The sequence below is a fragment of the Vipera berus genome (genome assembly GCF_964194415.1).
Source record: "Vipera berus genome assembly, chromosome: 11".
Taxonomy (NCBI): domain Eukaryota; kingdom Metazoa; phylum Chordata; class Lepidosauria; order Squamata; family Viperidae; genus Vipera; species Vipera berus.
This window is the reverse complement of record NC_138214.1, coordinates 17,021,235-17,083,793: the sequence shown is the minus strand read 5'-3', so window position 1 is coordinate 17,083,793 and position 62,559 is coordinate 17,021,235. Positions and strand designations below refer to the sequence as shown.

Below are 62,559 nucleotides of genomic sequence, written 5' to 3'. Positions count from 1 at the left end.
TCTGGCACCCGAGGCTGACGGCTTCTCCAGTTCCAGGGCACGCAACCTTTTTCAAAAACAAATGCACAAAGGAGATGGGTTAAAGTGAACAGTGGGGACGGGGAAGAGACACCTGTAGCTGAAGTAAGGCTGTGTAAGTTCTGTTTCTCAGGTAAACAAAGGACCCTACGGACATTGGTGACTCGGCCATTGAAAGGGAGGGGGGAGGCCAAGGGGGAAATGTGATGGCTGGGCTGCAAAGATGCTTGAGAGATTGGCATGGACAAAAAATGGAGCCTTCGAACACTGGATGGGATGGGGGGAGGGGTACAGAGGAGCCTTTTGAGATGTAGAGCAGGGGTCTTCAAACTTGGCCACTTTAAGACTTAGGGACTTCAACTCCCAGAATTTGTCAGCCAGTTGAAGTCCCCAAGTGGCATAATAGAGTTGGAAGGGACCTTGAAGGTCTTCTAGTCCAACCCCCTGCTCAAACAGGAGATCCTCTACCATTCCAGACAAGTGAGTATCCAGATTCTTCTTAAAAGCCTCCAGTGATGGAGCACCCACAACTTCTGACGGCAATCTTACCATTAGGAAATGTATCCTTAGTCCTAGGTTGCTTCTCTCCTTGGTTAGTTTCCAACTGTCATTTCTTGTCTTGCTTTTTTGGTGCTTTGGAGAATAGGTTGATCCCCTCGTCTCTGTAGGATCCCCTCAAATACTGGAACGCTGCTATCATCTCTCCCCTAGTCTATGGATAGGCATACATACAGGTCTCAAAGTTGCCAAGTTTGGAGTCCCCTGATGTAGAGAAAGGAGAAAGGGTGGTTCAAAAGCACAAAATGGGGTATATTTTGAAACTGTGAGGTAGGCAAAGAAAGCCTCCGTTCAGCTGCTTTTTCGTTCTGACTCCCCTTTGGAAGCAGGGAAACCCTATGCTCCCCTTCTGCAATTCAGGGTGGGCACCGCTGCCCCCGTTGCTTTGAATGTACTGCTCCTTCGCTTCACTTGGTTAGAATTAGAGGCACCTCTCTTCTGAGTTGCAATTTAGGCGGGATCTGGGGGATGTGGGCAGGAAAGCCAAGATGGCGGGCACCACAGTGCCATCTGGGCTCCACCTGTATTGGGGGTGCGTCCCTTTGATCCCAGCCGCCATCTGGACTTCCTTGGCCTCATCCTGGGGGACACCCCCGGTTGCCACTGTTTTACGGTGCTAAAGAAAACTTTGATCACCACCACCCCCCAAGCATTGAGGCGATGCTACTCGGCCCTTGGAATGAATGTAACATACCAATTTCCGTTTAATAGTGTACACTGCAATTTTAACATATTTGTGAATGATTTGCCTTTTATTTTTCCTTTTTTCTTTTAGAACAAGCTTTATATATATTCTGTAGAGTCAATTGAAGTATAATTCTTAAGGATCACTCTAAGACGCCTACAAAATCTTGTATATTTTTAAGTGTGCCAATTTGTAAAATATTTTGTAAGTGTATATTTTTCTTAGGAAAGTGCTGTGAAGTGTTTGTATGTGTGCGGTTCCCCTTTTTGGCACTCCTCCAAGGTGCTAATAAAAGGATGTATACTTCAAAGGTTTCTGGTTTTAAAAACCAAAATACAAAGAAAAAAAAATTAAACTTTTGTTGGGAATTTTGTAATAAAAAGAAATGTTGTGAAAGAGTGTAGTGATATTGTGTAAAGGAAACTGGAAAAAAAATTTGTGAGCGCTTTGCTGTTTTATAGATCCTCCTGTAAATTATTCTTGTAATATTTTTGGTTTTGTTGTTCTTGTTGCAAAGGTTTTAAATATTTGTGACTGACTCTGTACGGTGAAAACGTCATATTGTTAACTTGCTGAGTTTTGTTATATTGTTTATGGAATAAATAAAAATAAAAAATCTCGTTTTAAGATGATGTAAGCGAAGAAATTAAGGTCCCATTTTTTTGAATACAGTATCAGTCTAGTGGCAAAACAAAATTCTAAACTTTGCAGGCCCTTTTGTTTGAACTTGAGTGTCAACCGCTCTAAATCAGTGGCTACTTGAAAATATGTGGACTTCAACTCCCAGAATTCCACAGCCAGGGTTGAGAAACACTGCTCTAAATCACAAATGTAAATGCTTTAGCTGGGTGAAGAAACAAAATTGTTAACAGCCTGCTCTTATTTGGTACTTATTCTCCTCAGATAACTTAATGCTATATCCTAGTGCAGGGGTCTCCAAACGTGGCAACTTTAAGAAGCAGGATTGGCTTGCCAGGGAATTCTGGGAGTTGAAGTCCACAAGTCTTCAAGTTGCCACGTTTGGAGAGCCCTGTCCTAGTGGAAAGAGTGTTTTATTTTTATTTTTTCTTGGCAACAATTCTTCCAGTAATTTCCCCATCTTGTTTCCTCTTTTGCTCTGTATTAAACAGTCGGATCTGGAGATCTTCTCCTCCAAGTAGCTTCCGAAGCAGCCAATTAAATGGCTGGATGATGATTTTTGTGAGGAAAAACTAATTTTATCCCTGACTAGTTGGCTGTCTTACAGCGCGAATCTTCTCCAAATGTGCAAAGGTCCGTTGAGGTCAGTGGACATTACTCCCAGATATGTCAGAAAGGGAATGCGGCCATTTCAAAACGCAACTTGATTGTGGCTACACATTGCCATAAAGTGCTGGGTTTAGCTTTGACTTTCCACGCTGGGTGAGCCTGGTGACCAGTAATTAGTACATAGCATGGATGGAGAACCCAAGCTGATTCAGTAAGCCATGGTTAAACCACTTTTGCAGCAAACCATCTTCTGCAGCAAACTGTCTTCCAGACATTACAATGTCCATCATCCCTGTCCCCCATGGCAGTGGCTGGAATAACCTGTTTCAAACTGTTCCACTACTAGGACTTCTCAGTTAAGGGTGACATCCCCAAAGTAGCGGATACTGTGAAGACAAAGATGATCTTTATTTTCAGAGCATTTACAGGCCATTCAGACCAGAGATAGACAGAATAATGGGCTGATTCTCCGGTCCTCCATTCAATAGCTTTCCATTTGGTCAGAATTGGGTTATTTTTCAAGAGAAGAATCCACAATTGCCTGGGAAAGGGGGGAAAAAAGGGGGGGGGGAGTTTGGCTGCTGGGTGGCAACCACCTTCTTGACTATTTGACACCCACCCTTCGTGGATGTTCCTGTTCGGAAGTCCTGCAAGCAAGACTTTGGGGGATTACAGACAACCTGGGCATTCTGGTGTCAGAGTCTGAAAAAGAAAAAAAGGCAGACATCTCTCATATGTCACCAAAACTGACACTCCCAGATTTCGCCTCTCCTAATCTGTCGCAATACAGGTAGTCCTCAACTTAACAACAGTTTGTTTAGTGACCGTTCAAAGTGAAAAATGTGACTTATGACCGTTTTTCACACGACTGTTGCAGCACCCCCATGGTCAGGTGATCTACATTCCGACGCTTGGCAGCCGACTCAGATTTATGACAGTCGCAGTGGCATATGTTTATTGGATAAAAACCTGATTGAGGGATCCTTGGGGCTCTCTGAGCTTGGTTGTCCCAAAGTTGCTTTTCCAAAAGTCAACTGGACTTTCTTTGCTTTTCCTTGAAGCCATTTCGTTTCTCATCCAAGAAGAAGCTTCTTCAGTTCTGAATGAAGAAGCTTGAAGTCAGAAGTCTGAAGAAGCTTCCTGGATGAGAAGTGAAACTTCTTCAAGGAAAAACAAAGGAAGTCCAGTTGCCTTTTGAAAAAAGCATCTTTGGGACAACCAGGACCGGGATGACTGAGAATCTCCATAGACGCTCTGAGCTTGGTTGTTTTCCTGCAGACTTTTCATTGCCCAACTAGGTAACATCATCAGTGCTAGCCTTGAACACAACTGACTTTCTAAAAACGTTTATCAGTTCCAAATAATGAAGGCCCCACATTGTTTTTCAAGACAATTTCCCCAACTAACATAAGCAGAGAGGTTCTCCAAATGAGCAATCAGATAGTTAGCCAACGTTTTGTAGCTTCCCAATTCCAGAAGGATTCCTTGGGGTGCAAAAGATGGTGAGAGAAGGCAAAAAACCCCATCAAATAATAATTATCTATAAAGTGGAGAAACTCTTATTACACATTGCACCCCGTACGCATCCTTCCCATGCTTTTCAAAGTTTACACAGAGTACTCTTTTTAGTCTAGTTTAATCGAGTGAAAAGAAGGACTAGGGGTGACATGATAGCAGTGTTCCAGTATTTGGGGGGGCTGCCACAAAGAAGAGAGGGGGTCAACTTATTTTCCAAAGCACCTGAGGGCAGGACAAGAAGCAACGGATGGAAATTAACTAAGGAGAGAAGCAACCTAGAACTAAGGAGAAATTTCCTGACAGTGAGAACAATTAACCAGCGGAACAGCTTGCCACCAGAAGTTGCAGGTGCTCCATCACTGGAGGTTTTCAAGAAGAAACTGGACAGCCCCTTGTCTGAAATGGTATAGGGTCTCCTGCTTGTGCAGGGAGTTGAACTAGATGACCTCCAAGGTCCCTCCCAACCATGATGATGATGATGATGAAGATTTCCCAGTTTATACCCTCAAAGGGTTGGCTTCTGACCAACTGGATTCCTGGGACGTTCTTGATCACCAAAGTTTATGTCGTCATTTTTTTAAAATTCCATTTATATCCCGCCCTTCTCCGAAGACTCAGGGCGGCTTACAATTTAAGCACAAACCAATGTGCTTAGCAGTAGCCTTCATTCTATGTATATGCCTGCTTATTAGGGCTTTCACACACACACCCCCAAGCGGCATTATTACAAAGTCAGCTTAATTGCCCCCAACAATCTGGGTCCTCATTTTACCTACCTCGGAAGGATGGAAGGCTGAGTCAACCCTGAGCCTGGTGGGACTTGAACCTGCACTAATGGCAGGCAGCTGGTGTTACTTAAGGAGGCATTAGCCCACTGCTCCACCAAGGATCTTTTATCCCTCAGTTGCCCTTTGATCTTTTCCTGGTCTTTGGCATGTCATTGTCTAAGCTCCTGGTAGTAGCATGCTGTTGCATTTCTGCGCACCTGCTTGTTTAGGGGGAGCCAAGCGCATTTCATTCGGCTGACCATTCATCATAGACTTCATTAAGCTCATTGTCCATCAGGTTTAGTAGACAAGGTCACTTGCTGGGAATGTCCGCAAAGAGGGGAAGATTCCTTGCAAAGCTGGATTTTGCTTTGGCTCAGCTAGCCTCGGTTGTCGTGGGTCCATAAGTCCCCTTCCAAAAAATAAAATAAAATGCCCACCTGCCTTTTCTGTCTCTTCAGGTGTGTAGGTGGGAAAGTGTGTTGTGATGCATCTAAAAAGGAAGCAGAACTTAAATCAGGAAGCCACAGCTGCCATCTTGGCACACAATCCTCATGGCCGTCTCTGGTGGCCACATCTGAATTCTGCTTTTTTTTTCCAGATTTAATTTCTAGGCAGATGTAGGCATGGTGCCAAGAAAGCCTTGGCTGCAGTCACTCCTGTCTTTATCTTCTAAGAAGACCTATTATGTGTATACTACTAAAACTCTCTTTGTCTTTCTCTTGTTTGTTTTCCCTCAAGTTAGCCAACTAATGATACCGCCACAATTTTTGAACCAAGGTACCTAAAATCTGCAGTTGAAAGAAGGCATTAAAAAAAAATCTGACTCCTGTGGAATTGAAACTTCCATTATGTTCATATCAGTTTTATTCACAAAGCTGTGGCCTTTGCAGCATCCCTGTGGTCACGTGATCGTGATTTCCTATGCTCCCTGCCAACTTCCCATAAGCGAGGTCAATTGGAAAGCCTGCTGGAAGCCGTTCCCACTCCCGTTGGTTTTTTGCCGACATACTCCTTCTTTTAAGGTAAGTAAATATCGACTTATTATTGAAGTTCACTTGAAATTTGTTTGCCATTACAGTTAAAGGTAGTCCGCACCTTACATCTATTCATTTAGTGACAGCTCGAATTTACGAAGGCATTAAAAGTAACCTAGGACTGTTTTTCACAGTTACTCCTTTGCAGCATCGTTATGACCATGTGATCAAAATTCAGACCCTTGGCAACTGGTTCATATTTATGATGGTTGCAGCATCCCTGGGGAATCATGTGATCCCCCTTGTGCGACCTTCTGACAAGCAATGTCAATGGGGAAGCCAGATTCACTTAACAACCGTGTTACTAACTTAACCACTGCAATGATTCATTTAAGAACCGTAGCAAGAAAGGTGGTAAAATAGGGCAGAACTCACTTAACAAAATGTCTCACTTAGCAATGTAAATTTTGGGCTCAACTGTGGTTGTAAATTGTGGACCTGTACCATCAAACATCCATATTTGCCTATCCCAGGTTCTTGGGAAGCATTCTATATAGGTAGATAAAAATGGCAAATCCAATCCAAGCATCTGGCTGACTGTGCAACCAACCATAATAATATTAAATTTATATGCCACCCAATTCCCAAGGACTTTAGATTTTTGTTAACTTACATTGTACTAATACAGCAGGCACTGAGTGATGGTATGAGAAACAGTGTTGGTGATCAAATGAACCCTAAGCTAATTTTAGAGCCAAAATCAGGTTGAATGCTCAGAGAAAATCTTCAAGAGAAGTTAGTGATGTCTACACTTGTTGTTAGTTGCGAAGTCGTGTCCGACCCATCGCGACCATATGGACAACGTTCCTCCAGGCCTTCCTGTCCTCTACCATCTTCTGGAGTCCATTTAAGCTCACGCCTACTGCTTCAGTGATTCCATCCAGCCACCTCATTCTCTGTCGTCCCCTTCTTCTCTTGCCCTCAATCTTTCCCAGCATTAGGCTCTTCTCCAGTGGCCAAAGTATTTGAGTTTCAACTTCAGGATCTGGCCTTCTAAAGAGCAGTCAGGGTTGATCTCCTCTAGGACTAACCGGTTTGTTCGCCTACACCAGGGGCGTCAAACTGCCGACCTGCGGGCTGGACGCGTCATAAGGAAACCGTGCCCACCGCATTGCCAGCAATGGGGAAAAAGTTCTGATACGTTGCGCGACATCACGTGACATTGCGAGTTTGACATGTCTGGCCTACACTAAGAGCAGCCAAACCAAGAGCAGACAAGACCTGTGGGTTGGAGGTGATGGTCAACATGGGGCTAGACAATGAGACCATCTTCTGGTACTTTTTGACTGAGTTCCTTGGGGGGGGGCAGTGAGTCATCCAAGCAAAGTAGTAGAGAAAATATCCTTTTGCAGGGGGGGGCATTGTCACTAAACGACCATCATAAGTTGAGATCTACCTATATTCATCTGGATTTTGCCACTAATTAATATGAACATAATGTTGATCTTTGAAGCTTATGTTTAAAGACGAGGTGAGGTGAGCCCATGTTTCCTGACCAGCCTCTTGGTTTGCCTGCCTTGATCCCAGGAATTGCCCTGCTGCTGTTCAGCAGGCGCAGAGCTAGAGTCAGACGGGTGCTGCAAATAAATAACAGTATAACAAGAGTTAGAAGGGACCTTGGAGGTCTTCTAGTCCAACCCCCTGCTCCAGCAGGAGACCCTGTGTCATTCCGGACAAATGGCCCGTCCAGTCTCTTTTTTAAAACCTCCAGTGATGGAGCACCTACAACTTCTGGAGGGAAGCCGTTCCACAGTTTGATTGCTCTGTTAGGAAATTAATTAATTTCCTTAATCCAGGTTGCTTCTCTCCTTGATTAGTTTCCATCCATTTTTTTTGGTCTTGCCTGTTGGTGCTTTGGAAAACAGGCTGATCCCCTCATCTTTATAGCAGCCCCTCAAATATTGGAACACTGCTATTATGTCACCCTTGGTCCTTCTTTTCATTGTACTAGATATACCCAGTTCCTGCAACTGTTCTTCGTACGTTTTAGCCTCCAGTCCCCTAATCATCCTTGTTGCTCTTCTCTGCATTCTTTCCTGAGTCTCAACATCTTTTTTTATAATATAGTGACCAAAACTGGATGCAGTAGTCCAGATGTGGTCTTACTCAGGATCACACCTGGACTAAATGGGGGAGCTTCTTGTTTTCTAGCCTTCGTCTCAGTGCCAGTCGCGCCACTCACTCACATCATTCAAAGGTTGGTGGTAAAGGGAGTCACCTGCTCGGCTGGGTGCTCTGGAGAGGAACGTAAAGAGCAAGAAAAGAGGATTATTCTGGACTTTTTATAAAAGAAAAATCATGCAGTTGTTATTAAGCAATGTGGATGGCACATAAGAGCTGATATACATGTGCACAGTGCCCTCTACTGGATGGCAGTGGTACCAGTCATCTTTTCATTTACACCACAACTGATGTGTATTTCTCACTGAGGTTTAACCTGAAGCTGCTATTTAATCCCCAGAGGCAGGTCTGGATTCCCAGATTCTGCTAAACAACAGTGTAGTCAGGCTTGGTTTGAGCTTGTGGTGTGAATCCAACCACTAAAGCTTGTCACCTGTGGTTTACATCTTCGAGGCTTGTAAGAACCCACGCCCTGCCTTATTGAATAAATTATCTTTATCTTTATAGTCCAAATATGATGCACAAACCTATTTGCTGAAAAAAATCCTAAATGGCTGCCCTACCTCATCAAGAAAAATATTAATAAGTAAATGGATTGTTAAAGGAATCAGGCTATCATCAACTAAAGATTCTAGTTGATGTTAACAACCAGAAATATCTTGGCATCTGGCCCACAAAAATTGCAGGAAGCAAATATGAACCAAAATCCTGTTTCAGTTTGCTATGATTGCTATTTCATCTGTAAGTCCAGTCAACAACGTATAGTGGAGTTTCAGTATAAATGGCACTAAGGTGGAATACTAAGCCTCCTGATCATAAATGTGTTCCAGGTAGTCCTCACTTAATGACTGGTCACTGAGTGATTATTCAAAGTTATGATGGAATTCCGCCCCCCAAGTTAATAACAGAATGACAGAGTTGGAAGGGATCTTTGAGGTCTCTAGTCCAATCCCTGCTCAGGCAGGAAACCCTATACCGTTTCAGACAGTTGGCTGTCCAGTCTCTTCTTAAAAACTTCCAGTGTTGGAGCATTCACAACTTCTGAAGGCAAGTCGTTCCACTGATTAATTGTTCTAACTGCCAGGAAATTTCTCCTTAGTTCTGGGTTGCTTCTCTCCTTGATCAGTTTCCATCCGTTGCTTCTTGTCTTGCCTCGAGACCCAGTTCCAGAGTTCCTGGAACTCTAGTGGTTCCTTTCCCAGCAGTCACATGACTGCATTTTGTGCACTTGGAACTTGCCTTACCTTTAAGGCTGTTTGCAGCATTCCATGGTCATGTGACCAGGGCTTTTTTTTGCCATAGAACGCACCGGAACAGAGTTCTGGCATCTTTTTTCGATGGATTTTCCAAAGTTGTGTTCTTTTCCTATTGTTCCGCTTCCTATCCTTGTTTGCTTTTGAAAATGCCCCGCTGGTGGTTATGATGCGAGCGGGGTCCCCTGCAGTGCTGTCTGCCTCCTCTAGGAGGAGCCATGAGGCTCACCACAGCCAGAGCGTGGCTTGATTGGCTGGGTCGGACCACGTGGTGTGGAAACCGATGGTGGCGGTGGGGGACAGATAAACATGGAGGCCCTCTTTCACGAGAGGGCGAGCGAGACTTTTGCCTTCCCCTACAGAAGGTGGGGTGTGGGGTTAAAAAGAGGCGAAGCGAGAGGAAAGAAAGGCAGCTGGCGTGGAAGCTTACGTGACAGCGAAACTTTGCTGTTTCAGCTCCTGGGGTAGTTCAAAGGCTGGGATGTCTATGAAAATCTCCTTTTAGACTTTTAGACTTTATATTCAAACTGCAGAGGAGAAGAATAAGAATAGAGCCAATGTCTTGTGATTTGGAGGTATTATTATTAACAATAATATATATTAATTATGTATTGGTCAGATGTAAAGGTGGACCTACAGTATGAGGTTTAAGCAGATCTATTTATTAAATTGGGCTTAACTTAAAGGTAAATTATAAGTAATCTGTTCACTGACAAAGTTTCAACTTTAATTTGCTTCAAGTCAATATCCATATTAAACTCCAATTGTAAATTTTTCCACCTGGTTCGACAACTTCTTAAAAATAATTCAATCTTTTACAAGCAACCAAATTTTGTTTTATTGGGCCAATTTCATTCCACATAGAAAGCTGACATTTCCACTCATTAAACTAAATGGGCATGCCAATGGTAAATGTCCCAGATGATTAATAAAATGCCTTCTTGTAATTTAAAGCCACACAGTGCCTGGTAACATTAATAGTATTAACTTACCTTGAACAAAATCCTAGTCTTTTAGATACAGTAAAAATTGAAGGGTTTGTTTTTCAACTACAAAGCTAAACTTTGTAGGGTTGGCAAGGCAGGTTATATGACATGTGTGAGTTCCGGCACCTTTTTTTTTTTTTACAAAAAAACACACTGCATGTCTCCATTATTTATTTATTTATTTACTGGCTTCTGGTCTCTGAGGCCAGTTTCCAGCAAAACAACAACAAAAAAAACCTAGGAATACACTGTCTAGGTTTAGAACTATGGCATTCGCTTTATGACCATGTTATTCACTTTATAACTGCTGCAAAAAAGGTAATAAAATCAGGTCAGTCACACAACTGACTTATGACTGTTATGATGTATTTTGGGCTCCAAGGCTTAGAACCACCTCCAATGGTATTCACAGGAACCCTTTAGTGGCTCCTTTGAATTTTTGTCTGATTTTAATAAATGCTATGCAAATAATCGTAAATAAATTGATTAAAAAAAACCTTTGTTGAGGTGGCCGAAAATGAGATTAACACTGGATGCCAGCAAAACAGCCTGGAGCAGAGTTTCTCAACCTTGGCAATTTTAAGCTATGTTCACTTCAGGTTCCAGAATTGCCTCGCCAGTCAAATGCTGGTTTTCTTCGATCTTTGCTGTAGGAGACCCACATTAAGATGATTCTCACAGCACAAGGAACCACAAAGAAAAGAGCCATGGAAGAATCCATATGGATCACGTGAGGTACTAATACCACTCTATAAAGCCTTAGTAAGACCACACCTAGAAGATTGCAACCAGTTTTGGTCACCACACTAGAGAAAAGATGTTGAGACTCTAGAAAAAGTGCAGAGAAGAGCAACAAAGATGATTAGGGGGCTGGAGGCTAAAACATATGAAGAACAGTTACAGGAACTGGGCATGGCTAGTCTAGTGAAGAGGAGGACGAGGGGAGACAGGATAGCAGTGCTCCAATATTTGAGGGGCTGTCACATAGAGGAGGGGGTCAGCCTATTTTCCAAGCGCCTGAAGGTCAGACAAGGAATAATGGATGGAAACTGATCCAGGAGAGATTCAACCTAGAAGCGAGGAGAAATGCTCTGAAAGTGGGAACAATCAACAAAAGGAACAGCTTGCCTTCAGAAGTTATGGAAGCTTTCAAGAAGAGACTAGACCACCACCTGTCAGAAATGGTGTAGGGTCTCCTGCTTGGGTGGGGGGTTAGACTAGATGACCTTCAGGGTACCTTCCAACTCTGTTATCCTATCCTATCCTATCCTATCCTATCCTATCCTATCCTATCCTATCCTTTTTTTACTCTATATCCTATCCTATCCTATCCTTTTTTTACTCTATATCCTATCCTATCCTATCCTATCCTATCCTAATATTACTCTATATTCTATCCTATCCTATCCTTTTTTTACTCTATATCCTATCCTATCCTATCCTAATATTACTCTACTGTATATCCTATCCTATCCTATCTTTTTTACTCTATATCCTATCCTATCCTATCCTATCCTAATATTACTCTATATTCTATCCTATCCTATCCTTTTTTTACTCTATATCCTATCCTATCCTATCCTAATATTACTCTACTGTATATTCTATCCTATCCTATCCTATCCTTTTTTTACTCTATATCCTATCCTATCCTATCCTATCCTATCCTAATATTACTCTATATTCTATCCTATCCTATCCTTTTGTTACTCTATATCCTATCCTATCCTATCCTAATATTACTCTACTGTATATCCTATCCTATCCTATCCTATCCTATCCTATCCTATCCTATCCTATCTTTTTTACTCTATATCCTATCCTATCCTATCCTAATATTACTCTACTGTATATTCTATCCTATCCTATCCTATCCTATCCTATCCTATCCTATCCTATCCTATCCTTTTTTACTCTATATCCTATCCTATCCTATCCTAATATTACTCTATATTCTATCCTATCCTATCCTTTTTTTACTCTATATCCTATCCTATCCTATCCTATCCTAATATTACTCTACTGTATATTCTATCCTATCCTATCCTATCCTATCCTATCCTATCCTATCCTATCCTATCCTATCCTATCCTATCCTATCCTGTGGATGCTGTTGATAGGATTCAGCATTTTCTTAACCTTGTCTAGCCAGGGATCCCTCTTTTCTGAAGCCAGTTGGAAAGATACCATTCCTGCTATAGAGCCCTGTTTCATCATTGCTGGCAAAATCTATAGATAGTCCTCAGGTTAGAATCACAGCAAGGACCCACATTTTTGTTGCTAAGCAAGGCAGTTGCGAAGTGAGTCCTGTGGAATTTTAAACCTTTTTGTTTTGTTTTTGTTTTGTTGTTTTTTTGCCATGGTGGTTAAACAAATGGTTGCAGTTCGGTGAATCATGAGGTCATTAAGTGAATCCAGCTTCCTCTCCTGACTTTGCTTGTTGGAAGCCGAGTGAAAAAGTTGCAGATGGGGATCCCATGAGCCCCAGGATGGGGCAGCTGTCATAAACACACTCGAACTCCCATCACAGGACTGTGGGGGGTGGGGATGCTGTAACGGTTATAAGGGCGAGGAACAGTTGTAAGACACTTTTTTCTGCGCTCTCGTAAACTGAACAAATTGCTGTAAGCTGAGGGATACCTGTAAAATGGGAATGGGTCCCAAAGCATCAGAGCCACCTCAGCCCTGCCAGAAGTTCAAGAATGTTCATCAATGACACCAACGGAGGGAGAGAAGCAGCCTAGAACTAAGGAGGAATTTCCTGACAGTGAGAATAATTAACCAGTGGAACGGCCTGCCTCCAGAAGTTGTGGGTGCTCCGTCATTGGAGGCTTTTAAGAAGAGACCGGACAGCCATTTGTCTGAAGTGGTATAGGGTCTCCTGCTAGAGCAGAGGGTTGGACTAGATGAACTCCAAGGTCCCTTCCAACTCTGTTATTCTGTTACCTTTGAAAACACGAGGGGACTGAAGAGAGCAGGGCAGCCTAAGAAAGCTGTCACTCCAACGAGGCAGCTGTCTGAGCAATTTCACACGTGGGTGTCTCTGCTTAAGCAGATTTAATTCACTCCTTGCTGAGATGGAGCCGTGCCGAATTTGCTACAATCCTTCTCCACGTTTTTCTAAAATCACATTTTGGTCTTGGCAGGGCATTCCCTTAAGCTCCTGTGTAATTGTGGAGCAGAGAAAGCCTTTCCACGGGTGGGTTTCAGGGCAGGAGAGTGGTTCTGTTTTGATTTGGGAGGCTAAGGATCCTTTGTTTACAGATCATGATAAGAAACAAATGAAATAATGCTAGAAATGGCTGGGATGTCAGATCCCAAGTGGGGCAAGCCGAGATTCATCTACCAGATGATGAAATGAGTCCCATATAAGCCCTGAGTTTGAGAGGCAAAGAACTGATGAAAGTAAACATGAAGTAGGGTATGGTTAAGACGTTGGACTAAGAAATGGGAGATCAACTAAATAAACTCACATTATGGTTTAACTGCCAAGAGCTAAGGCTAGAGATGGATTCGCTAGCCCATCACTTTTCAGCCAAATTACAACATGGAGAGGAATGGGGGTTGCCCCAAACTTACTGTACCCCTCATTTGTTGAAGACTATCTGTGCTACTCCCTCCCCCTATTTTACCCACAACAACCCTATGAGGTGGTTTGGGGTTTGAAAGAATGACTAGGTAATCCAGCTGGCTTTCATGCCTAAAGCACGACTATCTGATCAGGTTTGCCCTGTCAGCAAAGAATCACTTTCAAAATTCATCCCAGAACTGTAAAGTTTGAAAATCCAGTGAATGAAATGGGAAATTGAGTTTAAAAAGTAAGTAGAAAATTAATTTCATTCCTAATCAAAACAACCAATGAAACCTATTTTTATTTGTGGATGTTGTATCAATTCATTTATTATTTTAGGAAGTTACAACATTTCCAAATCTCTAAAGTAACAAGTCTGGATTTATACACTCATTGAATTGTGAATTTAGCAAATGGACCAGCTGCCAAAAACCTCTATGACCCATCGAAGCCTAACATTTTAAGTTGCCAGATCTTTCAATAACCTGGTTTAACAAGTACGTCACTTATAGCCCTGAGTCTCCAGGTCACAGTTTTGAAACCTGAAAATTTGGGTCAAATTTGTTAATTGACTATTTGATTTGATGAATCAATTAACGAGATTTTTTTTTAGATTTGAGTACTTAAACAAGACCTCCAAAATAATCAATCAACATTTCTTTAAAATGATTATTTTTAATATAGTAATTACAAAAACTGCAGATGGCAGGGCTTTTTTAAAAGCGGCATCCACTCTGCACTCTCACACAGGAAATTATGTTTGTGTGCATATAATAAGATGCACTATCAAAACCCCAAATACGCTTCCCTCTCAAAATTGTTTTATTGATATGCAAATTGTAGGAATTCAACTTGATTTAGCTAATAAATTACAATTTATTTCACTGAATGAGAGCCTTCCTCTACTTTGAACTAGGCACTTTGCCCATCTTTAGCTGTGAGATGAGTGTTTTTATTTTGTTTCCTGATATGAGCCCAGGAAAGCAAATCACCCATCATAAAAGACATATGTCCCAGTTTTACAAATTTTCTAGATCCCTAGTTTCCTATATTTTATCTGAATGTATCTCTTACAGACCAATGCTATGATAGCACACTGTGGCTAAAGAATCTTTCATTATGTTTCTCAACCTTGATAGCTTTAATTCCTGCAATTGCCCAACCACATACAGGCAGTCCTTGACTTATGACTATAGTTGGGACCAGCTTTCACTGTAAGTTGTTGAGGTTATAGGTTGAGTCAAACCCAATTATATGACGATATTTAGAATGGTTAAGCAAATCACACCAGTTGTTAAGTAATTTCACAGTCTAAGATTTAAGTGATCACTGCAATTGGAAATTGAATCCATTTTTCCAAAATGAGGTTTTTGCCAGAACCAGCAAAAAAAGGTCACTAATTGCAATATTGTGGCCACTGAACACTGCAACTGGTTGTAAATGTGAGCTGGTTGCCAAGTGCCTGAATGGTAATCATGTTTACAAGGGGATAGTGCAATGGTCCTAAGAGTTGACTTTTTTCAGCTCCATAACTTTGAACATGTAACATGTCAGGCCTGGTAAGATGTTGAGTTGTGGCAGTTCCCCTGTTTTCTCAGCCTCTGTCTTAGCAAATATTATTGTTCTGGCCACATGTTCATATTTAGCCATTATTCCAGCAGACTGAAGCAAATTTCAAAGGCAGACGTGAGTGCTGCTTCCTTGCAATTGCCATCAGGCAGAGAAAGCAAAATTAAAAGTACAGGCTCTCTTCTGTTCCCTCAAGTTAATCTCAGCACTGGGAACTTGATGGGCACCTCTAAGTATTTTTGCAATAACAGGGAAGTATTGTGCTACTTTCTCCTGATTTTTTTTAAATCTCAATTGAGTCTACAGCCCTGAATTTCTAGTGATCTCCATCCAGGTACTGGTCATAGTGGATCTTGCTTAAATGCAAGGATGGCTAGGTATTACCAGGGCAGATCCATTTCACTGGCTCCGTTGAGAAGACATTTTTGCTTCATTCCTGATTTATTCCTTTAACAACTGTGACCACCAATTTCAGAATAAATTATAGCTGTAACACTAACAACTACAACCACATCCTACCTGGCTGTTATAATTACGAAGCCCAGCAGAGAGTAAGTGGTTAGGCTACATCCAGCCTCAAACTAGCTTGAGCAAAGCAGATGATACCACAAGAGAAGGATTAAGAGATGGCCAATTTAATCTGGGACACATTAGTTCAAACTATAAATCACAGCATCCTTACATCTGCAACAACTGTTCAACTGTTTAGTATATATAGCAGCACACAGAAAGCTGAAATACTAAAGCAATACTAGAAAAGATAAAAAGGAGAGATAAGCAAAACATTTCAAATTTAAAATGGGGAAGATCAAAACCATTGTTTCACATTTGAATTAGATGTTTTAAATATTTTGTGTATTTCACAAACAAAACTTACAAGATCCTCTTTTCTGCTCATCTGGTCCAAAACCTGACAGATTTTCTTCATTTAAAATTAATTCATGTCTATTAGTATAGCAGATAAACCTTTCTTCTCATGTCAATGGAGATTACTTCATTACTGCTCATGTAATTTGCATTACAAATATGCATCAGCCTTCTCCAGCTGGTGTCCTAAAGATGACAATGCTGGCAACAGATCACATGTTAAGGTGCCACAGATCTAGAAGAAAGTAGGTTTATGGCAACTGTACTAACTTCATGTATTAGAATCGATATAAATGTTGCTATTTGATACACAAATTATCCAAAATAGGGAAATGGCATCTAAAAGACAACTTTGGTGAGCTACAATCCACTTGATTGCATGTGAATTGATTCCTGAATATCGATAGTGAAATGAAAAGCTGAAGGTAAGAGGAAGACAATTTACTGACCAATTGTGTAAAAAAGGCAAATTTCTTTTCTGTTTTGCATCAATGGACCGATTAACTGATACATGGGAGATAAAAGAATAAATCCTGACATGGTTTAATCCGTGAGAAATGTGTGGACCTTCCTGAAAGATTCAGGGCGAGTGTATTTTTGCAAGACTTTTGCTCAACCAGAGAGGAATCATTTGGGGAGCCCATTCCTGACTTCCATTTTTCTTTTCTGGTTTGGCCAAGACAGGCAGCAGCCAGGCCAGGCTGTGGATGATGGAGAGCTCCGTGCGCTTGAATCTTGATCCGCAAGCACCAGGGAGAGAGAGGCGGGCCTTGACACAGCGGTGCAAGAGACGGAATTGGACTTCCTTCTCACAACCCAGCTGCGCCTCGAGGCTTCATCTTTCCCAAAAGGTTCGACTTCCGGACCCATCATGCTGCGCCCACGAGGAAGTCAGTCTGGTCACGTGTTCCGGCGGCGGAGGAAGAGGGATGCAGCCCATCCTTCAGGTAGGCAGTGCGAAAAGTGAAAGGGGGGGGCGTTGGGGGGTTGGGAAAGAAAAGCATCTGGTTGGCCGGGGCGGATAGGTGTTGTAGTCCACACCCACCCCTATCGCTTGTAAAGTCTGACAGTGAGAGGGCGGAGGCGGGGAGGGGAATCGATGAGGTTGCAGGCAGCTGTAAACCCCTCTATCCCTCCCCCCGTTTACAGAGAAGGGGGCGGCCCGGGCTGTGGATGATGGGTCTTGGAGTGCCGCGGGAAGACGAGAGCCGCAGGGACCAAATGGCGTTTCCGAACTGAAGCGGCTTCTCCGGCAGCGGAGAGAGATCCGGGGGCGCTTTTTTCCGCCTTGGGGAGAAGCCCCTCGAGCCGACCCAGAGACCCCCACCCCACCTCAGGTTGGCTCGCCTTCAAAATGGCCGCCCGGTGGCAGCCAGCGCATAGGGCCACTCCCTCCCAGCGCTCCGGACTCTATGATCCTCTCGCCTTTCCTTTCCGCTCTGCGCCATTCCAGCCGCTCCCTTCGGCCGAGCAACGTGACGGGAGAGGGGGACGGCGGGCCCAGGGCGCATGCGCACGTTGCGGGGCGTGGCGAGGGAAGCCGGTCGCGTCACTTCCTCTATTGCGCGGGCCGCCGCCCGGCACCCAACCAATCAAGGCGTCGGCTTGCGCTCCCTCCCCCCCCGCCGTGCTCTCTCCTCCCTCCCGACTTACCCTCGCCGTTTCCGGCCCCGAGTTCCTTAGTAACAATGGAGCATAAAATGGCCGCTTGAGGGAGCGAAGCGGAGCCAGGAAGGGACGCAGCCGCCGCCGAACCAGCCAGGCCGAGGAGACGCGTCGGCGGGCGGAAGAAACGGGAGACGGGACGGAACGACGCCGCGGCCTCTGGGGCGGTACGAGGGGGCGCGGCGGCGGCCAGACTCTGGGCGGGCGGCTGAGCAGGAAGAGGGGCGGCGGGGCGGCGGCCTCGGGGTGGGGGGCGCCCTGTCGGGTCGAGCGGCAACGGGACCCTTCCCCCCCCCTTCCTCGCGAGGCGGGCGGCTCTCCCGATCCGCTGGATTACAACTCCCATCGCCCCTGGCCGGCGGGGCTGTCAGCCTCCCAGGCCTTCCCTCCGCTCGAAGGGAGGCCCGCCTTTGCCCCGCTTCGGGGGCTGCGGCGAGCGGCGGCCTAACTGGGCAAGCGCGAGGCCCGGGCCTGGCTTGGCGTTACCTTCCCAGGCCCGGGCCTCTACGCTATCTCCAGTCATCGCGGCCCCGGCCTCAGTCGGGACACCCTCTCCGCCACGGCTCGATGCAAAGGAATCCGGCTTCTTAGTCTCCTCCGAGCCTCCGAGGGAGGGAGGGAGGGAGGGAAGGGTGGCTTCTGATGTGTCATGGCTGTTGGTTGAAAGTCACGGCTCTGACAGGAAACCCCCCCCCAGCCTCTTTCGGTTCGTCAGGCCAAGTGTGTTCCTCTCCTTTCGCTTTTCCTTCAGCCCCCCCCCACCTTTTCGGGGGGGGGATTTTTCTCCATGGGAATAAACCATTATTATTCAGGTGTGTCCGTAGGGTGTAGTAGAGGCAGGAAGGGGGCAGCAGGTCCTGCTTTTTTCCCTTCCTGGGTCATCCCCTCTGAGGGTCAAGGCTATTAATTTGGGGGGTTCCTTTATACTGCTTCCAAAAAGATCATGTCTGTCAATTACTGGTTTTAAATCTTGAGTTTATTTGGCCCCAAAATCAAATGGTAGTAATTGGGGTGGTCCTTGGTTCACCAACGTGCTTTCATCAAAGACCAGAAGGACACATTCGTAGTTAACTGTAGTGATCAGGACCCATTCAGATATTTGTCAGCCCCTAACCAAACAGGAAGCACCTAGTTTTATAATTTTATGCCTCCATCCTTTTGGGTTTCTGTGATTTGGACAGTCCAGCCACTTGTTAACAATACCACTTTATGATGACAGTGTCAATTATATTGAATGTGTGCAGGAATAGCTCCCTTCGGGATGTAGCTAATTATATAGTAAATATTGAGTTACTCCTAGTTTTGATATGGAGAATTTTAAATGGTTACTAGCTGTACTGAATTCTGCCAAAAGCTCTGGAGAGAAATTTAGATACTTTAATATGAAAATAATTGACATTTAAGTCAAATTACATTTGCTTTTAAATGAATCAGCTAGCATATAATAGCTTCATTGTATGTGGCATTTAACTTTTTTTTTAAAGGTAAGAGTTACCCCAAACAACTTTTAATTCAAATTTGAGAAGTACATAGACAGGAACTATATTGCTAGCACCTACCAATTTGTTAACATCTGCTCTTTAGCATGCAGTGTTCTGCTTGGGATGTGGAAATGACTTAAACCAAACTCTTTCAGAGAAAATGTGAAATTTGAAAGGAGGAGGTGGAAATGAGATTTGAATGAAGCTGGGTTGCAGTTCCAGTCATCAGTAACAGGAAGCCAATAGACCAGTGAGGTCACTTCCTCTTACAAAATTACCCAAAGTTGGTAGTCCTGGGGGAGTGAAAGCTGCAAGTGAGTGAGCAGTAGGTGAAGATTTTGTTTGAAAGGAAAGATAAGCTAATTCTTTTTAAAAAGATTTGGTGATGGCTTGCTTTGGATAATTACCAGGAGCATTGGTGCATTGGTACAGTTAAATTTAATTACTGGTGTGCCCTGGCAGTCAACCATTTGTTATTTCTGTGCTTAATAACTGTTAAGCTTTATTTCTCTCCAGGGATGTCAGTGCTACTTAGGATGCAGTGTGAATCCCTGCCAAGTTGAGGAAAACTTCACACGAAGAGTTTCAATGTTTTGGTATACCAATTAGGCTGCTCTGGTTGGAGAAAAAAATGTCCTTTTATTTTTTCCAGCCAATATACCATTTTGAAAAAAAACCTAACCTTTGGTAGCAAATCTACCAGAAATGCATATAAAGTAACAGAAAAAAATAGAAAAAAGATTTAGAAGAATAGTGATTGAACTCTTTTAACAGTTGATTACATGAAAAAAATGCATTTAAATTCAGAAGTTTAACATTTGGAAGATTTGTCAACGTAAAACTATTTTAATCTAAGACGATTTGAAAGATCATCTACTACAGTAAAGTCATCTACTACAGTAAAGTTATATTTTGGAAAATATATAAGGATTGTTGGGCAATTTATAGCTCATCTAGGCTTGAATGGAAAGTAGGCATTGCAAGTGCACAGTTCTCAGTACCTCTAGAGGTTTCTGTTTTACTCATTCCTGTGTTCTGCAACTTCTAGTCAGAAATGCAGTTTAGCTGCCTAGTGTTTGTTGACTTTTTTGCATTCTCCAGCCTTTGTTAAAAGATGAGAAGTGGGTCAGATATTTCCATCTTTTCTCTCCCCACTCCATTTTCCATAGTTTTATACCATAAAGCTTGCATTTCAGATTCTATCCCTGATTAGTACTTTCTGTGCCAATTGATAATTGTTTGACAATTATGAAATATTTGCATAAGATGGTTCATGTTTAAGGCAACAACTGGAGGAAAAAAGACTTCGGCAGGAAAGGAATGTTTGGTCCAAACTTAATTACATAACAGTATCCAAGAGGTTCAAACCAACTTTTCTGTACTCGGTCAAAAATGACAGTAACAAAGGAAGAGCATGAGAAAGAGAAGAGAGTTGAGATGCAAAGGGAACATAAGATGGTGGTTGGCATAATTAACACTTTCTTTTCACTAGTTGAAAAGCTTGTACTAAAATTGCCTAAAACTATAGATATTACAATCTGGGAGGTGCAACTTTTGATTTATTTTTATTATTTTTCCCAGATAGCTAAAGCGATTAACTTTTAAAAAGTCAGGGAACTACAGTATATGTGGATGTTTACATGATCTTCTGAAGGCTTGATCTGGTTTCAGAATGATAAGAGACTGTTCTAACGTAATTTTTTGATGTCGATCAATTTTGTAAGCCTTGATATTCAGTTGGAGTCACTACTGTCTATCCTAGAAGACTTTCACGTGTGTAGAAAAACAGGCTAAAAGAGGCACAAATGTCCAGATCATTTCACACAAGCTTCAAAAAAAAAATTGGAAGATGATCTTGTGAAACATTTCTACAGGCAAAATGGTTTTCTTTTCTTTTTTTTTTAACCAGTGGGGAGATTCATGTAGAAGAAGCTGCTTTTAGCTGGTTGTGAGGATGGCAGGTGGGGTGAAATTTGTTCACTTTTTTGCTTTTTGAAAGGCTATCCTGAAGAATGGTTGGAATAAGGTATGTCTAGTCCAGAAAAGAAGGACTAAGGTGACATGGTAGTAGTCTTTCAATATTTGAGAGGCTGCCATAAAGAGGAGAGGGTCAACCTATTTTCCAAAGCACCAGAAGGCAAGACAAACAATGGAAATGGATGGAAACTAATCAAAGAGAGAAGCAACCCGGAACTAAGGAGAAACTTCCTAACAGGATAATCAACAGTAGAATAGCTTGCCTCCTGAAGTTGTGGGTGCTTCATGACGGGAGGTTTTTAAGAAGAGACTGGACAGCCACTTGTCTGAAATGATATAGGGTCTCCTGCTTTAGCAAGGGATTGGACTAGAAGACCTCCAAAGTCCCTCCCAATTCTGATATTCTGCTATTTATAATCTTATTTTTCTTTGACTTCAAAAAAAACAGACTTAGCCTAATGCAGGGGTAGGCGACCTTGGCTCTTTTATGACTCGTGGACTTCAACTCCCAGAATTCCTGAGCCAGCATGGGAGGTGAAGTCCACGAGTCATAAAAGAGCCAAGTTTGCCTACCCCTGGCCTAGTGCATCCATAAAACCTTTTGGCTGATTAGGCACCAAGTGCTGTCCCTATATTTTGACCTTCCAACTCCTATCAATTTCAATGCCCTTTCAGTCAGCGCAGTGTAACTTCCTAAAGGCCTTTGTATCTCTGACATTCTGACCTGTTTAATTGTTCTTCCCATCAGTTCCTTAATATATAGAAATTAAAAGAGCCCTTAATTTCACGAGGAACCACTTTTTAGACTGGCTTATAATGAATGGGGCCATGCAGACCTTGGGGTGATTTGACTTGACACAGTCATGCAGTTTGTCTCCAGCCATTTGAGTGACAGGTCAGAAGAGCTTTTCAGCACAGCATCTGCCCAAAAGCTAATCTGATTCAACTTGCTGATTCTAGGTAAAACAGCTCTATTATTTTTTTTGAATCAATAATCACCCTGAACGAGATAACTCCCAATGGATTCACAACTCTTTGCCAAGGGCAAGTCAATCAATCAGTCACACTTTAAAACAGATTCCTTGTCTACCCACAGTAGGATGAAGGCCTCTTCTGTATGTTTCCAACCAATACACTCCTGGGCTTTCTTTTGCCAATTGGGCCTGCAATACTTGCAGATGTCATCAATCCGTCTTGTTTTAGGTTTCTTTCATGGACGCTTTTGATCAAGTGGGATCCATTCTGTTGCTGCCTTGATCCACCTGTCTTCCGTTCTTGCTCTGTGACCAGCCCATTCCCCTTTCAATGCTGTTACTCTTCTGATGGCCTCGTATACTTCCGTGTGTTCTCTAATCCACGCGCAGGTCTTTCTACCTTGTCCTGTGATGCCGAGCACCTATCTTCCCATGGCTCTTTGGTGTCTGTAGTAGTAGTAGTAATACCTTTTATGCATCTATAACTACTCCAAGTAGTGCAGCATCAAAAATCGTGGTCACTACAATCCAAATTAAAATAGAAACTAAAATAGTCTTGGTAATCTGACCTGTGACATTTAATTACAGGTAGTCCTTGACTTACGACAGTTTGTTTAGTGACAGTTTGATGTGACAACAGCACTTTAAAAAGTGACTTATGATTGTTTTTCACACCTATAACAGTTGCGGCAACACCCCCCCCCCCTCAATGGTCACAGGATCAAAACTCCGATGCTTGGCAACTGGCTCACATTTATGACGATGGCCGGGCCTCTTTTGCGTCCGTCTGACAAGCAAAGTAAATAGGGAAGCCAGACTCACTTACCAGACCTGGCTAGTAACATAACAATTGCAGTGATTCACTTAACGGGGGCGACAAAGGTCGTAAAATGGGGCAAAGCTCAATTAAAAAATTCTCATTTAGCCACATACATTTTTGGCTCAATAGTGGTCACAAACTGAGGATTTTATGTGTAGCGAAATTGGTATTTAAACAGCAAAGCATTTCTGCACAACGTTAGTAGGGAGCCTCTTTCAGCCCAAAGACCAAATTGGTTCAGAGCAAGGGTGTCAGGGCTGCAAGTCACCAGCAGGCATTTTGCTACAAAGCAGGCTCAGGCACTCTAACCTGACCCAGAATTGCAAGTCATACCAAAGATGTTGCTGTAATGTGGGCCATTGAATCATCATACAATTTATTTATTTTTTTAATTCAGAATCCTCAAAAATTAAAGAAATGTCAAAGTCCCAACTTGCTACATGTGGTATTGAGTTTTGGAGAAGAGAAGCAATGCCTCTTTCTTAACATTGTTGGTCCCCAGAAATCCTTGCCTCCAACGAGCAGTTGGGATTTAAAGTGGCCTTCACTGACCTCAGTGGGAGAAATATTTTTTTATTGCCAAGATATATATTTTTTCATATGCCTTGCAACACTGACAAAAGGAAGATGAGTGCTTTTCTGCTCAGAAGTGACTCTTCAAAAAAGTCTGAACATTTTTGATGTTTTGTTAGAAATCCTCCTATAAAAAGATTGGAGGCCCATGTTTTTCTGTGCCTAGTCTTAACATTTGTTACAACTTCTTAAAATCCTATTTCAGTTGCATGTACAATGTCCAAAAAATTACAATAAATTAACCTTCATCACAATATCAACTCTCTCCCTCCTTCCAGTGATATATTTCAAATAATCTGGTTTTAGTTTTCTGCTTATCCATTTGGATGAAAGCAAGAGGCCTCTTATGATACGGTTCTCTAGGCACTAATCATTAGCTCCATTTAATTTAAAGAACAATTACAGTGGGTCATCTGAAAGGCAAATTTCTGATTGTCTGCCAAGCACTACTGCATTTTGGAAACTCTTCATTCAGTTTTGCTGATGGAATTGAACATTACAATTTAATAAGTGGATCCTGCTTTCACTAAGCTATGTTACGATGCTATTATTGTGAGTTGTGTTTATCTCAAGCCAGAAGAAGGCCTGTGATGTGTAGAGGCTTTTCCCCCTTATTTTACGAGCTCTTTTTTTAAAACCTAGTTCAATTACTAGATAATTGGATCCTGATTTTATAATGTGGTTTCCAGAGATTAGCTCCCTGCTTCGTATTTATCTCTTCAGTTATTCTCTCAGAAGCCTTCCAGATGTCTTCACAAAGACAAGTTAGGTGTGTAGTTAGAGGGAAGAAGACTCTGCTTAAGGAATGCTTCCCCCACAAGGATTGAAAATTAGCTCCTATACTGTACTAACGTCTTCTCATCCTCAAGCACTTTTGTTGATAAATGCCTGTATTAAAGCAGACGGCAGCTTTTGTTTCTTCGTCTAAATTTCTTTATGTAAGGAATGCGCATGAAATGAGAAATTGGGGCTTGCCCTGATCCTGGAGCAAACATCACTGCTTGAAAAGGCTGAACCGTTTTGGATGAGCTAGCATAGGTAGGATATGGCTTTTGTGTCTCCGTGCCCTACCAATAATTTGGCCTGTATGCCAGTTTGTGCATTCTCTTCCCTTCTACCTTTCCTTGTTGCCACAGGTGGTCACTGCAGTATGGAACAAGCTGCAATATAGTACAATATATCCCACTTGTTTGTCCTCCCACTGGTGTTCTCCATATCTTGCTTATCCACACAGCTGCTATCCCAGGGATCCATCCTTGCTCTTGCCAAGGAATCCTCCAGCCTGGAATCCCCCCCCCCATTTTGGTTCAAATCTAGAACATCCCCAAACTTCAAAATGTGAATTTTAGTCCTGACATGGACTGCAACTGACTCTTCTATGCAGAGTACAGTTCAAGTCATGGAAGACTTTTCTTATCTATTTTTCTGTTGTTTATTTTAATGCCTTTAAGCAATTTTATAATCTATTTAGAGTACTTGAGTTTTGGGGGAATTATGAATGCACAACAAACACTAAAGACACCTGTGTATTGGGAGTGGAAAGTAGGGTGGACGTGCAGACATTCTACATCTAATGAAGTCATGCTTTAGAAGTTTGCCCTGATTAGTGATGCCCATGGGACCTATAAAAGTCATTTTTCTTCCTTCTGTTCATCCAATCGGAGTAAACGTTTTAGGGATCACAGGATAACAGATTTGGGGTTTTGATGACTCAGCTTGAGCAAGTTTATTATATATTGGGAAAGATGAATTTGGAGATGGAAAAAAAATCAATGGCTTTTTATTTTTTTGAAGTCACTCTGTAAGTTTAAATCTGAGGTTTTAGCCTATTTTAATCCACCTAATTCTCAGGAACAGTTAAGTTATTGGTGTTCAAGTACCCAAGTTGCTGGTCTTCTCAACTTTCTTTCTTTGGCATCGAAAACTTCCACTAATGTCTTCTGGAACTTAGAATCCAGCTCAAAACTTCCTTCTCAGTCTACATTTTGTTTCCATACCTGAGTTTCCCAAGTATGGATACACCCATTTAAATTCTGATTCTAGTCTCCCCAAAGTATAGTACGTTGTTAAAAGAAAGCATTAAAAACAATATATCATTAGGGCAAAAAATGTTGAAAGGATGGTGTTTCGGTTCCAAGTACTGTTGTTGAAACCTGGCAAATAATAATCTCATTAAAGTTAAAAGTGAATATGATTTTTTTTTATTTTTTAGATCTTTGCTGTGCAATATAGAGAGTGCTCTAGGACAGGACTTTTCAACCTTTTCACCCATTGTACCACTTTTAGGATATGGCAACATCCGAGTACCACCAGTCACCTAGCAAGGTTTGAAAAACTTGATGACCAAAAAAAGGAAAAAAGTGATGAAGTACAGGTAGTCCTCAACTTACAACAGTTTACTTAGTGACTGTTCTAAGTTACAATGGCACTGAAAAAATGAATCAGTTGCCAAGCATCTGAATGGAAATCACAAGACCCTGGAGATGCTGCAACATTCCAGCTGATCGGCGCTTCTTCTGGGCTCAGAAGCGCCAGGATCAGCGCCGAGCTCCAACTGGAGCCTGGTGCTGATCCTGGTGCTTCCGCTCAGCCCTGCAGCTCCAGCCATCTCACGCGGTGCTGCCACCGGTTCAGCTCATTCCCCTCCCCCGCTACCACTTTTCTAGGATGGTCGCATACCGCCTGCCAGGTGCCAATGTACCACAGGTGGCACCCGTACCACTGGTTGAAAAGCCCTGCTCTAGGAAGCTGTTTCTAAATCTGTTTTGTTCCTATGTCCAAATAGGTATACGTGCGTGATGCATTGTAAATTAACCTGTAAATTATCTTAACAAAATGAAATTCAATGGAGAGAAATAGAAGGTTCTACATTTAGGAAAGAAAAACTGAATATACAGGTACAGATTAGGTGAAACATGGCTCAGTAGTTGCAACTGTGAGAGGGATCTTGGAGTCCTAGTGGACAATCACTTAAATATGAGCCAGCAGCGTATGGTAGCAGCCAAAAAAGCTAATACAATCCTAGTCTGCATTAACACAGGGATAGAATCAAGATAATATGAAGTACCACTTTATAAAAAAGGGTGTTGAGACTCTGGAAAGAGTGCAGAGAAGAGCAACAAGGATGGGCTGAAGGCTAAAACATATGAAGAACGGCTGCAGAAATTGGGTATGTGTAGTCAATGGGTTAGGACGCTGAGCCTGTCGATCAGAAGGTCGGCAGTTTGGCGGGTCGAATCCCGAGTGCCGTGTAACAGAGTGAGCACCTGTTACTCGTCCCAGCTTCTGCCAACCTAGCAGTTCAAAAGCACGTAAAAATGCATGTAGAAAAATAGGGACCACCGCGGTGGGAAGGTAACAGCGTTCCGTGAGCCTTTGGCGTCTAGTCATGCCGGCCACATGACCACGGAGACGTCCTCGGACAAGCGCTGGCTCTTCAGCTTTGAAACGGAGATGAGCACCGGCCCCTAGAGTCGGAAACGTCTAGCACACATGTGCGGGGGAACCTTTACCTTTAGTCTAGTAAAAAAAAGGACTGGGGCCGGGGGTGACATGATAGCAGTCTTCCAGTATTTGAGGGGGCTGCCACAAAGAAAAGAGGGGGGTCAACTTATTTTCCAAAGTGCCTGAAGGCAGGACGAGAAGCAACAGATGGAAACTAATCAAGGAGAGAAGCAACCTAGAACTAAGGAGAAATTTCCGGACAGAGAATACTTTACCAGAAGTTGTAGTGGTCCATCACTGGAGGATTTAAGAAGAGATGAAATGATATAGGGCCTCTTGCTTGAGCAGGGGCTTGGACTAGAAGGCCTCCAAGGTGCCTTCCAACTCTTATTTTTCTCTTAAACCTCCCAACTTGGAGTTGCGGTCAGGTTTCTTCGTATTGCTAAAAGTGTAATTCAAAGGTTTATGAGTGGAATTATGTCCGTATTTGATTTTGATTCGAGTGCTGTATTTTTGCTTGCGTGTAGGTAGTGTAATCTCCCACATATTTTAGTTTTTAATAACACATGGTAATTACTTTTAGTGTATACTGTCTTGCCTCATTTTTTTTTGTTCTTAGACGGTAATTGAGAATGAAGAATTTTACCAAATTCTTGGAGTCCTTCTTAAGCATTGTAAAGGATATTAATCACTGGTTACCTGTAAGATCATAAATAAGCAGAAAAATTTCTACACATCTTAGCCACTGATGACTAACATTGGCATTTGGTATCTAGTTACTTCCTGTTTATTGATATCCAGGATTTGCAAATTGCAGGGAGACCATTGTTTGTCCCTGACACTGTAATGATACTGGGTAATATGGGAAGTGCTGCTTCCAAGTTTGGTGGGGGGAACTAAGGTAAAATAATAGCTTAGAATAAGTAAAAAAAATTCAGTGCACATAGTTGAAGGCCAAAAATTTGTTGCTGGTATTACTTCAGAATTGGTCATTGCCATAATTTTATGAGGAAGAAGGTTACTCAAACCTGTCTTCCTGAAACAGGAGTCACATGTTTTCTTTCTGCGTACAACTCTGCCTCAGAAACATGGTCAGTATTTGCTTCTTTGTACAGGTGCCTCAAACGAGCTGCTAATGCTTACTTTGCATGTTTTAAGAAGCAGTAATTCTGAGAGTAAAAAGTACAAGCTTATGTTTGACCTACTTGTCATTTGGCATGTTAGCTGTTCCAAAAGCATCACTGTATTAAAAAAAGATGTGTATCAAATAGGAAAATATTGCTTCCTAAGAAGATTGTTAAAAATAATTAATTCTAATTAATTAATGGATATTAAAATAGCCATTATTGCGCCAGAACCAAATTTGTAACACTTTATGTTATAGAGCAGGGATCCCCAACCTCTGGGCTGCAGACTGACACCGGTCTGTGGCCCACCAGGAACTGGTCCACGCAAGTGAGCAAAGCCCCATCTGTGCATGTGTGGGATCTAGGCAACCCACAAAACCATGCCTTCCGGTCCGTGGAAAAACTGCCCTCCACGGAGCCAGTTTCTAGCGCCCAAAATGTTGAGGGCTGCTGTTATAGAGGATAATGGGAACATGTATCCGCCCTTTGATAATTCCCCTTTTTTTATAGTTAGCCATTCTGAGAATTTCTTACCACCCAAGTTATAGGAAAAAATGCAGCTAATAATCGTCATCTTGCATCCAGAATGGTTTTCTGAACTGTCCTGCCCACATCTCATCCTTCACCCAAATGCTCCTAGCCGATGGTACTAGGAAGAAGACCAGTACCAGCTGCTTTATTGGATAATCTACAGTTGTTGTTGTTGTTTTTTAAAAAGGGGGGGGTAATGAGCTCAAAGGGCTATGAAAGTCCATATTTTGATTGAAGCTTGGGATAAAACTCTGGCACAGAAGCTGAAGGACCCTGTGTACTGAGATAGAGACATTTTAAGCTCAGGATATTTTGCATCCGTAGGTCATGACTTGCCTTTCTTTCAACAGTCCTATTTGTAGGTCAAAACAAACAGGCACAGGCATCTTCCTGATTCTGTAGTAGAAATCTGACACTCATTTGTCTCATCCTGGATGTCATGATTAAGATTCATCTCAGGGTGACTCATTAGATGAGCACATGGCTAGTTATGTATGTGATCCAGATGAGGGATGTCTCACTCTTCCCCGTATCAGGGAGGTAGCCAAGCAACTGCCGATGGTCCGGATGTTGACACGGGAGGTTCGTCCTAAAGAAGATAAATCGCTCATCAAGCTAGAATCCAGGCATAAATGATACGCTGAAAAAGCCAATTGTTCAGGATATTGGCTGGTGACTTACAACAGTCCATTTAGTGATTGTTTGAAATTACAACAGCACTAGAAAAAAGTGGCTTATGACTGTTTTTTCCACTTAGGACCATTGCAGCATTCCCAGGGTCACATGATCAAAATTCAGATGCTTGGCAACTGACTCACATTTATGGTTACAGCATCCTGGAATCACATGATCCCATTTGGCTACCTTCTGACCAGCAAAGTCAACGGGGAAGCCAGATTCGTTTAGCAACTGTTACTGACTTAAGAACTGCAGTGATTCACTTAACAGGAAAGGTTGTAAAATGGGACAAAATTCACTTAACAGAAATGTTGGGCTCAATTGTGATTGTAAGTCGAGGACTGCCTGTATTATCAGACAGGTAGTGCTGATTGGACATACAGTAACATGCTTGGGGGCTGACTAGTGTTGAGCCATAGTGCAGGGCTTTTCAACCAGTGGTACGGGTACCACCTGTGGTACATTGGCACCTGGCAGGTGGTACGCGACCATCCTAGAAAAGGGGTAGCAGGGGAGGGGAATGAGCTGAACCAGTGGCAGCACCGCACAAGCCTGAGCGAGAGACGGCTGGAGCTGCAGGGCTTTCAGGGCTCAGCGGAAGCGCCAGAATCAGCACCAGGCTCCAGCTGGAGCTCGGCACTGATCCCGGCCCATCTGCTGAGCCCAGAAGAAGCGCCGATCAGCTGGAATGTTGCAGCATCTCCAGGGTCTTCTGATTTACATTCAGATGCTTGGCAACTGATTCATCTTTATGACGGTCACAGTGTCCCAGGGTCATGTGAAGTGACCAAAACCTGCTACAAGCACCCAGCAGAGATGGGGGGGATAAAAACCAAACACCCCCCACCCCTGCTGCCAAATCCTCAACAGAAATGCTCACAGCGACAGGAGGAAGAGCGCCGCCGGGCGGGCAGGCAGGTGTCTTGCTCGGCTGTGGCTTGGGGGGCACTTTTTTCAGTGCCATTGAAACTTCAAACTGTCACTAAGCAAATTGTTGTAAGTCGAGGACTACCTGTACTTCATCACTTTTTTCCTTTTTCTTTTTTTTTGGTGATCAAGTTTTTGACACCTTGCTAGGCGACTGGTGGTACTTGGATGTTGCCATATCCTAAAAGTGGTACAATGGGTGAAAAGGTTGAAAAGCCCTGCCATAGTGGAACTTAACCCTGGTTCGTGACATGTGATTTGAGGTTGCCATAGCTCTGCCAGTTTTAGATCTAACTTTCCCAGGAACCTTTTATCCAAGGCAGAACATAGCTCGGCATAGCAGTGTCTGTGCTTAAGTGAATATCTACTCCTGAAAGCTCAGAAGACACAGTGGTGTGTCTTTAACAACAAATATGTAGAATTAAAGTGGATTGGAATGTGCTGAGAAATTGAGTCTTGGGTTAGTCCAGTGTTTCTCAACTTTGGCTGCTTGAAGATGTGTGGACGTCAACTCCCAGAATCCCCCTGCCAAGGTTGAGAAACACGGGGTTAGTCTAATTTAACCTGGTGTTGCTTAGCATCCTCTTATTCACACTCAGTGGAAACAATTATTTTACAGACTCTATAGGAAAACTAGTGGCAGCTTCAGTCATTGTGATAATCTTAGTATTGGTCTGTCCCCTACTAAGGTCTCCTTGCATGATTAAATGGAGTTAGTTTAGCAACAGAACTGTTGCTCTCAAATTGCTCTTGACTTCATTTGACCTGTCTGCCTTTGACCACAAAGTCATAGTTGAGATTATCTGCTCAAACAGTTATTCAACACACACTATTACTAGCAAGCTCTTCCGATGTGTGAGGTCCAATATTTTAGAATGAAAACATACCCAGCTGTGCCTGGGTGCTATGTAGTGTAGATGCTGGTGGCAGATGTCCATTTGGACTTCCTTTACCTCATTTGTGTGGTGAGGGAAATATAAAATACATGTACTTTTATCATGAGTGGAATAAATGGTGGTGAGGTGAATGTTCGTGTTGAAATCTATTTACAGCAGATTGTTTTTCCTGAATAAGTGATATAGCGAGCGCACCATTTATGCTAAGGGCAATATATGAGAAGATCTAGGTAATCTAGGTCTCCAAGGGAGATGGGGGAATTAGGACATATGAAATATAAATAATAATTGGTTGAATCAGGTTGAGAACATGCCAGACTCTTTTATCTTCCACCATATTGGATGATTGATCATCCATGCTGTCATCTTCATGAAGTCTAATGCCTTAAATCACATTACCACTAATGGCTCCTTGACAAGATAGGCCATGTTCTGCTTTAAAAGAAGTGCTTTGCAGCTGATTCATAGCTTGGGTTGTAGAAGAGACAGACGATATCTAAAAAGGTCCTGTTAATGTTCTCAAGAGTTTGTTGCCTTTCCTCCTGCTGGTATCTTCATTGTAGCTAGGTAGCCCTACCTTTCAGCTTCAGGCTTAAAGTACACATCCTTGGGTGTAGAGCATTTTTTACGTATGTGTATTTTTGTGTTTTAGCGTTTTATGTTTATGGATGGTCCAGTGGGTTCTCTTGAATGCAGCACCTCTTATTCTGGACTAGATTCCAGAGGAGGCAATTCCTCCTGTGCTTATCCTCCATGTTGGCCCGTTCACAGGAGGAGGTGGTCTTACATTTGGGTCAGGGAAGAGCTTGTCCCCAGGACTGGGGCCCCAGCTACACCCTCCTCTGTCACGGGGCCGGCTGATGCCTCTATTCTGCCCAGCAGGCCCGGCCTGTTCTTACAATGAAGCTGTCTTGTTGTAAACACCTTTCCCCCCCCCCATTGGGGGATTAGAACACATTCCCAGCTTTTCTTCTGATTTCTGAAATTGCTACACAATTTTAGGCACTGTTACGCTGTTTACACAGACATTAAAACTACCCTGTGAACAGTTAACAGAATAAAAATAAACAGAAGATTCAAATGATATATCAATATCATAATGCATATCTACCTTGTGGACAGGTGTGCTCTTTTTAACCACAATTTGATTTCTGCAGCCTGCATGACATTCTGTGACGAGATAGATGCATATTCTTCACTGAAGTTTAGCTATATGGAGTATGGAGTTAAAACATCCCTCTCCCCAAAATTGGCTGATCTTTTTTTTTACTTCTATTTTTTAGAAATATTTTCTACTTTTATCAACATGGAAAGCTCAGAGGCTAATAATAAAGGAAATATCAATCAGTCGGAAGCTCAGCGCCGGAGTCAACTGGACCGGTTGGACCGAGAAGAAGCTTTCTATCACTTTGTAAATAACCTGAGTGAAGAAGACTACAGGCTGATGAGAGATAACAACTTACTAGGCACTCCTGGTATGCCCTTTTCTTAGCTTGCCATTCAGACAGTAAGAATCTTGCCATCCCGCTGTTAATCCAGCAGTTATTTAATTTCAGTCGCTCACGATAGTTGTCATAGAGTCATAGCTCTGGAAGGGACCTTGGAGGTCTTCTAGTCCAACCCCCGTGCGAAAGATAGGAGTCCTTGTAGCATCCTGGACAAATAGGTGTCCAAATTTTTCTCGAAAAGCTCCAGCAAGGGAGCACCCAGAACTCCGGGAAGCGAGCTGTTTCATTAATGACTTGTTCTCACTGTCGGGAAGCTTCTCCTTAGTCCCAGGTTGGGTCTTTGTTTAACGAGAGCTTCTACCCGTTGCTTCGTGTCCTGCCCTCAGGTGCTTTGGAGTATAAGGGATTACACAGCTGTTTTGTATTAGTTACGCTTGTAAACCCAGGAACCCGGGTACCTCCAATATGGACTTTCCAAAAGAGCTTAACCTCTGCAACAAATACAACTGCAGACTTCCATTCCTGTCTTAAAAAACCACACATCAGATTTTATTCTTTCCCACTCCTCAGAAGAAATTATTGTAATTGTTTTTAATTGTTTTTACAATTGGTCGCCACCCCAAATCATTTGTTTGAGTTGGGCGGCAATAGAAATGGAAATAAATGAATAAAATAGATTTTTAAAAAAGGAAGAAGTTAGCCATCAGTTCTCTTGAAGAAAAATTGCAGTATCAAAGCCAAGTTTATACAGTGATTCTCTTGAAAGAAAATCCTGTACAGATGCTAAGATGTTTGTGCTCTTAGTTAACAGATAAGAATCTATTAACTGCTCAGTAATCTTTCCATGGTGGCGCATACGGTAAAGACTTTGCTCGCTAATGTAATAATTGGGCTATTTCCCGGAGCAATGGTATTCTAGAATTTCTTACACGACCAACTTAAAACATTTGACATTCCCACCTATCGCTTCTAATAGGTAAAGGTGTAGTGGGCATCAGTACCAAGTGTTGGTCAGCCACCTGACTTTTGACCATGTGGATAGCTTTATATTTTATAAGGTTAAAGCTGTGTTTTGTTTATTGGACAAATGTTTCTTGATCTCTTCCCCTGCTCCCCCTCAGCTGCTGAGATAAGACCATTTCCCTCTTTTGCTATTTTGCGCGCTCTGTAGATTTAATTCAATATTTTTTCATGCTCTTTCATACTCTCCCTTAAGAATAGTCTTCTTGGATAAACTACCCTCCGTTCATTTTCCCCGAATATGAGCGTTGCAGTTCTAATTTCTTGCCCTCTGCTCTTCACCGTCCACGCTCTGTTCTTTTCCCAGGCAGAAGTAGGCAAGCCAGACCTCCGCCTTCTCAAGTGTCTTCTCCCTCCGTCTTTTCCCTTTTTTCTCTTTTCTCTTCTTCAGGCCTGCATGGTAACTTTCTGAGGGAGGGTGGTTGGGAGTATTGCCACGTGTCCACCCAAAACCCATCGCGGCTCTTTAAATGAAAATACAATCCCAATGTTAAACAGAGAAAGAATAATAGTAATCTTGGCGAACACATCTCTGCTTTGGTTCCCCTAGTGTTGCTGCACATGAGTGTGAATGACTTTCTCAGGAACACCTGCCCATTGTTTCCTCAGGTGAAATTACGGAGGAGGAGCTGCTAAGACGGCTGCAGCAAATTAAGGAGGGCCCACCTCAGCAGCCCACTGAAGACGGCAGAGGTAGGCACTGCTCTTCTAACCTTCCTGTGGCGACAAGTCAGGTGGCACACCGCGTGACTTACAAAAGAAGCCATTCGAACTTAGCCGTTGTGCTTCTGTTGGGCCTCTGACTTCTGTTGTGGTGCCGTTTCTAGAGCTTACGTATTCATCTCCTTTGAAACGGCTTCTACAAAGCGAGGCAGACTTCCCTGTTCTTTTTCTCCTTTGTTCCTGGCTTAAGAGAGTGCGGCGGTGAGCATTCTGACTGTGCCGCGAACTTATTCAAAGCAGGCCTGCTTTACCCATGATAACCGCACGTGCCTATCTGATACCTTGGTTCAGATCTCTCTGGCCAAGCGTGCAGCCTCGATGTGTTAACATTGTAGAAGCAGTCCGGATGAAACCAGAGGCTGGGCTTATGCAATATCGCATGGATAAATGATTGCCTGGCAGATGTTCTAGTTTAGGGAATGGAATTCATTAAAATTATCGTAGTCCATTATCTTATTTCTTGACCTTTATGAAACAGTCATCTTGACTGATTTGCTGAAGTGTCCAGTGCTGGACAAATTATTATTTGTTGGTATAGTCTATTAAAGGTGGTGACATTAATCTGTCCCATAGATATTGCTTTGATTAATTTAGGAAGGTATGGTGAGTTAAGCCTTTATGGTGTCCAAAAATTAGAAGAACAAATATATGTACTGCGACCAAGAACCTTATTTTCTAAGATCATAACTTGTAAAGGGTTTGGAGAAAGTTTTTAGCCCAGAATCATTTCATTTGCCTAACTATAGCAGTTACTTTCCTTTGGCAGGTGCCGAATCCGCAGAAGACGTGTCTAATGGTGATTCCATAATAGATTGGCTTAATTCAGTTCGGCAAACTGGGAATACGACACGAAGTGGGCAGAGAGGCAACCAGTCGTGGAGAGCAGTAAGCCGGACTAATCCAAACAGCGGGGATTTCAGGTTTAGTTTGGAGATAAACGTCAACCGCAATAACGGGAACCCAAGTACAGAAACAGAGGGCGAGCCCCCCGCAGAGCCCCCCACCGGACAGGATCTAGAAAACAGCCAAAGTGACACTGAGACGTCAAGGTCTGCCTCTCCCCCGGCTCTAAGGCAGAGCTCCTCCCCTCCCGTGGCCAGGCAGCCTGAGCCGGAAATGAGTTACCCTGAAGAGCTGAACGAAGAGGCCTCTCTTCAGAGAGGCCAGAGAAGGTCCAGAAGCAGAAGCCCTGAGCAACGGAGGACTCGGGCAAGGACTGACAGAAGTAGATCCCCTCTTAATCCAGTGAGTGAATCTCCGCGCAGGATACATCACAACACGTCCTCTCAAACCCCTGATCTTCCCTTGGTCGGCGAAGCAGAAGGAAGTTCTAGAACGAGGCAGCATATGGTCATACGTCAGCATGCAGCAAATTCCGAGGCGCCCGCTGAGAACACTGTTCTCTTTTCCACCTCTGAAGCCAGGCCCGTCCCCCCGGCAGCGAGCTCTTCAGAAACGAGCGGCAGTGCGGACCCCCCAGCCCCCGGTCAGAGACCTCCGACCATCGTCCTCGACTTGCAAGTGAGACGGGTTCGTCCAGGAGAATACAGGCAGCGAGATAGCATAGCCAACCGAACGCGATCCAGGTCCCAGACTCCGAACAATACCGTCACATACGAAAGCGAGCGAGGAGGGTTCAGACGTACCTTTTCACGCTCGGAAAGGGCGGGCGTGCGAACTTATGTCAGCACCATTAGGATCCCCATTCGCAGAATCCTGAACACGGGCCTGAGCGAGACCACCTCGGTTGCCATCCAAACCATGCTAAGACAAATCATGACTGGCTTTGGTGAGCTCAGTTACTTCATGTACAGCGATAGCGACGCCGATCCCGGGGTCTCCGCGCCGGCCCCAAATGTGGAAGTGGCCGAGCCCCCGGCTGGAGGGGGCAGCGGAAATAGCCATTTGAGCCCTGAAGGTCCTGAGGCTGGGTCGGGAGAGGCCTACGAAGGGGGCCCTGAAGGGGGTCCCACGGCCGGGCCGAGACGGGAAGGGCGGAACGCGAGGGGGTCCGTTACTTTTGAAGAAAGTGGCTCCTTGCCATTCCTTAGCTTGGCCCAGTTTTTCCTGCTCAATGAAGAAGACGATGACCAGCCCAGAGGACTCACCAAAGAACAAATTGACAACCTGGCCATGAGGAATTTTGGCGAGAGCGATGCTCTGAAAACCTGTAGCGTTTGTATCACCGAATACACCGAAGGGAATAAGCTTAGAAAACTCCCTTGCTCCCACGAGTATCATGTGCACTGCATAGATCGCTGGCTATCCGAGAATTCCACTTGCCCAATTTGCCGCCGCGCCGTCCTGGCTTCGGCTAACCGGGAGAGTGTGGTCTAACCCACCGTGGTTTCCTTTCAGCTTATTACATGGCGAGGGAGCAATGGGCAAGGCGCTGCTTGCAACAGCCACTTTTTGTGTGGTGGTTATAAATACAAAAACAAAGAATAGTGTGATTTCCTCTTATGAAATGGAATTTCTTTTTTTTAAAAAAAAAAAGCAAGAAACAAAACCACCTAAATTAGGGTTCCTAAAAATAAGACCAGGTTTGTGTTGTCAATTAAAAAAGGAAAGAGAAAAGTCTATATTTGCCCAAAGACACTTGGCTGTTGTATAGTTTCAGTTTCTCAACACAAATCAAGTTGTCAGTCCCTCCTGAGCCTAATGTGTGTTGAATGCTGGAGGCCTCGACTACGAGTCATTTAGCTGTCTGTATACAGCCTGTGCTTCACTGTGGATTAAAGCAAAACTGACTCTGCTCCCCTGGCAGAACAGTGAAATTAATCTCCCATGTCTGATTTTAGCTCCTTTCTCGTGTAGGGTATTGAATATGGTAATGTAAATAACACTAACCTCAGCCCCTCTCCCACTGTACAGCTGTCTTAAGCCCAACACTATGGCACGCCATAGAACGACCTGATAGTTTAACTGGGATATTTATCTTGCTGTGGAAATACCTTAATTAATTGCTTATGCTTGTTTAAATAAACACTTTTTGTTTTAAAAACAGTAAAGCTTTTTGTACAGGTCAGTGACTTTTCCACTGCGCTTTGGTGCAAACATTTTCAGAATTTAACCCTCCCCTGTGTTTAGCCACGAGAGCCCACGGTGTGGTTGCCCACCCTGGGCGAGCCTCATGGCAAAGAGCCCAGCTTTCGTCAGTATTTATTATTTAAAAAATAAATAAAAAACATTGGGAAATTAAGATAACTTGAGCCGAGCAAGGCCTCTGTGGCCTGAGATGCCTGCATCGTTTGGATGCAGAGCGCTTTTTGGAAAGATTAAAGATGGCACGTTTCCTGCTGCAACAGGGGCTTTGCTCACCTGAGCCTTCCCAGTACAAATTTTCACTTTATGTATAAAGTCAGGTTGCCAGGTTGCACGACAGCTTGCATTTGCACAACATACTCGAGCAAAATGTGATTGCTGGCTGCTTCGTGGCTCCTGAGCGTTGTGCAAATCCAAGTTGGTGTGTGGTTAGCTAATGACTCCGTACATTGTTAAACAATGTAATTGGATTGAGTGGGATAACCATGGTTCAGTTAGCCAGTGCAAGTTGCTGGGCCTTCTTTGGTCCCAGCTTTGCAAAGGTAGCTAGCTGGTTGTGTTGTTTTGGCATTGTGAAATCTGCTTATTATCTATCTTGCTCTTAACGCAGACATTTTCTTTGTGCACCATATTTCTAACCACTGGGCATCAGGCATTTGTGGCTTTCAGCAAAACTTCTTTCTAGTGACTTGTATACTTTTAATTGGGATGTTTTAAAAGTTGTATCTCTGAAAGTTTAATTCCTTGCTTGGAGGTGGAAGGGAAGCTCTTTGGATGAAACCTACTGGGATATTTTTTTCCCCCTCTCAAGCAAGTGGTTTATCAAATTACGAATACATCAATTAGTCTTAAGGCAACTGCTTGGAAACACATCAGATTGTTTCTTCTATGCTGTATATATCCTAGGAATAATTTTTATTGAGTAAATAAATTGTGCTTTTGCTTAGATTTTGCTACCGTTTTTATCTTCCGTTATGCAAAGAAATGATTTTTCATTGGATATTAAAAAAGTACATGAAGCACTTTTCTGCTGTGCCTAGTTAAGAATTGCAGCATGTTTTCTCCCTCTCCTACTGCCTCAAAAAAATTGGATTGTAATTAACATCAATGTTTTTGCTTCTCAAATGAATATTCTTACAAAGCGCTTTTTAAGTATTTTTTTTAAATTAAACATGCAGTTATAAATAATTGCAAACCTATTGGGACATTTTAGTTTTAAACTTCGACAGCAATAACTGGAAGTAAATCTTCAGAAATGTTATTATTTGTTTCAAAACTTGCATTGAATGTGGGATCTCTGCTGTGGCTTTAGTTATACCCTAATTGGATTCCTAAAGATTCAGTGACACTCATCGATTGGTTATCTTTTTTTCTTGGCCTAAAGATGAGTCCCCTGTAGGACCCAATTTTTGTTCCTTGTTTGCATGAGATGGCAAAAATCACCTCAGATTATTGAAAGGCTGTAAACTGGTATTTGATTTCTACATCCCCTGCCCCCAATGGGAAGAGGATCATACTAGGAAATCTGGTTCTCGACGCAAAAAAAAGCTAACAAGCTTTCCATAGTTTTGACTTCTTGTTCTTTCTGCCTCCATTTTAATAAAGTAAGCATGGAAGCTTAGGCTGATTTTAGTAACTCAATAAAAGAGCATATTGGTAGCTCAGGCTGAACTGTGGGGTCCTTGGTGCTGTCTGAGCTGGGTGGTTTTCTTGCAGACATTTCATGACCCAACTAGGTAACATTATCAGTGCTAGAAGGAAGTGGGGTTTTCTCCCTGTTTTTACACAATTGAACTGCAAGGCGATCAAACCGGTCAGTCCTAGAGGAGATCAACCCTGACTGCTCTTTAGAAGGCCAGATCCTGAAGCTAAAACTCAAATACTTTGGCCACCTAATGAGGAGGAAGGACTCACTGGAGAAGAGCCTCATGCTGGGAAAGATTGAGGGCAAGAGCAGAAGGGGGCGACAGAAAATGAGGTGGCTGGACGGAGTCACAGAAGCCGTAGGCGTGAGCTTAAATGGACTCCAGAAGATGGTAGAGGACAGGAAGGCCTGGAGGAATGTTGTCCATGGGGTCGCGATGGGTCGGACACGACTTCGCAGCTAACAACAACAAATACACAATTGAGTATGAACAATTACAACTATATACCATTGTATATAAACAGAAAACCCCACTTCCTTCTAGCACTAATGGATGTTTTGGAACTTAGCCTGCATCAGTATAATTCTCTTGGTTTTGGGTGCCTTACAGCAGGGGTATTCAAACTTGGCCCTTTTATGACTTGTGGACTTAAAGTCCCAGAGTTCCTCAGCCAGCGTGCCAAGTTTGAAGACCCCTGCCTTACAGTTTTCTTAAAAGCTCTGTTGTACAAATGAGGCTCCCACTTAATCAGGCATCTCTTCTCACACTGAAAAGCCCAAACGTTGGTATTATCCTTTTCAGCTGTTCTTTGTGGCAATATACTCAAGTGACCTATTGACCACCCTCCAATATGGTACCCCCTGAAACGTGTTGGGACTTCAATTCCCAGAATTCCCAGCAACAGTCCAAATCCTCTGGAAAACCTCCATAAAAGGCTATCAAAATTCTTACAACACATTCCGCTATGGTTAAAGTAGTGGGCTGTGTTTGCATAAATCTACACGGGGGGGGGGGTTGTCTCCAAATTCTGGGAGTTGAATTCCACAGGTCTTAAAGTTGCCAAGTTTGGAGGTCCTCTGGTCTAAACTGTGCTTGGAAAACCACAATGGGTGGGTGTGCAGAACCTGCAAAACCAAAACGTGTGCTTCTTTGTGATGTATGGGGTTTATCTGACTCAACGTTTTGAAAATTAAAGTCCTTGGTGAATCAAGTTTAACGACTTCGTGGAAAACCACATTGGAAGCGAGATGGCCACTAACTCCTAGGATGTTTTCCTGATTACTCAATGTAACGTACGGTCCTCGGTTTTTCTGGATGTTCTACCAAGCCTCAAACGGGTCAGCGGAAATCAAAGATGGAAACCACAGGGAGCAAAAGAGGAAGGAGCCCAAGTGTCTAAATTCAAGGCTCTTTCTTTTTTCCGATCTTCCGTTCTCAGCAAGCGTCGTTACTTCCATTCATTCTGTTAACTCTTGTCTCCCGCTGTTTTTTTTATAATTTTATGGCATGGCTTAGGTGAAAGTCCCTGCACAGGATTATCATTAAAAATGGGTGGGTGAATTCTTAGAAGCACCTTGCAGAAAAAGTCTTGCTTAGTGAGGAAGAGCAGTCTGCAAAATCCTGAGGAGGTTTTTTTGAAGAAGAGCGTGATTATGCCAGCACTGTAGGTCATGGGGCTGTGTGATCTTGAAAGACATCGACATTTGCAAATAAGGACTTAATCACTGTGTATTCTCTCAGCTTGTGGAATTGGGCCACCATGGTTTTTAAATCCAACATTTTATAGCTTTCAGCTTTCCCCAGTTTGGTACTTCAGGAATTCTTGAATTATATCAGGTTTGGAAAGATTGGCAAGACGGGCCTGCATGTCATAAAAATAACGGGATGTGGAACATCTTGAAACCCATAATTCTTGGGCATTTGGGCCAACCTTGTTCACATTTTGTGTAACGGTAATAAGTCTTTAGTCACAATTCTCATAAAGGTATCTATTGGTGCCTGCTTAAAACATCACAATGTACAGGTAGTCCTCGACTTACGACCACAATTGAGCCCAAAATTTCGGTTGCTAAGTGAGATATTTATTAAATGAGTATTACCCCATTTTACTTTCTTGCCACAGTTGTTAGGTGAATCACTGCAGTTGCTAAGTCAGTAAAACGGTTGTTAAGTGAATCTGCCTTCCCCACTGACTTTGCTTCTCAGAAGGTCGCAAAAGGGGATCACGTGACCCCGGGACACTAACCGTCATAAAAAAGCCAGTTGTCAAGCATCCAAATGTAAATCATGGGGACGCTGCCACAGTCATAAGTGTGAAAATAGGTCACAGGTCACTTTTTTTCAGTGCTGTTGTAACTTTGCACAGTCACTAAACGAACTCTTGTAAGTTGAGGGTTACCTGTACAGCCTTTTATGAGAAGGAAAACACACGTTTCTCCACCCGGTTCAGGCCTATCAACCTCCTTGCAACTGGTTGACTGCGGACCAAGTACCCCATACTTTACTATCTACACCAGGTGGCAACCCCGAAGGACCGGTTGAACCAGGCAGGGAGCCTGTTAGCTTGGCAGGTGAGCAGGTAAGCCCTGTGTCAACAGCACCTTGTATGCATCAATGCTACAACAGTAGAATCCACCCCCACCCCCTACTGTGAACCTCTCTCTTCTTGCCTGACAGAGATAATGCATACATTAGCAGGGGCAGGCAACCTTGGCTCTTTTATGACTGGTGGACTTCAACTCCCAGAATTCCTTTGTGCAGCCAAGGTTGCCTACCCCTGCCTTAGTGTGTTCATGTATTACTCGCGTGAATGATGCATCCTTTAAGACCGGAAGAATTTTCTACAGATTGTTCCTGGATAAAGTTTATAAATGGCCTTTTGACCCTAGGAATGTGAACTAAGCCAGGGGTCCCCAACCCCTGGTCTGTGGGACCAGTACCGGTCCGTGGCATGCCAGCAACCAGGCTGCACAAACAAGCAAAACCCCATCCGCAGCAGCACACAAAACCAGGCCCCCTCCGGTCTGTGGAAAAACCTCTCTCCACGGAACCAGTCCCTGGTGCCCAAAAGGTTGGGGAGCTCTGAACTAGGCAACTCTTTTTTTGGCAACAGAACCGTCCAGACAACACACAGACAAGCCAATCACATTCCTTGCCAGACCAAGGGCTTTAACGACATGGCCAAACGGGACAGTGAGCACGAGATCAGATGCTTACAAACGTGGTCAATGTCAAGAATGCACGTCTGTGGCTGACGTTGCTCAGGACGGCCAGAGGGGTCAAGATTAAAATCTCATGGGAATTGGAGGTGTTATTCCAGCTCTGCTTGACCTCAGCTGGAAGGCTTGAGGGTCTGTGGCAGGACTGGGTGAGGAGAGAGAGATACTGGCAGTCCTCGGCTTACGAACGAAATTGAGCCCCAAATTTCCACTGCTAAGCAAGACAGTTAAGTGAGTTTTGCCCCATTTGACGACCTCTCTTGTCACAGTTGTTAAATGTATCACTGCGGTTGTTAGTAACACGGTTGAGTGAATCTGGCAGGGAAGATAGCAGTAGACTTATATACCGCTTCACAGTCCTTTACGGCCCTCTCTAAGCGGTTTACAGTGTCAGCATATTATTCCCAACAATCCCAAGTCCTCATTTTACTGACCTTGGAAGGACGGAAGGCTGAGCCAACCTTGAGCCAGTCAGGATCCAACTCCTGGCAGTGGGCAGAGTTAGCCTGGAATAATGTATTCTAACCACAACTAACCACTGTGGCAAAGTCGGTGTATAAGAAAAGTCAGTTCCTCAACTCTGGAGTTTGGTGAGGTCATACCAAAATTAAACGGGTCTTTGGCCTATAATGCTAAGGACTGATATTTGGTCCTTGCTCTCTTTTTTCAGACTTAGACAGATCATGGATGCCCTACAGTTCCCAGCGTATGACCCTTCTTTAAAGACTGTTTGATATTAACAAGGCGTTGGAAAAAGTGACTTACAACTTGCCCTCACACTTAAGGCGGTTGCAGCATCCCCATGGTCCCAAAATACAGGCACGTGGCAAGAGGTCTGCATTTATAATAACTGCAGGGTCCCAGGGTCACGTGATCACCGTTTGCCACTTCCCAGCCAGCTTCTGACACCAGGAGATTGATTCACTTAACAACTGCAGTGATTTGCTTAACGACCAGGCAAAAATAAAATTGAGTATAACTCATTTAACAACTGCCTTGCTTAGCAAAGGATATTCTGGCCCCAATTGTAGTCGTAAGCCAAGGACTTCCTGTAGACCCTGATGCTATCAGCAACGTCCTAGACCCATCAGTGGCATGCTTTGCTTACCTTTAAAACTCCCAGAGTGGAAATCTTGTGTTATATTCTTGGTGGTTTGAGGCCTCAGAATCAACTCTGTTGGACCAAGGATCACTAAATTAAAACCTTGCTTTGTCTGCCTTCCCCTTTGTGTTTTTTCCTATAGCAATGTTTCTCAACCTCGGCAGCTTGAAGATGTGTGGGCTTCCAGAATTCCCCAGCCAGCCTTCATGGCACACAATCGGTCAGAATAGAGTTGGAAGGGACCTTGGAGATCGTCTAGTCCAACCCCCTGCTCAAGTGGGAAACCCTATACCATTTCAGACAAATGCTGTCCAGTCTCTTCTTTCAGCCTTCAAGTGTTGGAGCGTTCAACAGCTTCTGGAGGCAGGTTGTTCCACTGGTTAATTGTTCTAACTGCCAGGAAATTTCTCCTTAGTTCCGGGTTGCTTCTCTCCTGGATTAGTTTCCATCCGTTGCTTCTTGTCCTGCCTTCGGGCGCTTTGGAGAGTAGCTTCTTTGTATCCATATTTTGGAGACTTCAATTAAGCATACCAGTTAAAATCTTGCTGGCTGGGGAATTCTGGGAGTTGAAGTCCACACATCTTTGAGCTGCCACGTTTGAGAGAGACAGTTCTACAGCGTCAGGAATGGATTAGTTTTAGATCCAGGATCTGTATTTTAAAGAAGGCATCACATTTACTCTCCAGCATGTGACTCTCGCTCCTTTTAAGCGTTCCCCCTGCTCTCCTCCTTCCACCCTGCAGGTTGTTTACCCAAATTTATCTGCCAAGGACTCTGCTTACGTTTACATTTGGGAGAAAAGATGCACAAATCTCCCCACTATGCCTGCGTTTGCATTATCAGTCACTCCGGAGCACAAATCCAGGCCAAGAGACACCATCATCCCTCATGGCAGTTTGAGTCGGTCTGCCTGAAGAAATCTCTCGATAGTCTACAGAATTTATAATCTTTGTTATTCAGTGCTACCCCACCTTTTTTAAAACAAAAAACATTTCTTATTCAAGGTTCATGATTTCTGTCCTCTACATCCTAAACTTCTAGAACTTTAGGGATTACAGACTGTTTCCTCATTTCCACTGTTTAAAATGAGAACAGAAGACTCATTTATATCAGGGTGATGGGGACGCCATTCTCGGAATGCTTCATCCAGTTCTGACCACCACAACCTAAAAAAAGTTGATGTGGCATTAGAAAGAGTGCAGAGAAGAGCAACAAAGGTGATCAGGGATCTGGAGGCTCAATTGTACGATGGACAGCTGAGGGAATTAGCCCAAAGGTGCTTTTTTCAGGAGGCAACTGGACTTTCTTGTTTTTCCTTGAAGACGTTCCGCTTCTCATCCAAGAAGCTTCTTCAGCTCTTGACTGGATGGTGGGAAGTGGAAGGATTTATATTGCTTCCCATAGACACTAAGGAAATTAGGTGTGTTTAGCCTAGCAAAGAGAAGGCTTAGGAGAGACAGGAGAGCCATCGTCCAATACTCCAAGGACAGTCACAGGGAAGGGGGAACAACAGCTGGAAGGGACATTGGAGGTCTTCTAGTCCAACCCCCTCTCCAAAGCATCAAAGAACAGGATAAGAAGCAATGGAGATGCAACCTGGAATTAAGACATTTCCTGACAGTGAGAACAATTTATCAGTGGAACTGCTTCCCTCCCAGAGTGGAGGCTTCATCAAAGAGGTTTTCAAGAAATGATTGGACAACGTTTGTCCAGGGTTGCATAAGGACTCCTGCCTTGGACAAGGGGTTGGACTAGAAGACCTCCAAGGTCCCTTCCATCCCTATGATTCTATAATATCAGTTTGGATATTTGATGGGCCTGGTGTCTGATTTTCAGGATGGGCACAAAGATTCAACTCACTTGTTATGGAAAGTGCAAACATGCAGTCATATCTCCCTGATTTAGTGAATGCACCATAAATATTCCTGATGGCCATGAATCATATTTCTCACAATACAGTACAGGTAGTCCTTGACTTACAACAATTCATTTAGTGGCCATTCAAAGTTATGTCACTGAAAAAAGTGACTCAGGACCGTTTTTCACACATAACAACCATCGCAACATCCCCACGGTTGTGTGATCAAAATTCAGACGCTTGGAAACTGACTCGTATTTATGACGGTCTCCGCGTTCCCGGGATCATGTGATCAACTTTTGCAACTTCCTAACAAGCGAAGTCCATGGGGGACCCAGATTCACTTAACAACCTTATTGCTAACTTAACAACTGCAATGATTCACTTAACAACCGTGGCAAGAAAAGTCATAAAATGGGGCAAAACCTACCACAAATATCTCACTTATTAACAGAAATTTGGGGCTACCAGGACACAGCTTTTTATCTGAATGACTTATTTTGAAGTTCAAGCTACCCACACACTCAGCAGGTTTTTTCCTCTCCCTACGATGGACTTTTGCTTTGCTGCCCTTTCTGCCCTTTCCATCCAGGCTCACATGCAAAGAGCAGGAGACGAGAGGGGTCGGTGGCCATAACAAGGTGTAGATGACCACTGCCGATCCCCCTTGGACCAGGGCTTTTCGACCAGTGGTACGGGTACCACCTGTGGTACATTGGCACTTGGCAGGTGGTACGCTACCATCCTAGAAAAGTGGTAGCGGGGAGGAGAATGAGCTGAACTGGTGGCAGCACCACACAAGCCTGAGCGAGAGACGGCTGGAGCTGCAGGGCTGTCGGGGCTCAGCGGAAGCGCCAGGCTCCAGCTGGAGCTCAACGCTGGTCCTGGAGCTTCTGAGCCCAGAAGAAGCGCTGATCAGCTGGAATATTGCAGCATCTCCAGGGTCTTGTGATTTACATTCAGATGCTTGGCAACTGATTCATCTTTATGACGGTCACAGTGTCCCAGGGTCATGTGAAGTGACCAAAACCTGCTGCAACCACCCAGCAGACAGGGGAATAAAAACCAAACACCCCCCACCCCACCCCCGCTGCCAATCCTCAACAGAAATGCTCACAACGATGAAAGCCTCGTACAGGAGGAAGAGCGCCGCCGGGCGGGCAGGCAGGTGTCTTGCTCAGCTGTGGCTTGGGGGGCACTTTTTTCAGTGCCATTGAAACTTCGAACAGTGAACTGTTGTAAGTCGAGGACTACCTGTACTTCATCACTTTTTTCCTTTCTTTTTTTTTGGTCATCAAGTTTTTGACACCTTGCTAGGCGGACTGGTGGTCCTCGGATGTTGCCGTATCCTAAAAGTGGTACAATGGGTGAAAAGGTTGAAAAGCCCTGGTCTGGACAAAGGATCTGCTCTGCCTTTCTTAGGGTTTACAGTAATAAATTAGCTTATCAACCTGCTGAAGCCTTGAATCTCTATCCGCTAGCCTTCGCGCCAGAGGAACTATCTGGATGAGACCTGGCAGGAAACAAGGAAGATATATAAACCATGGTTCAAGGTGCTTGTGAAGATACACAAGGCATGGTTTAAGAGCTTTCCAGTATGGGCTGAGCAGAAAAAAGTAATGCAGATAGTCCTTGATTTATAGCCACAACTGAGCCCCAAATTTCTGTGGCTAAGCAGGAGAGTTGTTCCCATTTTGCACCCTTTCTTGCCATGGTTGTTAAGCGAATCACTGCAGTTGTTAAACTATGATTCCATGACTCCGACACCACAACCGTCATAAATACATGCCGTTTGCCAAGTGTCTGAATTTTGATCTGGCGACCACGGGGGAATGCTGCAAGTGGTTGTGTGGAAACAGTCACAAGTAACCTTTTTTAAACTGCCGTTGTACTTTCAAACAAACGTCTCAAAGTTGCTTTTTCGAGAGGCAGCTGGACTTTCTTGTTTTTCTTTGAAGTCCTTTCGCTTCTTATCTAAGAAGCTTCTTCAGCTCTGACCAGATTGTGGGGAGTGGAAGGGTTACATCCCTTGAAATTCTTCACCCTTGGCTATCCTGGCTGGGGCTGATGGGAATAAAGTTCCCTCACACTTGGAGATCCAAAGGGAGTCCATTTCTGCTCTAGGGCAGGCAGGAGATTCCTGCATCCCAAACTCTGGAATAGTTGTAACATCAACTTGGCCGAGGTGATCCAGGACTTCCTCTCGAGGCTCGGGGAAGTCAAGAACATCTCACATCAAGGTGATTTGAAACTGAGTCAGATTTGTTGAAACTGCCAAATGATTGAGGCGTAAATCATAGTGCATTGGAAGGATTCCTGAAAGGGCAGTAAAAGAGAAAGTGAACCTCGATCCAAGTAAATGTGTCTTGATGGGATTTGAAGTGGCTGAGAGAGAGATCCTAGCAATTTGGAAGCCCTGTTTAAAGGAGGCACTGGGAATAAAGCAAGTAAAAAGCACTTAACCAATTTTCTTAAGTGAAAAAAATAGGAGCAATGTTTATTTTTTTAATTCTAGGTCTATTTCGCTAGTTCATAAATACTGGGAATGGAGAATAGAATAGAATAGAATAGAATAGAATAGAATAGAATAGAATAGAATAGAATAGAATAGAATAGAATAGAATAGAATAGAATAGAATAGAATAGAATAGAATAGGAAGGGTCCTTGGAGGTCTTCTAGTCCAGCCCCCTGCTCAAGCAGGAGAAACTATACCATCTCAGACAAGTGACTGTCCAGTCTCTTCTTTAAAACCTCCAGTGTTGGAGCACTGGTGGATTGTCCTCACTGTCAGGAAGTTTCTCCTTAATTCCAAGGTTACTTCTCTCTTTGATTAGTTTCCACCCGTTGTTTCTCATCCTTCCCTCTGGTGCTTTGGAGAATACTTTGACCCCCTCTTCTTTGTGGCAGCCCCTCAAATACTGGAGCACTGCTATCATGTCTCCCCTATTTCTTCTTTTCGTTAGACTAGCCAAACCCAAATTCTGCAGCCGTTCTTCGTATGTTTTTGTCTCCAGGCCTTGGATCATCTTAGTTGCTCTTCTCTGAACTTTTTCCAGAGTCTCACCTTCATTTTTGTGGCATGGTGACCAAAACTGGTTGGTATCAGTAGACTAATGAATTTGTACTGATATAACCCCCTCCCCTTTGGTGGTACCACATGGCATATTTACCCATAAGTTATTGCATGATCGTTCACTTAACTCAGTTTTCTGGGTGTCTAGATTCATGAGTCTCAAATTAACAAAGTAACTACATTTGAAGATATGTTGGGGAAAATGGTGTTGGCTACTTTGTGGCTCAGTGCAGTTTTCAAATGCGGAAGGGGAAATAATGGTGAAAAATCAATAGCATATTTGCGCTTACTAGAGAAGGGGGAAAAATGCTATTATTGCATAAGATACTTGGCTTTTTTGTTGTTGTTTGCTTCTTTGTGATTTTGCAGACCCTGCAAATGAATGGCTTGCCTTCAGAAGCTGTGGGTGCTCCATCACTGGAGGCTTTTAAGAAGAGCCTGGACAGCCCCTGTCTGAAATGGTATCAGGTCTCCCACTTGAACAGGAGGCTGGACTAGGAGACCTCTGTTATTCTGTTTAATTGAATAACCAGGTTAAATGTGTTGTGAAAATGCAATCTTTGGCTGGACCTTGCCATGGCAACCTAGAACAGCAGTTTATTTGGGGATTTAACAGCCAAGAATCTTCTTGCATTTCTGTGTAGGCACCAATTGAAGCTGGCCCAGGATTATGGCAGAATTTAATATTTGGCCAAAGGAGGGACTTCTGGGTGGCTCTCCAGCGTCGTGGATGGTTGGAATCGACCGCCAGTCCTTCGTTGCTGTTTAAACTGCGGAGCAGCCAACAATCAGCTGCTCCGCGGCGTGAAAACCCCACTCCTTGGGTGAAGAGGGGAGGGGGAGTTCCCAGGTAGGAGTAGAGCTCCCCTAGAGCCCCAGGACGTTTGTTCTGGGGTTTGAAGGGTGAGAGCTCCTCCAAATCCTGGGAATCTCCGGAGCGGAGGACTCTTCTGCTACCAGCAGAACAAGACGCTGAATCCACTCCTGCCAAAACTGATTGACATCTAGAAACATTGTTGCAGCTGAGCGGATACAGGAGTCGTATAAACAGCAAGTACAAGGCTTTAACTCTCGGGGGAAAAAAGGTTTTTTTTCGTCTCAACACTACTTGGAAAAGAAAGGGAAAATGGCACCCAAGTGAACAGGGAAAAAGAGAGGGGAAGATATTTTTTTTTATAAGAAGTGAAGGGGTTTTTTTTCTTTCCTCTCTCACTTCTTTTATAGTGAAAGTGTTTGTTGGGACATTGAGGAGGAATTGGACTTTAAATTTGACCTGCTTAAATTTACAAGATTTGGTTTAAGCTGTTAAAGGAGAAGAAAAGTGAAAGTGTGTACGGAGAGTTAACTGGCTATAAAATGGCTTCTAAGCCTCCTAGAATCCCTGTTACTAAACGTGCAGGGACATCGCCTGTTCAGCAATCTGGATTGCAGTCCATGACATCATCCCCCGCAGCTGCTCCACCTGTAACTTTAAAGGATTTACAAGATTCTTTAAAAGTGGCTTTAGCAACTCAGTCTGAAAAAATAACTGAAAAAATAACTGAACAGGTGGCTGTGCTTATTGAGGATAAGAACAAAGAAATGCGGGAGGACATTCTGTTAGCACTTCAGGGGCTTGCAGGTTGTATTGAGACTCTGAATGAACGGGTGGAAGAGGTGAAACAAAATAATCTGATGTTGCAGGCCAAAATGGGTGAAGTTGAATATAAAATGGATAAAACGGAGGAAGAGGTTGTGATACAATACAGAGATATGGAGTTTGCTCTGAGAATCAGAGGTTTGAAAGAGAATCCTCAGGAGAATTTGCAAGAGATGCTGACGGATGCCCTGGCACCTAATTTGGGGTTTCAACCCGAAGATTTCCTTGGTGAGATAGATAAAGCTTTTAGAGTTAACTCCTGGATTGCCAGGCAAAGGAAATTGCCAAGAGATGTGGTGGTGTATTTTACGAAGAGAAAGATAAGAAATGAGATTATTCAAATTTTTTATAACAAGAGATTTAAAATTGCTGGTCAGGAGGTTTTGATTCTGAAAGAGATTCCCCCAAAAGTTTTGAGAAAAAGAAAAGATTTTGCTTTTTTGGCAGAAGAATTGAAAAAACAACAGCTACAGTTCAGATGGGAGATACCAATGGGGATTGTGGTGAATTATGCTGGAATAAGATACCGTCTTAATACAGTTTTGAAGGCACGAGATTTTTATACTAATGTATTGAAAGCAGGTTCACCGCCATCTTCAGAAGATAAAGAAGGAAAGGATGAAGGAGAGCAACAGTCACAAGAAAAACAGCAATTTTCTGAAACTGTGCAACCCTTGGCTTTAGTAGAAGAACCTATAACTCAAAGAATAACATGGGCTGCATCTAGACGTAAGGCACAACAACAATGGCAACAGGATCAACGTTTGATGACTACAACTCAAGAATCATGTGAAGCAGTGGGAGGAGCGAGGCCGAAGAGACAGATTTCTGAAGATCTTCAGGAGGTGCTCCGGAGGCTTCAAGTCGCAAAAGATGGCGACAAAATTCCTGACTTGGAATGTTAATGGTTTGAATTCACCACAAAAGAGGAAGAAAATATTTCAGTATTTGAAACATTTTAAAAATGACGTTGTATGTTTGCAAGAGACGCATATTCGGGTATCTGATCAGAAATATTTGATAAATCTGAGATTGGGTACACAATTCATTGCATCCGCTCCAGAGAAGAAAAATGGTGTAGTAATATATGTGAAGAAGGGTCTGATAGCCAAATTAATAGAAGCAGATATACAAGGAAGATATATTATTATTGAACTTTTGATTGAAGGGAAGAAAATACTTTTAATTGGGATATATGCTCCTAATCAACAACAAGAAGAATTTTATAAATTGCTACATAACAAAATAATTCAATGGGATTATAAGTCTTGTATCTTAATGGGAGACTGGAATGGTGTGATGGACACGCAGAAGGATAAGAAAGGATCTTTTAAAAATACTCCTAATCACGCTAGATTGCCTAAATCTTTTTTTGATTTGAAAGATGATTTGGAATTGAGAGATATTTGGAGAGAAAGAAATGTGGATGAAAAGGATTTTACTTTTTTCTCTGACAGACATCAATCCTTTTCTAGGATTGATTTTATACTAATTACTAATGATTTCTTTTCTAGGATTAAGAAGATCAAGATATGTCCAAGAACTTTATCAGACCATAGTCCAGTTTGGATGGAATTGGATAAGGGCAATGGTGACAGGAGATCATGGAGATTAAATGAAAATTTATTTAGATATGTAGAAAATGTGGAAGAATGTCAAAAGCAGATGAAAGAATTTTTTATTATGAATATGCATAAAGGCACTTCTATTGAAATGGTATGGGATGCAAGCAAAGCTTATATGAGAGGAGTTTTAATATATTTGAATAATAAATATAGACGTAGAATGGAATTTAAGCGTAAAGAAATAGAGGAGGAAATAAAGAGGAAAGAGAAAGCTTTTACTATGGATCCATCTGACAAGAGGCTAAAAGACTCAATTAACTTGTTAAGAGGTCAGTTTGATATGCTGATGGCGGACCAGGTGGCAACTAATTTAAGATATGCTAAACATAATATTTTTAATAACACAAATAAACCTGGTAGGTGGTTAGCTTATTTATTAAGGAAAAAACAAAGATCTCGTCATATGGATAAGATAGTTTATAAGGGTAAAGAAGTGTTTCAGCAAAATCTCATTAAAAAGGCCTTTGTTAAATTTTACTCTAAGCTGTATGCAAGGGATAAAAATCAAGGTTTAGACATAGATAGTTACTTGCAAGGAGTGAATATCCTGGCGTTCACACAAGAGCAACGGGAAGAGATGAATCAATTGATAACCACTGAAGAAATTATTCTAGTAATTAAACAATTAAAAGTAGGTAAGGCACCTGGGACAGATGGATTGACTGCTACTTATTATAAAAATTTACAACTAGAGATGGTGGAACCTTTAAAAGAATTGTTTAGAACAATTCAATCTGGAGGGGAGGTTCCTCCATCATGGAAAACAGCATTTATAACGTTGATTCCAAAGGAAGATCAAGATCCTATACAAACTAAAAATTATAGACCTATATCGTTGTTAAATACTGATTACAAGATATTTGCAAAAGTTTTAGCAAATAGATTGATGAAGGTTATGCAACAAATGATTCATATTGATCAAACAGGATTCATAAGCGGTAGGTAAATGAAAAACAATGTGAGACACATTGTAAATGTATTAGAATATTTAGAAAGAAATAACCAAGTCCCTGCAGCGCTGATTTTTTTGGATGCTGAAAAAGCTTTTGATCAATTGGACTGGCAATTTTTATTTAAAGTGTTAGAGAAGATGCAGTTTGGGGATAAGTTTTTACAACCTATTAGGGCTATATATCAAAAACAAACAGCACAAATAATAATTAATGGTAGCTTATCAGAAGCTTGTAAAATTGAAAAGGGTACAAGACAGGGATGTCCACTGTCACCATTGCTGTTTGTTTTAACATTGGAAATATTATTGATTCAAATACGTGATTCAAAGAAAATAAAGGGAATTAAAATAAAAGATCAAGACTATAGATTGAGAGCGTTTGCAGATGACCTGGTTATTACGTTCAGTCAACCAATTCAATCAGTTAAAGATTTAATGGAAATAATTTTACAATATGGACAAGTTTCTGGATTCAAGGTAAATAGACAAAAAACTAAGATATTGTCTAAAAATATGACCATAGAACAAAAGGTAGCCTTAGAAAAATTAACGGGATTTGAAATAGTTAAAAAGGTTAAATATTTGTGGGTACATCTTTCAGCTTCAAATACTAAATTATATAAGAATAATTATGAATTCTTATGGTCAAAAATACAAAAAGAGTTAGATAGTTGGAGGAAATTACAACTGTCTTTATCGGGAAGAATTGCAGCTGTGAAAATGAATGTTTTACCTAAATTTTTATTTTTATTTGAAATGATACCTGTACTTTAAAAAGACTCAAATTTGGAGGAATGGCAGAGAGGTATTAATAAATTTATTTGGGCAGGGAAGAGACCGAGAGTTAAATTTAAGATAACGCAAGATGTACGTGAAAGAGGTGGTCTCAAAGTGCCCAATCTTAAATTATATTATGAGGCGGCAGCATTATCGTCAATTAGTGATTGGTTTAATTTAACACAAAAGAGATTATTGAATATTGAAGGGTGTGATTTGTTATATGGTTGGCACGCTTATTTATTGTATGATAAAAAAGTGGACAAAGTTTTTAAAACACATATTTTAAGGTCTGCCATGTTGAGAGTTTGGAAAAAATATCGATAAAAGTTGAATTATAAAATTCCTATTTGGGCAATACCTAAACATGCAATAGAAAATATAAAGGTGAGATTTAAACATGATGTGATAACATATAAAGAAATTCTTAGATTGGAAAAGAATGAATGGCAATTGAAGTCTTTTAATATTCTAAAAGAAGAAAAAATAGTACAATCTTGGTTTCAGTATGGGCAGTTACAGGCCAGATGGAAAGAAGATCAGAAAATTGGCATTTCAATATCAGACGGGAATTTGGTAAAGCAAATTAGAGATCAAAGTCGAGCGCATATAAGAAGGATATATAATGCATTGATAGAAATTGACTCAGAAGCGGAATTGGTTAAGGATTGTATGATAAAATGGGCCCAGAATTTTCAAGAACCAATAATAATGGACACTTGGGAGAAAATATGGGTTAGGAATGTTAAATTTACGCAGGCACAAAACTTAAGAGAGAAGTTTTATAAAATGTTTTATAGATGGCATTTAGATCCCAAAAAATTAGCATGTACAGTATGTATCCAAATTGTCAGCCAAAATGTTGGAGATGTGGTTGTGATGATGCAACCTATTATCATGTATGGTGGACTTGTAAAAAAGTTAAAGCTTTTTGGATCAAAATTTGGTGGAGTATGCAGAAGATCTTTAAGAAAAAGATAAGATTTTCACCACAATTGTTTTTGTTGGGTATTATCGCTGACTGTACTGCTATAGAAACTAAATTGATGCTGAACTTAGTAACAGCTGCAAGACTTTTGGTAGCGCAATACTGGAAGAAGGAGGATCTGCCTACTATAGAAGAACGGACTTTGAAAGTTTCGAACCTGGCAGAAATGGCCAAAATCTCGGCATATGTGAAAGATCACTCGCAACAAAGATATATAGGGGTATGGAGAAGATGGATTGATTATATTCAGAATAAATATGGGACTACAAAGTATCATTTAGCATATGAATAGTTATTAGTTATAATTAGAGGATATATTATTTATCTTTTCTATGGCTAAGGAGAGTTAAAGTGCGATAGGATTTAAAGAGTAATTATATTAATTAGAATATTTTAGAGTACGATTGTATGATGTAATTCCCTGTATTCAGCTCTTGGAAGTTGGGTGTGTGTGTGTGTGTTGGGAAGGGAGGGAAGGGGAGGGGGGTGAGGGAGATGGGGTATATGTTCTAAAAATGTATTTTAAAACTTTTCAATAAAAGAAAAAATATTTGGCCAAAGATTTAATTTAATTTAATTTTTTAATTTTAATTCCATTTATATCCCGCCCTTCTCCGAAGACTCAGGGCGGCTTACAAGCTTAGCAGTAGCCTTCATTCTATGTATATGCCTGCTTATTAGGGCTTTCACACACCCCGCAAGCGGCATTATTACAAAGTCAGCTTAATTGCCCCCAACAATCTGGGTCCTCATTTTACCTACCTCGGAAGGATGGAAGGCTGAGTCAACCTTGAGCCTGGTGGGATGCGAACCTGCACTAATTGCAGGCAGCTGGTGTTACTTAAGGAGGCATTAGCCCACTGCTCCACCAAGGCTCCACCAAGGCTCCACCAAGATGGCTACAGCCTTGAAATATTCAGCATCAGATGCATTAAGAAGTTGCTTAATAAACCTTGTTGGATTCTATGTTTTCCGTAGCATATCACCAGTTCTGAAAGGCAACTGGACTTTTTTTTTTCTTTGAAGACATTTTGCTTTTTATCCAAAGAAGCTTCTCGGATGAGAAGCGAAACATCTTCAAGGAAAAACAAAGAAAGTCCAGTCGCCTTTTGGAAAAAACATCTTTGGGACAACCATGAGCTTGGAGGATGGAGAACGTTCATAGACATGGACACCAGTCCTGAAACTACTTTAGTTGTTGAAGGAAGGCACAATTTAGCAGGATTGTGGTCCTTAAAAGAGAGCCCTCTCTGTGTCACTTTCTCCAGAGCTCTGATAGTTGACTATTAGCAGGTCAGCAGTGAGGAGAATTATATACAGAGCTAGCAGGTAGTCAGGTAGACAGCATTGGACTGCTAGAAACTGCTTTTTGAAAAACAAATCTCCATTATCAAATTCAGTTGGAGCAATGCCTGATATTGCAGAACTGCAGCTGACCAGCAGAGGGGAGTTTTGTATAACCAAAAGAAATTCCAGGAGGAGAGGAATGGGAATTTTTGGTGCTTTAGAAAAACCAGGAGACTGGCAAATCATCTCCACGGTTTTATTCGAGCCATTAAGTTTTGGTGAGCGGCTGCTTTGAGGGACCTTCTGATAACTGAAAGAGGAGCGTCTGTTGGAGCAGAGATCCCCACGCTTTGGCAACTTTAAGACTTGTGGACTTCAACTCCCAGAATTCCTCAGCCAGCTTGTCTGGCTGAGGAATTCTGGGAGTTGAAGTCCGCAAGTCTTAAAAGTTGCCAAGGTTGGAGACCCCTGTGTTAGAGCAACTGGGATTTTTAAAGTCTCTCTCTTGGTGTGTGTTCAGGTAGCAGAGTTATGATTAAAAAAAACAACACTATCCCACCTTTATTATTTTTGTAAATAACTCAAGGTGATGAACATACCTTAATACTCCTCCCTTCTTCTATTTTTCCCACAACAACATCCCTGTGAGGCACTGAGAGAGTGTGACAGGCCTCAAGTCATTTAGCCAGCTTTCATGCCTAAGGGCATTTTTATGTACAGGTCCTAATCAGGGAATTACCAAACACTTAAATTTAATCTATTTCCATGTTGCATTCTACATCAAAATTATATATGGGTGAATCAGCCAGAAGACTCAAATCCAGGTAGCCCCCACTGGCACTTACACAACATCTGCCCAACAACTTTAACATCGATTCCCAATGGGTCACTGTCATAGGAAGACATAAAAATGGCCCCACAAAAAAGCTGCTAGGCTTTGAACTACCACATCAACAATGGACAATAGGATTTGCACCTCAGACGGCGTCTGCCGGGACCCTTTGTATAAATGGGACACAGCATCCTCCCGTCAGTGCGACTGTGGGGTCCCACGTCAAACTGTAGATCACATCGTGACCAGCTGTAACCTACCAGGCCCATCATCTGATTTTTTTTAATATAAATTATGCTGCATTTCAGTGGTTAGACTCTAGACCAGGGGTAGGCAACCTTGGCTCTTTTATGACTCATGAACTTCAACTCCCAGAATTCCTGAGTCAGCCTGGCTCAGCTTGGAAACCTTGGCTGGCTGAGGAATTCTGGGAGTTGAAGTCCACGAGTCATAAAAGAGTCAAGGTGGCCTACCCCTGGCCTAGACACTGGTATTTGAATATAGATCTTTTCCACATTTATATTTTATTGGGTTCTGCCAATCTAGACAAAATGTTAATATATACTGTATATATATGTTATGCCATACACTAAATAAACAATGAGAGAACCAGTGCCATGGACTCATTCACATCAAAGTGGCTTTGCCATAGTTTTTTTTTCTTCTATGGTAGTCCTGAACTTATGATCTTATGATTTATCAATGGGGATGGCTTTTGCCCTTGAGCCTTGGAGAGTTCGATCCCACATTGAGTTACCAGATCACTGATCCCACATTGGAGTTATAGGATTGCTGTACAGGCAAAACAGGACACGGGACAATTGGAAAGGAGGACAAATGCGGGGGAGGGAGGACAATAGACTAACTGTCTTTCTTAGCATCCGTGACAGGAAATTACAGTGAAAAACTGTAATATACATGTACGGGATATCTTCATAAATTGCCAGTACAGGTATGTGAAATTCCTTTCCCCATTGTCAGAAGGACTGGTTTTTCAATCGTAAGGAGGTAGTGCAACATCAGAGGCTTTTGCTGGTTCTCAAGCTATGCTAGGCGATTGTCTCTGCTAACCACAGGCACCTGCTTTGAGATGAAACGCATTGTCTTTTCTGCTTCCCGGCTCCATTCTCAGCTTGCTGTTTTCCAAAGCCATTGTGATAAGGGAAGCTTTGAGAACAAAAGAAAGCAGAATCTGTTTAAACTACTATTATGGGTTTTTGCAGAATAGCAGAGCCGGAAGGGACCTTGGAGGTCTTCTAGCTCAACCCCTGCTGAAGCAGGAAACCCTATATACCATTTCAGACAAGTGGCTGTCCAGTCTGTTCTTCAAAACCTCCAGTGATGAAGCCTCTACAACTTCTAAAGGCAAGCCCTGCCACTGGTTGATCGTTTTCTCTGTCAGGAAATTTCTCCTGAGTTCTAGCTTGCTTCTCTTCTGAATTAGTTTCCATCCATTGTTTCTTGTCTTGCCTTTTGATGCTTTGGAAAATGGGTTGACCTCCCCTTTTTTGTGTCAGCCCCTCAAATATTGGAACACTGCTATCATGTCTCCCCTAGTTCTTCTTTTCTCTAGACTAGACATGGCTGCCCAGTCTCTTCTTGAAAACCTCCAGTGATGGAGCACCCACAACTTCCACCCACAAGCCATTCCGTTGGTTAATTGTCCTTATTGTTGGGAAGTTTCTCCTTATTTCTAGGTTGAGTCTCTCTCTGATACGTTTTCATCTGTTACTTCTTCTCCTGCCTTCAGGTGCTTTGGAGGTTGACCCCCTCTTTTCTGTCACAGCCCCTCAGATATTGGAAGAGGTGATGACTGAGTAGCTAGGCTGAAATGAAAAGGTGAGGTTTCATTTTGGACTTGTGTCAAAATGAGAGCAGGTCCTAACCGTTCCCAAATTTTCACGAGCCTTTATGAGTAAGAATTCTTTGTGAATACTTGGCAGAAAGATCTTTGTGAATACTTGGCAGTATTCTTCATCAATACTCTGTCAACATGGTGTGTGTGTGTGTGTGTGTGTAGGTGTTATATAACCCCAAATTATGGAACATGTCAGGCTGTTTTTCTAGGGCATCAACCCACAGGCGAGCACACTAGGGACTTCCCCAACTTGACCTCAGGACCAGTTAAATCAGTCCTTTGTAAACTTGGCAACTTTAAAAAAAATGTGGACATCAATTCCCAGAGTTTTCCAGCCAGCATGCTGGCTGGGGAATTCTGGATGTTGATGTCCACATATCTTAAAGTTCCTCAGCTTCAGAGAACCATTCCTTGCAACTTTGTAAGGGAGAACTGGCTAGTTGAATCCCCTGGACTTCAGGGAGGTCCTGCATACCTCTCTTGCTTCCTGCCAGGTGGCCTGCTGCTTTGACCTTCATACTTCACAAATATCATTTGAATTAAAACACGAGAAGTTGGCACAGGGCAAATTAAGCATCCAGGTGCCAGCTTCCACTTAATTTCCACAAATCCCCGTGCATAGCTATACAGCCCAGTGTTTTGCATGGAAACGTGCCTGCCTACCCAGAGGTAAGCTGATAGGGAAGGCAAATCCTGGGGGATGAAGCTAAGAAGCAAAGGGAGCTTTGGTAACAGTCAACTCCAGTCAGGGTAGCCATTTTGTGAGCAGGAAGGCTCCTGCTGTGGTAGCCATTTTGTGACAATTTCCACAAGTGCTGCAAGATGACCTTCCTAACCCCAATCTACTAACTTCTTCAATCCTTGTCTATGGAGGCTCTCAGCCATCCAGGTCAGGGTTGTCCCAAAAGTGCTTTTTCTGGAGGGAACTGGACTTTCTTGGTTTTCTTTGAAGACGTTTCGCTTCTCATCCAAGAAGCTTCTTCAGCTCTGACTGGAAGGTGGGGAACGGAAGGATTTATAACTCCTTGTAGACAAGCTGGTCATTTGCATTCTTTTAAGAGAGTCCTCGAGGCCATCAATCCTTGTCAACTCATTTTCGGCCCAAAAAATTCCTGTTGGCCAATTTTTTGGCCTGAGATTCTGCTACTTTAGGCAAAATCTCAATCCTCATACTCAAAAGTATGCAGCTGTTCACTCACCTTCACTTTGAGCTTAACTGGGAAACAAACCATGTCCTTAAAAGTGAGCTTCAATCACCTAAAATTAGAAATGCAGCTCTTTTTGGCACAGGGAGCTGGACTAGAAGACCTTTAGGACCCCTTTCAACCCTGGGATTCTAGGGCTTAGCTCCCTGACATAACCTTTCCTGAGTTTCTTCCCCGAGACAATTCAGGAACCGATTTTTCCCAGCCAAACTGAGCTTGATGACATTTACAAGCAACCCCACTGGCAAAATAATAAAATAAATACCGTAATAAATATTGCAATTGTACTTTTCCACTTTCTGAGTATATCATGTACCTTTTTGGCTGGTGGCCAGAAGAGACGCAATCTTGCAGATCAGACGTAAACCCAGGGTTTGAACTTGTCTTGCGGTTGAAATGGCGTGCTGATAACACTTTGTTCTGTTTGGGAATGTACTGTCGGAAGCCCTGAAGGACGTAGGGAAGGGACTGGAAAGACGGAGGGGAGGGAGCCGTGTGCTTGGGAAGTGACAGGCTTTGGGATCGAGTGAGGTTGACTCATACCTTTGGCAGGATTCTATGGGAAAAGTAAGGCTGGCAATGGGTGCTTTGAAGGATCAGTCTAGAGCAGGCTTCTCACCCTTGGCAATTTGAAGTTCTATGGACTTCAGTTCCCAGAATTGCCCAGCTAGCATAGATCTGCGGACTTTTATTAATTTCCATATGAGGGAAAGGAAACTAATCAAGGAGAGAAGCAACCTGAATTAAGGAGAAACTTGCTAACAGTGAAGACGAATAACCAGTGGAACAGCTTGCCTCCAGAAATCACGGGCACTCCATCACTGGAGGTTTTTAAGAAGAGACTTGTCTCTCTCAGCCACTTGTCTGAAATGGTAAAGCGTCTCCTGCATGAGCAGAGGGCTGGACGAGAAGACCGCCAAGGTCCCTTCCAGCTCTATTCTGATTGTTGTTGTTTTTGTTAGTTGTGAAGTTGTGTCCGACCCATCGCGACCCTATGGACAATGTTCCTCCAGGCCTTCCTGTCCTCTACCATCTTCTGGAGTCCATTTAAGCTCACGCCTACTGCTTCAGTGACTCCATCCAGCCACCTCATTCTCTGTCGTCCCCTTCTTCTCTTGCCCTCAACCTTTCCCAGCATTAGGCTCTTCTCCAGTGAATCCTTCCTTCTCATTAGGTGGCCAAAGTATTTTACTATTCTGATTGATTGACTTCAACTCTCCAAAGAACCTGAGGCCAGGACAAGAAGTAATGGGTGGAAGCTGGTCAAAGAAAGATCGAACCTCGAAGTAAGGAGAAATTTTCTGACAGTGAGAACAACTAATCAGTGGAACGGCTTGCCTCCTGGAGCTGTGAGTGCTCCATCGTGGGAGGTTTTCAAAAACAGACTGGACAACCTTTGACCAGGATGGTATAAGGTCTCCTGCCTTGAGCAGGGGGTTGGACTAGATGACCTCTCGGGTACCTTCCAGCCCTATGATTCTGTCCTAAGGCACAGTTACATATTGACATTGCCAGGCATCCAAATGGTGGCCATTTGGGGCTCTGATTAGCATAACCATAAAGCTGGACATATCTGCAGGGCATCATCTAAATAAAATGCAGCATGATAAAAATGTACTGTGTGTGCCTTAGTATATGACACACAAAGCTTCAAGCCACAATTTCAGGAGCATCCCAAAATTACAAATTATACTTATTTGTTATATTCCTGAAGATGTTCCTCCCCAGATTGGTGTGTGTGTGTGTGTGTGTGTGTATCACAGAAGAAAGCCTCCATCTTTTGTCTATCAATGCCCCTTTCCTGAAAATAATATATATAAAAAAACATTCTGGCTGGGAATGTTTAAGATTATTTTCCTGTGCTGGAAATGAAAATGCTCTTTTAAAGCAAGCAATGCCCAGATTTTGCACTGGGAGTCCTAACGTCTTCCCAGCGCTATTTGAAATCTGTTGAAGAACAATTTGCGAGAGACCCATTTTGTTGACCAGAAAGCAGCGACTCCAGCCAAGGCAGGACTCCTGCTGCCGCCACCCCAGCGAAGCTCAGCAGCTTCAGCCCCATCAGAACGGAAAGCAGAGGAGCACAGACCCACCACTGACCCAGACGGACAGACTGTGTCCCCCAGCAGATGCTGTCCTTAGCAGGCTGTACTGTAGCATCACAGTGGAGAAACAGGCAGGCTCACATTTTAACCCATATCAATACAAAATTGCAGTTTGTGGCAGGGGAGGACAACTCTTGTGGCCAGAATTACACTCCCCTAAAGGCACACAATTGTACCCTGGCCAAGGGTGATAGAGGGTGAGATGGAATCTATAAGAAGGGATGGGCAGAAGAAGTTGTTTTGTTGGAGAGGAGAGGAGGGGAAGGGGAGTTGAGAGGAGAGGAGAGGAGAGGAGAGGAGAGGAGAGGAGAGGAGAGGAGAGGAGAGGAGAGGAAGGGGAAGGGGAAGGGGAAGGGGAAGGGGAGGAGAGGAGAGGAGAGGAGAGGAGAGGAGAGGAGAGGAGAGGAGAGGAGAGGAGAAGGAGAGGAGGGGAAGGGGAAGGGGAATGGGAGGTGAGAGGAGAAGAAGAGAAGAGGAGAGGAGAGGAGAGGAGAGAAGAGAAGAGAAGAGAAGAGAAGAGAAGAGAAGAGAAGAGAAGAGAAGAGAAGAGAAGAGAAGAGAAGAGAAGAGAAGAGAAGGGGAAGGGGGAGGAGAGGAGAGGAGAGGAGAGGAGAGAAGAGAAGAGAAGAGAAGAGAAGGGGAAGGGGAAGGGGGAGGGGAGGAGAGGAGAGGAGAGGAGAGGAGAGGAGAGGAGAGGAGAGAAGAGAAGGAGAGGAGGGGAAGGGGAATGGGAGGTGAGAGGAGGAAGAGAAGAGAAGGAGGGGGAAGGGGAGGGGAGAGGTGAAGAAGAGAAGAGAAGAGAAGAGAAGAGAAGAGAAGAGAAGAGAAGAGAAGAGAAGAGAAGAGAAGAGAAGAGAAGAGAAGAG

The 62,559-nt window shown here is 42.9% G+C and overlaps 1 protein-coding gene across 2 annotated transcripts; it reads left to right on the top strand.

The window, feature by feature from the left end:
• Window positions 1-17,069: 17,069 nt before the first annotated feature.
• Window positions 17,070-38,718, top strand: RLIM (ring finger protein, LIM domain interacting; the record flags this gene model as incomplete). 2 transcript variants are annotated; one of them, XM_081336594.1, is made up of 4 exons in its annotated part: window positions 17,070-17,145; window positions 32,575-32,766; window positions 34,369-34,452; window positions 35,249-38,718. In XM_081336594.1, the coding sequence occupies 4 exons, from the start codon at window positions 17,070-17,072 to the stop codon at window positions 36,817-36,819; spliced, it is 1,923 nt and encodes a 640-aa protein (XP_081192720.1). In that variant the 3' UTR covers window positions 36,820-38,718. The 2 variants fall into 2 exon arrangements, with proteins under 2 accessions (XP_081192720.1, XP_081192721.1); XM_081336595.1 differs by lacking the exon at window positions 17,070-17,145 and adding an exon at window positions 17,870-18,030.
• Window positions 38,719-62,559: the final 23,841 nt, after the last annotated feature.